Genomic DNA, 72,089 nt, shown 5'->3' with positions numbered 1-72,089 from the left:
TGAAAATTGTACTTTTTTTAAAAAGTATTGTAAAAGTTAAACATTTTTCAATGGAACCATCATGTTCAGGTTATTTTGCGAATACTTCGTTAACATTTGAGTATCAAATTGTGTTTGGAAGTGATTTAGATGTAGTTATTTATATTGAAAATGCCAAAAAAAAAATAATATTTTTATATTTTAAATGGATAAATAGTTATTATTCGACCACATTCGTGTCATAATTTTTAGTTTATATTAAAGAGGACATAAATTTGTTTTACGATGCCTTTTTATTTTTATTTTTATAGTTCGAACGTTGTTTTTTATAATCGTCGAAGCTTATGATGAATTCAAGTGCTCAACACTTGCGACAATGAATGACGAGATGACGTTTTTAGTGTGTTGTGTTTTCAAATATGCCTACCACTTTGCACAAGTTTTTTATTCACAGATCCGAAATTGTGTCAAATACCCTTTTACATATTAAGCATATTAAATGGATAAATAGTTATTATTCGACCACATTCGTGTCATAATTTTTAGTTTATATTAAAGAGGACATAAATTTGTTTTACGATGCCTTTTTATTTTTATTTTTATAGTTCGAACGTTGTTTTTTATAATCGTCGAAGCTTATGATGAATTCAAGTGCTCAGACAATGAATGACGAGATGACGTTTTTAGCTGAAGAAATCAAATATGCCTACCACTTTGCACAAGTTTTTTATTCACAGATCCGAAATTGTGTCAAATACCCTTTTACATATTAAGCAGTTATCCAAAGTTAGTGATGCTGCGGACAGAGATGGCCTGTCAGAAACAGTGATGTAAATGACATTCATTTCCGACGTATAATATATACGTCAGAAACGTCGGAAACCCACTCAAAACCATTAGGTTTTTGATAAAATAGCTATTTACATTTATCGATTGGAAATAACGTATGCTTTACTCAAATCCAAGTCTCAAAAAAGTTCTGAATTTTTTATCAGTTCTAGTATAGAATAGTCAGATATACAGTAAAAATAATATATGTTCTTGAAAATTGCTGTATATGGTGATAATATTTAAATAAATGGCGTTTACTACATTTTATACAGGTATATGACGTTTTCGACGTTTACACCTTTTTGACAGTCGAAAACCTGAAAATACGTCATACGGACCATCCCTGGCTGCGGATGATGATGATGCGGATGATTAACTTTAAGATGTATAAAATTCAATGTTTAAGTTCTCATATTGCATTCCTTGCACTATATACCTACACTGATATTTGGCATTACTTAATAAAATTATACTCAAATATACTTAGAAAACATTTTTTTAACTTGAAAAATGAAGAAAAATTATCCTAACATAGCTTCCCTGATTTGATCCAAGAAAACATGCTACTCTAACCCACTGTGCGGCGTTACAAACACTTGGGCCAGAACATGATTTTTTGTTATCGAAGTACAATCCGATATTTTCAGTTCTTCTTATCAAAATGTGATTAAATTTGGTACAGCTCATTCATTTGGACCAAGATGAAACCTATTGGTGAAGTTGGGATATTTCGATATAGCACCCCATTATTTAGTCCGATTATCATGATACTTCTATTGTATAATTTTCACGGAGATTTCATTTTTAGCTGTATATTTTTTTTGTGGAAGGTATCAACGCTTACCACAACGAGTTTCGATTTAATTTTCTATTCATCTAGTCAGTATTAGTGACTTAAATGTTTGCTTTAATTAAGGTACCTATATCTAAAGAATTTCATAAGTATTCCATTCTATAAAAAACCACAAATGGACATATATATCATTTGCCGCACAAGACAAAAATACGCTTCTATTGTAGGTAATGCCAGAAAAAAACACTGTATGAATTTAACTAATTAATTCAATAAGAAAAACATGCGAAGGCAGGGCAAAGAAACGGACAAAACATTTCAAACGATTTGAATTCCTTTCAAGTGTCCTTCTCCTTGCTTACGACTCAATATTTTCACATTCCTCGGCAATAGACCATACCGTAAGTCTTTCGCAAGCAAGCCCACCTTTTGAGGTGGTATTAATGGACAACGCCGTGGGTTGAGTCCTATTTGAGTGTTGACACCGGGTGAATTCTGAATACTGCGACCAACCGTAAAACACATTTCAAATGGTGCAGCTATTAAAGGCACTTTTATTGGAAAATGTTTATTAAACAAAGCAAGAGCAACAGCAACAGCATTGAGGACAGGGAAGACAACAACAGAAACAGAAACAAGTCGACCGCAAATAGTTAACGTTGACCGCGTCGAGTCACCACTTAGTGGTCGTCGGCAAAAACGAAATAGAAGAGTTTGCAGCAACAGCCAAAGACAATAGCGACAAGACTGAAGTAGGTTTTAATTAAAATTTAATATCGAATACGGTCAAATAGAGCAGGGCATTCATACAAATGTTTTTTTGAACATGCCGGCATCGAAGGATACCAAACAAAAATATTTTCGAAAGAAATCACAATTGGGAATCACACATAAATACACATTCAATATGTTGTAATGAAATATTCAGGTTCCAAACATTTGCGATTGAAACATTATTAATGCATGTCTATAAGGAAAACAATTACAGTTATGGCGAAAAACAAATTGGTTCAATAAACAAATAAAATGAAGCTTTTTTATTTATTGTTCTGGTTCAGAATAAAAAAACACCATTTTAATATTTTTTTCTTTAAAAATGTTAAAAACTTTTTTTTTAATATATCTGTCCTACTCGACTTTGGAAGAAGTCCATTAATTTTGCATTTTTATACCCTTAAAGTTAATGAGCAATACTCGTATTGCCATTAGGCCTTCGAAGTCAAATTCTTCCTTTAGATGAATTCCCACCTTTATATCTGTTTCGAATATTTTTTTTCGTTAGTTTCTAGTAGTTCTAGTGCACTTTCAGACTTTCTAATACAATTCGGCCTTTTTGTATATTAAGGCGGTTTTCAGAATGTAGAATAAAAAAAAACATTATTGAGCAGCCGCATGTACCTCCTAGGACAAAAAAAATGGGTTTTAACTCGATAAGTACTGTTGTTTATAGTACAATATAAAAGCTAAAAAGTCAGTCTTTATATAAATGGAATGTAATGTAACATTACATACATTCATACAATACCAACTTAAGGACGACTGTAAAGTTTAATTAGGAATCATATTCAAATAACGTCTAATAATGACGACACTGACAAGTATTGAATGCAATATCTGTCTGAATTATCACGAAAACTGCAATTGATTACACACTGAAGGCAATCATGGCAAAATAATGGGTTGTTAAATGTTAACGATAACGATGGTTATTAAAGACTAGTTCGGAATTGACTTCACGACCTTGCCAATGTTGATGCCATACAAAGCCATATACACATTGACCAGAAGAAAATTGTTTAAGGTGTAATAAATCAGATGTGTGCTCAAACCAGAGATGGCCATTCAGAAACTGTGACGTAAATGACATACATTTACAACTTACAATTCATACACAGAGGAAATATATCAAAATATTACATGTTGATTGATTTAAATGGATTTTTACATTTTATACAGGTATATGACATAAAATAAAAATAAAAAAATTAATCTCGGAGCGAAATGGGTTAACAGTCCATTTAAGTTCCGATGAGGCATTTGAAACAGTTGTTTAATACTTCTAAGAGAAAAGACCCAAATTCTGAAAGTCTGAAAAGGCCTTTCATTGAGCGATGTGTGAATGTGAATCCGGACAAAACACGTCTTTTATCAGAAGGACATAAATATGGCAGATGAAGAGGCCATCTTTCTCTAAATGGGGTTTCAATCCAAAAATGATACACTGAATTGTATCATCAATCAGCAATTTTGAATCAGACCGAATACCTAAAACAAACTTTTATACCGGACAGAGATTCAAGTTGTTTTTCTTTTTTTGTTGAAAACTGGGAACACTTCACTTGCCAGATGACAAGATGATACTACAGGCGGAGATTCAAGCTATAACGGAATATAAAAACCGTTAAGTTCAAACTCAAGACAAAATACAACAAATATCATGGCAGTTAGTAAAAAAGCTATTAAAGCTAAATACTCCAAAACAATATTGGAATGGTGGTTATAGGATCTTTCATAAATCATCAACTGTGCGTTAGTGTGATGGCTGTACTGATAGATTTCTCGTAAAGTATCGATCAAACAATTTCAGATTTATGCTCGTTGGAAGGGTGACATTTCGCAGTATTTTGCTGATTTCATACCCTTCACTACACTGTGGTACAAGGTATTATGTCTTTGTGCATATGTTTGTAACAGACAAAAGGAATCGAGATAGACCCATGGTTCCTTTTGAGAATATGCATAGAATCACTTTTTGAGTCGATTTACGCATGTCCGTTCGTCCGTCCATGTATTTTTGTTAACAAAGTACAGATCGCATTTATGATCCGATTTAGATGATCCGATTTGGCACAGTTCACAGTTCAGAGTACTGAATTGGGCCTAGACTGATGTCTGCGAAGTTTTCTTAAAATCGGTTCAGATTTAGATATAGCTCACATATAAAGTTTCGTCCGATTTTTTGTGAATGATACACTAAACTCCCAATATTTGAGCAAAATTTTGCATAGCGAATGCAATTGAGGAAAAAATGATGTGTGATAAAGTTTGTTGAAATCGATTCAGATTTTGATATAGGTCTTATATATTTTTTCGCGATTTTATGCAATTTTTTGAGGAAAAAATGATGTGTGATAAAGTTTGTTGAAATCGATTCAGATTTTGATATAGGTCTTATATATTTTTTCGTTCGATTTTAAGTAAATGGTGCACCGAAGGGCCTATGTTTGTTCGATTTACACGAAATTTAACAGAGGGTATTAAATTGAATATAGAGTGCTAACAAAAAACAAATGAAGTATGCAACGGTTGCGCAATTAGGTCCATGTGTTTATATATAGCTCCCATCATAATTTTACTCGATTTCATACAAGTGGAGCACCAAAGGATCCAAGTCTGCCAGTTTGACATGCAATTTCAGAATGGTATGTGTATGGTTTTTTTCAATTGGTTCAAATATCTATCTAGATAGCACATTTAATTTCGTCCGATTCCATCTTAATGGTCCCCCAATGATTCTATGTCTGTTCTATCTACAGGATATTGTAGATATTAACATCTCTTGTATGAACCTAACGTGGTAAAGGGTATCATAAAGTCGGTTCCGTCCGACTTTTGAACTTTCCTAACTGTTTTGTTTTTTGTGCATTCAGTTGTGAGTTACAAGGTGTTAAAGATGGTTTTTCTTTGACAAAGGCGAAAATGCAAGCCAAGCGGCTAAAATTGCACCTCACACATGCAGGCCGGTCGTCGAAAATGTCAATAAAGTCGGAGAAATGATAGATGTTGACCGGCATGTCAACAATTGTAACATCGCCCAGGACCAAGTGATTATCTTTTTCTTGGATCACAAAATTTCTTTAATGATTAAAAATTAGTATCTAGGGAGGATTGTGAAAATCGACTACTAAAGTTATATATAGAGCAGGACTTCTATGACAGAGGCATCATGAAGTTGCCTTTAAAATGGCAACAAATCATTCAACAAAACGATACATATTTGGCCTTAATCGGACATTCCGAAGCATGTTCATAGTTCATATAAAAATAATGGATTTCTTGTTCCCCAAGCTAATATATTTAAAAATGCATAAATGCCTATATCTGGAAGTTACTGGCAATAAAAACAGTTATTGTGTATTGTGTTCAATTGTTCTCAGTTCATTTGCCCCGTATTTTTGTGTAATTGGCTATCATAGCATTATTGGCTTGAAAATTATAAACCTTCTGTTCAAATATTCATTGCATTTCGGATTGACTTTCGACAGTTTAATTTAGCCTAACTACTACTGTCCACTGCAACAATTTGTTGCATGAACATTAGCGGCAGACAATTCATTCGGTTTAATGATTCCAAATGAAATGGTACTGGTGGCGTATAAGTCATTATCACCACAGCCATCATTCACCCAACTCCATATACTCGTAATATATCTGACATTTATTTGTAGTCATGTACACGAAAGAGTACGTCCGAAATGTGTAATTCGATTGCAATTTTCCACATATTTGTAGTAATGGAATGGGTAGCGATATTAAGCTGAAATACCATATATATATATATATATATATACTAGCGGGCCCGGCAAACGTTGTCTTGCATAGCAATATTGTTGATGTATAATTCAAATAACGATAACCCAATATTAAGTTAGTTGTTTCTACCCTACACGATTTGAGATAGTGCTCTGAAATTTGCACATACATTGCTACTACTCATAGGATATTTGGTATTGAAAATGTTCAATATGAGTTCACTATATATTCTCTACTTAGAATTAAACAAAGTTTGCCTTGAAAAGCCTCCGTATAATGGCACTTCACATTATACGATCCTTTGGAGATTTGGGCATGTTTTTCAATCTAATCAGCTGTAATTGTTTTATTTGGTAGCATGAATCCTACTAAAATTTGTCAATATTGGTCCACTCTTCCGTATTTTTGGGGGGTTTGGTCACGTGTTTCAACCAAATTGACCGTAATTTTATATTTATCAGTGAGTACAAAATTTCCTTACAAAGAATTATCAATATTGGTCTAAGATTCCGGGTACCACCCACAAATATCTCCATTACCATTGTAGTAGCTAAAATATGTCATTCCGGGGGGGTGAGACACAAAATTTTCGAAAAATTGTGTATTTAGGTCCCAGTTTTGATTTAGCAATATATACAGATCTCGCCCCATTTTCGGTATTATGCACTATATCTTATCGTTTTATAAAGACGCCATAATTATTTCCCGTTACATTTTCGGTATGTTGAAGTTCTAACCCCGTTTTCCAACCTGAGTGTTATCGGTAGTTGGCATGTTCATTACGAATAGGTAACATCGGACGGAGGTTTTGGTATAACCTTTAAATTAGATATTACGTATTGGTTATTTTGTCTAATATTGCTGGTTTTTTTGTTAGTTGTTCTCTTTCCAGCTGAGGTTAATGATAGATTTTTGCAAAGAAAATATCTCGTATGTTAGTTTTATCCGTGATACACATTTTTGGTATCGGATATATGTGTGGTGTTTTGTTTATATGTTCAAAGATATTGAAAAACGATTAGGCATATATGATATTTCCCGTGGTATATCAACATTTCAGGTACTATTATTATTATTTGCAAACAAATTTATCTAGGGCATGGATATTAGAATCCGAATACCCTGAATGGACATGAACTCGATTCAGAATCTCTTCTGATTTTCCATCCTTGCATTAGTCCCAAAATGTACATTCTATGGAAAAAGTATACATACAATGATCGCGTGTACTTTCAATGATATACATCTCAATTATTTTTTGTATTCTCCCAAAAAATGTTTCAATACAATGTCAATTCAATTAAAAAGAAATTAAATATTTTGGAAATTTTCAATAATTGACAAATGTAGGCTTAAAGGAATGATACGCTATCAATTTTCGTCCAAAATATCTCAAAATAACAACTGCGACGTGGTGCTATCAAAATAGCTCAATACTTAATTCGTGGAAATGCAAATAGGCTGCAAATATTTTTTGCAAAATTTTCGCGATTTACGGTTATTTCTCACCTTTTAAACCTTTCCTAGACATTCACGAACATTTCAAGACTAATATCAGATAAATCCGTTGAGCCGTTCCCGAGTTTTAGCGTGACTAACGAACAGCAATTCATTATACCCTACACAACTATGTTGTCAGGGTATTATAGCTTTGTGCAGCCCCAAGAGTTTGTAACGCCGCGAAATATTGGTCCTAGACCCACCTTTAAGTATACCGATCGTCATATCTCAACTAGCTGTATCGATTTAGACATGTGTGTCCGTCCGTCCGTCTGTCCATTATATTTTGTAAACACGATACAGGCCACAGTTATGGACCAATCTTCATGAAATTTTGCATGTAGGATGAGTTCTGGCCAATGAAGACCCCTATTGTTTTTGGTAAAGATCGGTTAATATCTAGGGGATGAAATGGACCAAATACTTAATTTTTATCGGGTTTTCTGGTCGCTCTAGAGGCCGCAATTATGACTTAAACATCGCGAATTTTTACATAGAGAAGGGGATCGGGCCAAAGAATAAGCATGCCTGTTTTGATAAGGATCGGTCAATATATAGCGGGTCAAACGGACCCTGACTTTTGTGTGAAAAATGACAAAATTTGTATTCTATGGCGTATATATTTACTCCAGCATGATATAGAACCGAGAAGTTGATAGTACATCCAAGAGGAGTGGTTGACCTTTAAATTGATACCAATTATATTATCGTATGTAATCGGATGTGGGAGTTACACTCACATATTTACAGGTGCTTACGTATTCAGATATTATTTAGTAACCCATTACCACATTAAAGGGCGGAAATGATTGCTGATTGCTTTGAAATTTTCCATGAAGTTCCAGTTATGGTCAAGGACAACGCTTATAATTTTCGGTGATGATCAGATTAAAATTTTGGGTGAAATGGACTCGAATATAATCCAAATATCACAACACAACCCACCATGAAGGGAATCAGGACAAGTAATTAGAAGGGCTGAACTGAATATTCGAAAATGTAAGGAAGCGGTGTTGTTGACCGGGCAAGAGGGGACAAATATCACGAAATATTACCTAGACTCGGAATAAACAACCGAAGAAAGTTAGAGTTCCGTGGTAGTTGTGTAGGGTCACTGGTTTTTATATATATATATATATATATATATGGGCAATACTGCCAATTTTTTAACATAGCTGAAGCGGAGGTTCACCCCTTTATAACTCGGGAACTACTTAAGTATATGAAAAAAAGTGAATAGTTTTGTGTTAATTGATCTGTCGTTGCAAACTGTTCATGATATTGACCTCCAAACTTTATTTTGGTGGAAGCTGTGTCTACTTTAATGTAAAAAAATGTGTAAAAACACGTTGAGGCGAACCAGTTTTTTTATGTTCTCTATCGATTTGTGACTAAGACACTCATTGCACGGTCTTCGTGTCAAAATAAAACTAGAAGCCAACAAAATGGGGACTACGCCCCTTATGTATCATTTTTCAAAATTTTTACTGCATCTACCTTTATATGATGCTGACATTTTGAAGCTCGATTTTGAGTGTTTTTTTAATTTTACTTCTAGCTTTAATACGCAAACAGAAATTTATAAAAATCGATTATAAGATTATTGTAGTCGCGAATCTGCGTAATTTGATATGTATTTTGTGTATGTAGTATGCACAGCTTCAGAGTAATACTCATCCGAAGGTGCGAATTTTGTGCGATCAAATTTCTAAAAAACCTATTTTTCGGGCCAAATTTTTAGATCTGTCAACTGAATGATATGGGTACCCGCGATCAATAAGGTTTTTTACGTTTCGGATGATACAAACTATTCTTCGTGAAAATCCATCTACTAGAACGGCGGGAACTGGCCTTCCAAAAACACGAAATTTGGCAAAAAATGTTTTTGAAAATATCGCGGATTTATTTGCGTTTTCTGTGGATCATTTCCGCTTCAATAAATGACCTCATGCGGATTTTGATCTTTTTCGAAAAGAGAACTTTAAAAACTTCAGCCGAAAGAGAGATGTACGCAATTTATCTCAAAAATAGATTGTACTGGCACATCCATGGTTCTTAATGGACCACAGTGAAATGGTATAGATCGATGTATTTTTTTAGGGTGCACACCGAAATCGGATGCGCGTTAATGGCATATGGAGTTTTCGGAAATTATTCGCGTTTTACGATTTTTTGGGTACTTCAATGTAACGTGCGGCACATCTTAGCCGTCAAATGAAATTTCGCAAAATATACATGGATTGGAAGATAAACTTCAGTACTTCCTGGAAACCGCATGCGCATCAAATGATTTTGAGAATTACGCGATTTACACGCAATTTAAAATGTATATTTCATAATATTATTTTATTTTAAGATTTATTCCTATTTATAGAATTCTAAGATTTATCGAAAGGGTCTTGATATAATCCGCAAGGCGTATACTTATACACAAAAAGTGATTATGATTATATATGTCAATTTTTCGGCGAAATTCGGGTAAAATTGCAGAATAACCCCAACATTTTTTTCTGAAATTTTTTGTATACAATTAAAAAAATAAATATGATGACATTATTTTTTTGAACCAAAAACAAATATTTTTCCTCAATATCTTGTTTTGTTGTCGCTGTGATTTACAAACCGCTACACGGACTTGTGTGATTTTGATATCATTTGATTCATCATGGTGTTTAGATTATGTAGATATTTTATTATTAATTTTTAGGTGTGTGTATGTCATTAATATAATGAAAATATTGATGTAATCTCCTATATTTTTTTATTTTTCTCATATTTCCCGAAGATGTGCAACTTTATCGCGATTATTAAAATATATTCATATTCTTATTTTACGGAGGAAGATATATATCAACGTTTTTGGTCAATATAATAAACGGCGTAATTTTAAGATTTTTTTCTTATGCCCAAAATTAGAACCTCGATAACTTTTGCGCGCATCAACCAAAAATTTGATCGCAAACGGTTTCGGAGTCAGAACATTTTTCTCTATATGTGTACCAAAAATCATTGATGTGCCACAAAAACAAAAAAACTGATTTTTTGAAAATGGAATATTAAAAAATTGGCAATATTGCCCATATATAGAATATTTGTCTAAAAAATGTTATTGCATTATATTTCAAAAAACTCGAAACTGCGAATAAAAATAGCTTGGCGGGTAATGTGGACCAGTATGTGTGGATAATGTGGATCAGTAAGTTAAATGTATGTTGTGGATTGGTTGTGATAAATTTCAATGTATTGCACTCTCGGGTAACATTGAATGGAAAAATATATGCGTTCATGTTTTGGAATAGCCCCCCAGGTATTTTGAATGTCCTTGCGCCATTATCCAACCGAAACAGCTGTAATTTCGCTTATCGAGTTTTCAGATGATAGAATACCTCCTCGCATATTAAACGCGCACATATTTCGAACTCATCCTCTTGAAAAGGTATCACTTTTTTATAGTGGTCCACATTACCCGACATTTAATATATTTTTTAAACATATATAAGTCATATATATCTACGATATACAAGATGAAATGCTGCTGAATTAAAAATCTCGGAATCTTAAAAATACGTATGATGAATCTTGAATATGTATTTGTATGTAATATTTCAACATTATTATCTTACAGCAGGATGCAGAGAATGATTAAAATTAAAAATGTTCACGGCGAGAATTCGAATGTTTTTCAATTTATCGCGAATGTTTGCATTGTACGAAAAATTCACGAACGATAAAATTTCGCTGCAAGCGTCGTCGATTCGTTCGTTCGCGAGCATTTGTTGCTGAAGAACATTCTTTTGAAAAACTCAAAAAACAAATGTTCGCGAATGCTCGCGAGCACTGTTAAAAACAAATGAACAACAAATGAATGTGTAAGTAGCAGAAAGTGTGTGGAATAGCAAAACATATGTCCAACAAATATTGAGTTCACGAACGTTTGTTGTTATTGTTGTTGCTGTTTTGAGCATTCGCGAAAATTCGGGAATGTTTGTTTTCATTCGTGAGAAAATGCCAGAAAGAATTTCAACCACCAAACGAAACGAACGATGGTGAATGCTCGTTTGATAAACAATTTATCGCCATAAATTCATTCCTAAAATGAGCACAAAACGAAAAGAATGTATTTTAATTCATTCGCACCCCGTCTTACAGATTTTCACTTCAGAAGCATCCAACAGATTGAGAAAACAATAGAAAGTTTTGAATAGGTAAATATTCTCCAAAAAGACCCATATTTTTATTTATATTTAGTAATTTTCAGTTTCAGATGCTTCAACATTTCGTAGAGAACGGATGTTAAAAGCGGTCAAGAGAGAAAAAAAAAAGAAATGCATATGTCAATATGGCGGCGTAAAAATTCTGATAAAATTAAACGAAACATAAACTATGTAGAATATACATTAGTAAATAAATAAAAAACACATTCCGTATACAATTTATATTTTCAATTTTCCAAACTGTTATAATAGCCAATTTGCTCTATATTTGTAACTAGGAATAATACGTAACAATGGTATCTACCCAAATTAACCAGTCATTTGGGTAGATACCATTACCATACCGGGTAATGCAGGCAGGGGACAATTGACTTCCCCAATGACATATCCATGTTAAATTCACCAGTCTGCGGCATGATGTGGTAACTAGTGGTGGTTACAGGTAATTAGTAAAATAACTAGTTCATAACCAGTTACTCGAACTACTGGGTATCGATTCAAAACCAAGTTTAATGTTTGTTTTCACTAATTAGGAAAACATTTATCAAGGTGGCATTGACATATTTCATACATTTTCTTAGATATGGGGGTTGGTCCACATTTTTTTATTATTATAAAAATGTTTGAGTGGGTTTATGGATCCACCTTCTAAGAAAATATAAATCTATTGTTGAGACATTGAGTGCACCTAGATTTTAAAGAAAGAGAAAGAAATAAAGAAAATTCGTGTAGTAATTAGGGTAAACGCACCTAATACCGTCATGTACCAATAGTCGGCATCTGTTTTATATAACTTTAAATAACTAAAAATCCTATTACTAAATATGAAAACCTATCTCTGTATAAAATTTAATCGAGCTAAGTACATTTATTCAGGCAAAAGTTGACATTCATAGAGGAAAATACTTTAGAATTTAAAATAATTTCATCATATTTGTAATTATGATATTTTTATCGATGCCGCCCTTAGGAACATTTTTTTTAGGGTTTTCCTATAGTCGGCATATGGGTGAATAATATGCACCTTTTCGATCATTTTGGCTCAATATTGAAAAAAAATGTTAAATAAGTGCTCTAAATAACGATTAATTTATAAAAAATCAGTTTTGAGTGGTTTTACATAATAGTATACAAATCAAATCTCAAATTCTTTTAAACTCTGAAATGCCTTTTTTAGCCATGCCAATAATTGGATAACAGGTTCCCAATGCCGGCACCATGTTTTATAATTGTAATATTTTAATAAATAAAATTATCTATATACATATATAAAAATGGTGCCAAAAAATGTATGCAAAATATATTTTGAAAGATATTAGCATTTCCACACATTTTATATCGAACCTTTATGATTTTTATCTCTTCGTAGTTCTTCTTGGACATATTTTGGGCGAAAATTTGCAGAGTATATCTTTACGTAATTGTCATTTATGGAAAATTCTCAAAATATGTTAATTTTCTACAATCAATTGGATTGTCATTGACTTGAAAAAGCTATTGTATATTAAAATAAATTTATATTTTCATTAGAGTTAAATTTAATAAGAAACCGAAATGAGAGAGTAATTATTATTCGCTCATCATTATTTGCTCACGTTTTCCACAAAATTAAAATTTATTACTTTTGAAATATAAGTTATGTTATATGAAGCAATGTGCATGGTGTGTATAGGTTGTGAAATTTTTCTCAAATAAAACACATTAAGACATGGTAAAGTAAAGATTAAGCGGTTCCATTATGTGGAACCTATACCAAAAACTATACCGGCAATTATGAGGAAAGTTTCTTATCCTATGGGGAATACCGAATTAAAGGCAATTAAATGGATATTTTGTTACTACTTTCCAAGTACTTACAATCGGATAAGGATGCTTAAAAACGCATAATAATGGAACAAATTGTTTTGAACATATAAATACAACACATATCCCATGTGATATCTGGGCCACTAATCGAAACTTGATCGTGTCCTTAATAGGAAACAACACCAAGAATATTATTCAGAAAATTTCCAATATTTTTAAAGACGTGAAAAATGTTTACATGGTGTATTGACTGGACCGATTTCACTCACGTTTTCCTTCGGCTGTTTGTAATTGCATTGGGAAGGTTGGGAAGAAAATATTGAGAAAAACATCAAAAGTCGGGCAATTGGAATAAACGAACGTTGTGATAGTTACATCATTTATAACTCAAGAACGTATGCACCGATTTTGATTCAAAGAACTTATAAATCGTATGTGGTCAGAATAGGAAAATAAGCAAACTAATTGTGAGATTCCGCCAAAACAAATATATAAAGTAATATTTACAATTCCCCAATTTTTGTATCGAGCTTTAATGTTTAAATAAACTGTTGTTTTTTAAGACATATGATTTTTAGTTAGTTAGATCAAAACTTCCAATTTCATAAAATGTGTATGTACTGGTAGCTTTATGTATTAGTATTCCCGTCAGAGATTTGAAGTTTTGTCTTATTTTCTTGGATATGAAATTTTATTTTCATATTTGTCGAAAAGTGTATTATTTTTTCGACAATGTTTCTTTTTTGCCGACAATTTGAAGTTTAAATGTGGACCTATTGAACCATAAACAACAACTTATTCAACTATTAAATTGAAATCATAACAAATCCGATTACAACATTTCACAATTTAGAGTTAAGATATAAAACAGGCATTTACAATTAAAAGAAGGCATACGGCGTCAACATTGGCCAAACTCTTCCCCCATAACTGTGAAAAATTATTTATCTCTATCTCTTCTCTATATATATAAAAATTACATGTATGTTCGTGATTGCTAAACTCAAAAACTACTTCACCGATTTGGACCAAATTGTATATACATGCTCTGTGGGGCGTGAGGAGTGTTTCTGTGTAGTTTGAAGTTCATCCGAGAGATGGCGCAATATTTAGTTTTTTGTGGTTTTTCACCATAATTCAAGAACTACTGCACCGATTTTGACCAAACTTTACGTATATGCTCTATGGGGCATGAGTAGTGTTTTTGTGTTTAATTTTAAGTTCGTCCGACAGATGGCGCGATATATAGCTTCTTTGTGTTTTGCCCGATTAGAGATTGGGAGCTTAATAGGCGTGTGCCGACGTTAAGTATTAAAACAACGACTCATACATAACCTGTTTTCGTGAAAAGGGCGTGGGAGTCAATCGAAAAAAGAATAACTTATCAATTGAAGTAAAATTAGGTTAAATGGTGGCAAAAAATGTATACTAACTCATCAATTGAGAACGGCTGGACCGATTTGACTCAAAGTTTCTTTCAGTTGTCGGTAATTACAGTAGGAAGGTTTTTATGAAAGAAAATTTTAAGAAAAATCCGCGAAAATGTTGCAAAAATTATCTTAAAGAAACGGCGGACGATTTGACTTAAAGTTTCTGTTAGTAGTCTGCAATCGACGTGGAAAGGTTTTAACGAAATAACATTTCGAGAAAAATCCGCGAAAATGTTGCAAAATTTATTTTGAAAGACATTAGAATTTCCACACATTTTATATCGAACCTTTATGATTTCATCTCTTCGTGGTTCTTCTTGGATACATTTTGGGCGAAAATTGGCAGCGTATAATATTTTTAAGTAATTGTCATTTATGGAAAATTCTCAAACTAGGTTAATTTTCTAGAATCAATTGGATTGTCATTGCCTTGAATTATTGTATATCTCTATCACTTCACTATCACTTCACTATCACTTTACTATCACTTCACTATCACTATATATATAAAAATTACGTGTATGTTCGTGATCGCTAAACTCAAAAACTACTGCACCGATTTTGACCAAATTTTATGTACAGGCTCTATGGGTCGTGAGAAGTGTTTCTGTGTAGTTTGAAGTTCATCCGACAGATGGCGCAATATTTCTTTTTCTTGTGTTTTTGCACCGTAACTCAAGAACCACTGCCCCGTTTTTGACCAAACTTTATGTATATGCTCTATGGGGCGTGTTTAATTTTAAGTTCGTCCGACAGATGGCGCTCTATATAGTATATTTGCGTTTTGCCCAATTAGAGATTGGGTGCTTAATCTACGTTAAGTATTCCGACACCAATTCAGTCAAACGAAACGACTTATCAAATTGGAGTAAAATTACTTTAAATCTACTTGTAGTAACTCATCAATTTGAGAACGAAGGGGCCGATTTGACTAAACATTTCTTTCAATTATCTGCAATTAAGTTTTTACGAAAAAAAAATTTGGAGAAAAATACGCGAAAATCTTGAGAAACATATTTTGAAGGAGTCTAATTTATATGTGCCTTTATTGTTCCTCAAATATAGTTTCATTGAGAACGGCTGCACCAATTTGACTCACATTTTCCTACGGTTGTTTTTAATTGCAGTGGAAAGAGTTTTTTTAATCGAAGAAATTTCTGCACCAATTTTGATGATTTTATTGTGATGAAAATAGGAATAGTAATTACGCCATCCGTACTAAATTATCTCTTGAGGTAAGAGTAGTTAGATCAAAACTTGACCTTCTCCTGAAAAATGTTTGGTGGAAGTCCGACAAATTGATAAACTGAAATACCACACATACTGACATAATTTAACATTTAACAGTAACAATATTTCTTAAAATATTGGGGTATCAGCAACTGAAGGTTTACCGTCGCGAGGAAAATATTATGCGTATTTTTTATATCGGAAATTTGACATAAATTAAATGGTAAATAGTTTCTGAAATATATTTTTCACGAATTCGTTAATTTTTACCAAACCTAAATTGATGCAATTCTGATACGGCAAAGCAACGTTTGCCGGGTCTGCTAGTTGAATATGTAGCAAACATATACAGATCTCTAACGGCAATCTGAAAATTAATTAACAATTTGTTTAAAAATGAAATATACCTATAACTGAACGGAAACCACTAAATTTCTATGTCAAATCTAAAATTTTTCGAGTTATATAGTGATTTCAATATAAAAATCAAAAGGACAGTTGGACACGAACAAAATGTTATTGCAATTAAGAATCCTTCAAGAACAAAAAACAAAACATGATATTCTTTTGAAAAAAAAAGCATTTGGTGAAATAAGTTCTACCAAGTTATAAACCGTTATGTGCTTGGGCTTGCATTGGGGTACCAGTTAATTCTTTTTATTGACATAAACTTAGTGGCAAATGTTTTTTCCCAACCTTATATTGATGCAATATTGAAAAGGCAATGTTTGCCGGGTCAGCTAGTTTTATATAATGAAAATAGCAGTAAAATGAATTAATTAAATAGGTTTTCTTTAACTAAAATAAGACATGCCGACTATTGGCACAAAGGCACTATTTTACCTAATTATCAATTTAATCTACTTTAATATAAATTAATTAAACAATTGTTATTTGCATCGGGGAGTAAACAAAATTTTAAAACATATGAACCTAAAACCAATATAGTGAAAAAAATGCTCTCGGGATGGTGAAACGTTTAAAATGCGAAAATCCTTAAAGTACCGACTATTGGTGCACTTACCCTACATTACAATTTTTTTGAGTATAGATAAGTGTCCGCACAATGTATTTCATTTTAATGATGTTTAGTTTATCTTGAAAATTCTGAATCATAATTAATATTTATCCTGGATAAACATTGCAGTCAAAAAATATAAATTTTCTATAATTTGATTGCGATAAATTTCATTTTCATAAGTTTCAAATAAACAAAACTGAATCTATCTCTTTATACCACAAGTCTCTTGATGAGAAAGTACGAAAAAAGTGACCTTCATCTTAAATTTACAGTAAATCATGTACTCATGCATTCAATATGTATTCAAATTTACATTGTAAAAGTATAATCAATGTACAAAAATAAGAATACCAACGAAAATTAAATGAAACAGAAGACCCAAAAGTCCTATGAAATCCTAAAAGACAACAGAGAGAAACTTTTGTTTGTAAACGCAAATATTCATAGCAACGTGAAATGTACGTCCGCATTTCGATGCTTTTCACTAGATAGGGTTGCTTTGGGCAAAAATAATAATATGAACAATTTCGTTAGGAGGGAATTTATATGTGGTGGCTAGCGTTTCAAAAGCGTCGTCCGATTTTACACATTGTAGACTTTTTTTTATCGAATTTTGAGAATTTATTTCTTACAGCATTTTCGCATTATTAGACTTTTATTTTGACCCATCGGATTTTTGCTACGGCAAAAATGTGTTCATCGAAATATTGGTTTTAGACCAAATCCGTTTCAGACAACTTGTAGTCGATTTACAAATGTCCGTCTGTCTGTCCGGCTGGCTGGTGCTGTCGATAACTCTCGAGGGGAGTAACCGAAGATGAGAACCATTGGTCCACTCCTTTGTGTACGTTCCTTACAAAGCATCAACATTTTAAAAAACTTGTAAATTTCATATGAAACGAATTGCAAAACCGTTTTGATCCATTGGTGGCTCATCGAATTTTTTTACCAAATCTACATTATATCCGTTTTTATGATTTTACCAAACCTAAATTAAGTAGGTCAACCTTCTCCCGACGATGATCTACTCTTTGATAAAAACATATACCTTATATAAATCAAAATTATAGTACTATTGGTATAAAATGTTTAATACGACATTCTTAATCCGGATTAATAAACTACTGGCCTTCACGGACGAATGCAATTCAGATAAAAAACCTCCACCTGCATACACACGTTCATGGCCTGATAGCCACTCTCATTCGTCTATTCATTCCAGATGTTCGCATTTTTTTTTACTTGATGTCGTCGTCCAATTGCAAATTGACGTTCGAACAATTTTCTAAAGAGAAAGATTAGAATTTCAATTATAGGCTTTAAATTTCAATCGGAAGGCTTTGTGTGTTGCACAAATGAAATTTAAATTGGACATTTTCGAATTGTCAGTTGCAATGCCAGCGCTCAATTACTTATTCCTGGTCTTGCTGCAGTAGTTGGTTATTTACAGATTCCGCTCACATGCTGAAACGTAAGATATGGACAGATGTGTTAATTGTTGTAATGTGCGTCATACTAACAAACATATTTACATCCATCCCATCCTATTAATTTAGAGCCTATTGATGTTATTTTTTTTTTTTTGTATTTAATTGAAAAATAATGCCGAAATAATAATTCAAATTTACATTTTGTACTTTTGCGGTGCACTATAGGTAATTTGGACAGTTTTTTAGGCAAAAAGTAATTTTTTCAATTTTGGAAAATAATAATAAAGCAAAACATGTCAAAATTTTTGATTCTGTAAGATTTTTTGCGTAAAAGTAAAAAAAGCGGTGCAAATCCAGACAAACATTACACCTTGAAAATCAAATAAAAACAAAAATATATATTTTTCAATTAAGGCGCATTTTGAAACGTTTGAAACCGCTAAATACAAATCATAAACATAAAAATTAAACATGGAGAGTATTGGCGGATGTGTGTGCTGTTTATTTATTATTTAAAAAATTTTTAATACGTTTGTGTAGCGATTCAAAATGTAAATAGTTGACTATAACAAAAGAAATGTGTTTATTTTTTGACATTTTTTTCAGGATTGATTAAAATAAAAAAAAGTGACATATGAAAAAAAATTGTTCAGTATATCCAGTGTTTACTATAATCGTGTTCGACTGTAGTAAGCATGGTCTTATCTCACTTTTACATATTAATAACCTTAAGAAGCATAAATGGGTGCTGAATAAATCGTTATCAATACATTCTGCAAAAACATACGACATTGTAATAATTATTCCTTTAAAAATCTAATCGCGGGGTCGAAATTTTATTAACTTACTACCCTAATCGTTTTCTACCGTTTGTTGTGTAAAAGACAACTAATGAAAATGTCTGAGAAATATTTTGCTTTGTTCGTTATATGTGTAGTTGCTTATAACCGTTATCCGTTATATTCGGTTTCTACTGTGGAAATTTTTTTTTTCTTTCTTGTAGGTATAAATCATTTAAAATGTCAAAAAATCGTTTAGAACCGCTGTTAATAATTTTTGCCTCAAAAACAGGAAGAGGGCATAGAAAGTATTACAATACCTACCTACACATCGGAATTAAGAAATCTAAATATTCTGAAGTGATCACAACAAATACTTTCGAATTTGCCAAGAGGCGAATATTATATATCAAAAGACTTGCACATTCAAATAGATTACACTGTAAAAGCAAAAAATAGAATTGTGTTTAGATTAGGCGACAATACAAGCATTCGCGTGTTATGTTTCTCGTGTTTTTTAATTATAAGTATGTTAGATGTTATGATAGGGGTATATATTTGGGAAAAAATTGATACATTATGAAAGAATGAAACCTCCCACTTACTTATATAAATTGAATTGGCTGTAATTTGATTTTTGGGGTTTTATTGGACAGCAAGTAGGCCACATATAAAGGTTCCATGCAGATAACAGTACCCTTCGATATTTTGGGGGTGTTTTGGCATGTTTTTAAATCTTTCTTACCAAACATTTCCAATATCGGTAAATGTTTCTCATGTTTCTTTATAGGCCCCATGGTATATCAATATAAGGTAACAGCAAGTGTTGTTGTACAACAAACGATTCAACAACCACATGGAAGTCTGTTATTGTAAGTAATACTAGTGTAAATGTAAACAAAACATACAAATTACAAAAAAATATTTTAAAAACCAATCCTCAAAATAATATTGCAAAACATGAATGAATAACTCATACTGCTTCAAAATTTCCCATTAGGTAGATTGAGTAAATTGAATGCGAGAGGACATTTAATAAGGAACATTTTAAAATTTTATGCGTACCCAATTTTCCTGCTGGGTCATTTTTATACCCTCCACCATAGTATGGAGGGTATATTAATTTTGTTTTTCCGTTTGTAACTCATCGAAATAATCATTTCCGATCCTATAAAGTATAAAGTGAAAATGGCATCAAACATGAATTTCAACTTTTATAGTATGGAGGGTATATTAATTTTGTGATTCCGTTTGTAACTCATCGAAATATTCATTTCCGACCCTTTAAAGTATATATATTCTTGATCAGGGTAAAATTCTAAGACGATCTAGCCATGACCGTCCGTCTGTTGAAATCACGCTATCTTCTGAAGGAATTGAGATAGGGTCCACTTTTTCTGGTAGCCCCTATATAACGGTACCTCCTATTTTTCAGTGTTTTGGAGGTTTTGATTGTATTTTTACGCCGAATTAGCTGTAATTTAGTATTTTGGGTTCTTAATAGGTACCAAATCTCTCCACAAAAAATTATGAATATAGGTGCATTTTTCGGATAGCCCCCATATAAGGGTACCCCCCAATTTTCGGTATTTTGCGGTTCTTGAGCGCGATTTTCAACCGAATTCGCTGCAATTTGGTATTTTGTAGTCGTTTATGGTAACAAATCTCCGTACTAAAAATTATTAATATTCGCCTCCTTTTTGGCGTAGTCCCCATACAACCCCCTTTTTATATTAAAATAGGTATCTGATTTGTTCTGCGTTTTGGGTTTGGTTCTAAGACTCTGTTGTAATCATTTCACCTGCGGAGTAAGGTTCGATAATGTACTATATATGAACTATAGCCCGGATTTAGGCCTAGCCCCTGTGTGGGACGTACCAGAAGGAGTGAACCGATATTTCCCATCTTCGAACTTGAACAAAGTTTGGAATAAATAATAAGATAGGCAAAGTTTGGATGAAATCAACATTTTCTGAAATCGATTTGGTCCAAAAAAACGTGGGGTCTAGAATCAATATTTCGACGAGGCACATTTTCCCTGTATCAAAGTGTATACACCCTCATTAGCCATAAGACTGAGGGCATAAATATTCATTAAAAATTTCTGAACTTTGTATTTGGTGTACATTATGGTTTACACAATCAATTTGTAGAAAGGTCACTTTTTGGTATGTTCCCTTTATTTTCATTTCAAGTACCTGTCAGTATATCTATGTTGGAGGGTATCCAAAGTTCGGCCCGGCCGAACTTAACGCTTGTTCACTTGTTATTACTTCCTTAGTGTTAATTTTTGGTCCAATAATTCGATAATAAATGCAACCTGGGTTTTGTTTAAAAATGACGAACATGATTTAATCGGCATAGAAAGTAATTCCATGTATATTGTCAAACCTAAATATGGGTCTATCATGTTCCATTTTGCATTTTTCAAACAAATGAATAAAGGCATACGATAATATGATGAATAGTGCACAAAGAGTGACTAAAACCCGTTAAAGCAACAAGCACACATACATCCATTCTTACAGTACACTAATTTGTTATTTGTAATCAAAATATTTATATTATTATTCCAACTATTGATATCTATTAATTATTCTAATTCGTATCTATGATAGTTTATACGATGTTAATGTTTTACGCGTATCCTTCTTTTTATTGCAGATGACGGAATAAAAATGTCTAATCTATGTTTAGGAATTCGATAATTCTGTAAGAAATTTATTACGCAGCAGTCATCATATATGCCACATTGTTTGTTGTAATAATGTACTATGACGACGAAGAACGTGTCTGTTTGCGGTAGGTATTTATCAACAATTATAATTGCATGTCTGAGCTACGGGTCAGGAACATTGATCAGTGTATCCACCGATATGTATTTGCATACAGTTATTCCCACTAATTTACGATAAGAATGAAAAACCAGTAAAATAGCTGTAATAATGGAAAATGTTTCAATAATCTCAGACTACGGAGGCTTGGAAGTAGTATTCTATGGGCCAATGTTGTTAAGTTTTAATAGGGAAATCCAACAAGACTTGGAACGATATAATCTATTTTTAAAGTTTTAAAATATTGAAAATAATTTATTTGAAAATCCGATTTACCCAAAATTAGCACATCTTGACGTTTTGTGTGTAAATCAAATCTGAATATACAACTCATAGAAATTTGCACATTTAATATTTTTCGGTCGGTGAATAAATCTCATAAAAGTTAAAAGTTAAATATGGGCAGTAAAATTGCCTTTTTCAACTACGGATAAAATATAAAAAAATGAGTGCTTTAAGCACAAGGAAAACGCCAAGTGAGGGTATTATATTCAGGGATGACTCCTTCCCAGGTGACATAATGGATATTCATGAATAACTTAAAACTTTTTAAGTCCTCATATTGTACGAAATGTTCTCGAACCACTTTTTCCGAGTCCCTTGTTTTATTAAAAAAAAACAGTAAGGAATGTAGATAAGTCGGACAAGCCCGACTATATGGTACCCTTCACCACTTTGGGTATATTCAACAGATGCATTTTAACAAACGTCGCATTTTTTAAGGACCATTAACATGAAATTGGATGAACTAAAATATGTGATATTTATCTAAAGGTGAAGCGACTTCGATCAATCAATAAACATGCCGTTCTGCAATCTATACCATTTTTTCCATTTGGATAGAGTCGTTTGTTTACAATGGGACAAAATTGATTGGCAATGTCTGCATTTCTATAAAACGCAATTACGTCCAACTTTCGTATCAATTTGACAAACATATGGTGTTTGGTGCACCATTTACTTCAAATCGGACGAATATAGATATATTGAAGCAATATTCAAATCTGAACCTGTTTCAACGAAACTTGCCCAAGGTTAGTATATACTAACTTCAGTACGTTTTGTAAAATTTTGTTCCAGTCGGCCATATTTTGGGTCTTTGGCGCACACTTTACTTAAAATCAGATGAAAATATATATGAGAGCTACATAACTTGACACACGTTGGATTATACATGAGTCTTTGGTGCACCATATACTTAACGTCGAACGAAAATATATATGGGAGCTATATCTAAATCTAAACCGATTCGTCCTGGGTCCAAATAAATAAGCAATGTCAAATTTCGTCCAATTCGGATCATGAAGGCGACCTGTAATTTGTTTACAAGTTTACATGGACAGACTGACCGACATGCATAAATCGACTCAGAAAGTGATTCTATGCATATTCTCAAAAGGAACTTATGCCTGTAACAAACATATGCAAAACGACATAATAATAAAGTCATGGCCTCGATTATTTCACAGTCCTTCACCTTTCGAAGAAATTGGTGCCTTTAAAGCGGCTTATTCTTCAAAGATGTTTTATTTGTTACTTTACAAAAATAATCGCTTTAAAACAAAAGCAACAACTAGCTTTTGGATATGCAGAAATATCCTACGAGTAGGTAAGGTGTCCACGCTTTCAATGCGTTCATGTGCATACCTGAGGGTTACAAGTACTTGTTAACGGTAATTTGTCAAGCTAATGGAGAGGACAGAAGAGTCTCTGAAGTTTTTAATTGTTTGTTAAGCTCTTAAAATTAATTAAGCTGTCAGCGTTCTTTGTTGCAGTTTGCTTGTGCTGTTGACAAGCCTTTTTGTTCTGTGGGACAATATTGTAATACTGGGAAACTTATTAACTTGATATTAAAAAATTTATATGGACTTAATATTTAAAGCGAATATATAATAAAATATATTACCTTACAATGGAATTACGAAAACCTTACAATATCTAATTAAAAAATTCAATGAAATGTATTATAAGTTCCTGCAATTAATAAAAACCAAAAAGAAATATTTCAGAGTCCTGTTTTTAAAAAATACATGGACAGACTGACATTCTTAGATGAATTCAAAAAGTGATTCTAAATACATCAGAAGTTACTATGGGCTAAAGACATAATATCCGGTTCCAGAGCGTGGAATAGTTCATCTTGCTATTATAAGCTTCGGACGTCTACAGCTGTGAACACTACTAGAGAAAATATTAACTAAAAACTACACGATAACGAAAATGTTAGTCTGAGATAAACTTAATGGATATTAACATATAATATTTAACTTGAAGTGAAACAAAATAACTGAATTCTATATCCTGTAATTCTATCGCCATGTTATAAATGCTTTGACGCCTCAAAATAGGCAATACTTTTACACACGGACATCTATTCCCAATACGGTGGCGTATAATTAATTTTGTATCGTTAATTTGTAATTATAATGATTATGTACAATATAATCATCAAATTAACGATTATATCAAATCGATGGCTTCATCGCTTCCCCATCATAACCCACCACTGGCCACGCCACATTCCCTTGTTAATTACTAAAGATACAAAATAATAACAAATGACAGATAAATTAGTCAACGCTAGCGTGTATGTGTCTATGTCACTTGTGTGCTATTGGGAAGAGTGAGACAAATAAATATATTGTTTTAAGATTTAAACGTATTTCCACCCCTTTTTGTGTAACTTTCTCCCGTCCATTTGTTCGTTCAAGTATAGCAATATTGTCTAGAGTTTCCAATAGACACACAAACCCTCACACCGATGGGGATATATTCTAACCGCACTTAATAGTCCCTTACTGCGAAACAAGTTTATCTGTGTACATGGGTGTGTGTACCATCCTGGTGTTGAATAAATAAACAACGACATGAGTGCCAGAAGCAATGAGCCTCTTGTTGCTTGGGCTTTCACTATCGCACTCTCTGCCGATGTTATCCCCAACTCAGACTACGGACAGACAAAATATGCAAACTGAATTGTTTACTGTTAATAATAGCTGCAGACAAACCTAATAAAAGTGTGCCAGCGAGAATGTACATACATATGTTCAATACATACAAACACACACACACACACCGTACTAGTTGTATGCCATGCATGAAAATGAATGGAAATTATTTGATTAGTTTACAAAGAGTCGGAGACGATGCCACAAAACATTTCCGAACCAAAGATTTGGGAAAATTCTCTTAATAAATATTTCACAGCAATTTTCAATTAATTTGCATACTCTTAACGATTTTCTAGGAACATCATAAGCAGAGGTACAGAAAGACTTGAAACAATGACTCAACATCCTAATGGAGAATGAAAGGATGGATGGATGGATGGATGTGAGTCTGTTTACAGAGATTATAGAAAATTTGTTGACAGTTTTGACAATAACGGAATCTAAATAAAGACAGTTTCTCCATAATCGTGTATGTGTGTGTGTGCGGTTGTCTGTGTAATGTTTGTATACAGTATCCAAGAACCTAGTCTCAATTATGACATGAGAATTGCTGGGTTGGCATTAGTCGACAAAGGAACAATCGAAGTATGTCTGCTCAATACATCACCAGGTTCGTCGATGTATGCTAATGCCTTCAACGCTCTCATTACCAAATGAATAGCACGCTGGTGGGTGTTAATGTTAGCATTTATTATCAACAAGTTTTACACATTCGTATCAAGAATACACTGTCAGAATAGAAATATGGAAATAATAATTACGATATTTGAGAAGTTGTAGAATGTCCCTTTAAAACTTCAACTGAAAATGTAAAAAAAACTCTTTAAAACGTAGAATCTCCAATAGATGTAGCCACGAGCAATAGTTGATAGACAGAAGAAGTAAATGCCGAAGAGTTTTCTTTCAAATGATTACAAAAATTCCCGATGAAATAAATAATTTTTCTTTGAATTTGTTTTTATCTTTGAAAAGTAGAAAAACTTGAAAAATAGTTACTGTTCGGACCTATAAAATATTTGAAATTTAGTATTGTAAAATATTTTTTCTGGTATCTATCACACATCTATAATCTAATTTATGTTATATAGAACGGTTCTGGTGTATCTGAAGTGTTGCTTTAGCAAGTGTTTCTCGATTGAATCTGATTTTTACTCATTTTTGTACATAGCATGTCTTAAAATAAATATATCTGTAGTGCAATTCTGTAACATTTGTCGGTCATATCGACAAGTACCGGTAAAATTAAAACACATATTTTTTTTATTTAAAAACTAAAATTTATGTCAAATTATTCATATCTGTGTCATATTGTCATACCTGTCATATCCCACGCCATATTATCGAAGTTATATTCAATTTGTCATTTCGTTTTTAACAGCATAAAATATGTTTCGAAGACAAATGTTTTCTGTTGAAATCATGATACCGCCTGTAGTATTAAAGATATTAAAAAAATATTAAAAATGCTCTTCAAGTACCTGTTATTCCCGACTTTAAGTCTTTTACTGATCGCAATAACTCAACGATTGTGATAAACGACATCACATAATTCCAATAATGCTATCTGTCATACATTATATGATCGATTGAAGAGACCGGTAGCATATTTCAAGTGCTATTTTTTACAAGACAACATAATTTCAAAAGTACAAGTTCTCAGCCATTTTTAGACATTTCTCTTATTACTCATTTAGGAGATTTTCGCCGTTTGGACCAATTGGATATTTTGAGTTTGGCAACACAGGTCAACAGGGTAGCTGTGCTCGAAATTATTATTTATTATTTTTGTTTTGTTTTACCAATTTATAGCTTTAAGCATCGTTGTTAGCAAGACAATAACATGTGAACCACCCAAGACAAGAGAAAAGCACAATACAAATTATCACCAACGGCTTTGAATTATATCTGAACGCTTGTATTAATTAACACATTTGTTGTTTACAGTGTACAACGCGCACAGTGGCTTACTTTTTTATTCCAAATCCCCAAAAAAGAAAAAAGAAACATTTTTAAGAATTCTACATTAGTTTAAATACTTGAAACTATTTTGGAAACAACAATTTGACATTGGCTGATGGCAACCCATTAAAAAATAAAATATCACCCTTGGCAGCCTGATAACAATATTTGAATTAGAATTTTTCTGACGTAGTGGCTACTAGATAGATTTCTTAGCAAAAATTCTCTGTTATGATTAGTCTTATGACATGTTATTTTTTTTAGCAAGATGAAATAGTTCACAATCGGTGATATATGTTTGTAGTGAGTGAAAATGAGTAGTTAATGTTTTGCTAAATTATATTTTGACAATTAATATGGACATCAGTTGGTCTTACTAGATGCTCCAACAAGGCGGCTATTCTTTTATTAAAAAACATAGTACAACCAGAACGATTTTGTTTATGTATTAACAACTGAAATATAAATATTGAGTTTTGTATTTATGACAGCATGTCATATAAGTTTTGTCTTTGTCCTTTTACTGTAATGATTACTCAGTAAGTTCTTTTGTGAGTGTAAGAGAGATTATTCATTGTCAAACAATAACATTACATAAAGAATGAAGCTAAAAAAGCGTTAAGTTCGGCCGGGTCCTTCTTTGGATGCCCTCCGCCTTAGGAGATATTAAACTAAGTGGACATATGCAAACAATTTTTTCCAATGATATCTTGTTAACTCCAGACGGCCAGAAATATTATCACTTCCCGCTCGCAAGGGGAACTAGCTCGTAATCAGGAACTCGTCGATTTTCAGTTCTCCAGTGACTAGTTCCACTTTGCACCCCTTAACAATGTACTTAACTGTTTTCTGTAACATGGGGATGTCATAGGAGGTAACCAATTGGCTCTCCCTCTTACCTTACCCGAGGAGTAATATTACACTAGCTACAGGTTTACAGTCAAAAATTGGACTACCAGCCTTTCTAGTTCCGTAAGAACTAGTTCAGTACCGATTTTATGATTCAATTAGTAATTAAAATATTTATTTATTACTTGATTTTAATTTTTATTTTTTTAATAACATATAAATACGTACTACATTCATAAATGCAATTATATTTCAGTCGTGTCAAATGCTTTGGTTACAGGTATTGAATCTGGAAATAAATAACAATGATTATTATATTATAGCAAAAAAGGAAATATATGATAAAAATTAAACACCTTTTTCATAATTTACCACAGGCATGTTTTATAACAGATGTTATGATCTTAATCTGCAATGAAAATACAATAATATATATTCAATAGGAAATAAATTATATAATTATATATAGAAGTACTTACATATATATATCCTTTCATTTTAGTTTAAAAAATGATTTGATGCCACCGCACTTCAAGACGATTTCCGAACAAAATTGATCTTGCATTCATTGAGTATAACGGATTTTTTATGCAGACCAACCACCTAAGGCCCCGTTTTTTCTTTAATATCGCGAGAGACACCTTCTCGTTTACGTCAGGATAAAATAGTAGTCAATTGATTCGGCTTATATTACTTTAGGCTCAAATTTGTAACTGGGACTAGCTACATAACATAAAAAACTAGGTTTTATGGCCGAGAGAAGAGAATATTTAAATATTTTATCTTGTCTTTCGAATCAAAAAATATTTTAGATACATTATCATAATTTAGCCCACTGTGCCGTCATAACCTATCGTCAACCCTCTCCCAAATTTGGGGGGTTGCGTTTAAGTATTACGTAGTTCCAACGCCTTTCAATGTGTTCGTACATGTGAAACGATGTGTTTGTGCGTTTGTATATTAATGTCATAGTGTATATTTAGGCATTCATATATCTGAAGCTACCAAATGTGATGAAAACATTGACTAATCAGAGTAAATGCGAAACGGCCCGAATGAAATTATCGTTAAAGGAGAGTGGTCGCACCGCATATTAACCAGAATAACCTTTACTCGTACTCTCCAGTTGGGTGTTTAGTTGCAGTCTGTAAGCCTTTCGAAGTACACGTGTTGCGTTTGAGGAAGATTCGCCTTGCGGTTTATTGCGGATAAAAAAAATTGTCAAGACATTTGACCCATCATATTTGAATCAGTTTCCGGGCGAATAACTACATTTGAACACAGCAATTGGTTGACGGAACAAAGGAAACGTTTGAATTCTCTGAAACCGTGCAAAGAAACTCGACAAAAGGTTAACAAATTTCAAATCGAGCAGATAACAGTTCCAATACTGTTTTTCGGTAAAGAAATAACTGTATATATTTGTTTAAAATTTCGAAGTGAAATAATCGTTATTGGCTACTATTGGAAAACGGGAATCGTTACGTAGCATCTGGTGTTGAAATGCGTGGCCGTTATAAGAAAAGTTCGATTTGACGATCTTAAACGTCTGGCATATGGAAAATGGTGCGTTTATGTAATACACAAACAAACAAAGAAACAACCAGGCATACAGACAGATTTCAACCGCATTTGAATACGAGTATGGGCAGCAGTTTGATGAATTTGTGAATTTTGTGTGGGTGTGTTTGTGTTCGTGCTAGAGCGTTATCACCCAAAAGTAATAATCATATTAACGCCGATGTCAAGTGATAAATAGAGGAATAAAATGGTCGAAACAAAACAATGCAAATCAACAAGTTTTGCCCCACAAAGTGCTATTAGGTGTTCGGCTCCGTATAAATCTGAAATGTTTTCTCCACCCCTAAGGTGGCGACGATGACGAGTGTTTGCAAGTGGGGTTGATGGTAGGCCACGCAGCCAAACACCCGACCATCCAGCCAATCTGTTTAATTTCTATTTTAGTAGATTAAAATGGTGGCATTGTGTTAGTGGTTAAATGTGTTTGTGTAGTGTTTATGTTCCGATGCGAGTTGATAAATAAAAAAATAATAACAATACGAGCGAGCAAAGTTAATAATAGCACATACAAGCGACAAATGGATGCAGTTGAAATGATTCACCAAGTGGATTTACCAAAAAGACAACAGGGATTGCCATAATTTTCAATGTACACATATACGTATGAATGGAAATATGTAGATGATAAGTAATGTTATTCAGATATTTTTCTCCCATTTGCCTTTTTATGTGTCAATTGTAGTCTGAGAAAGCAATGAATTCTTTTTATTGTGATTCTTCTGTTTGGTTATTCCATTAGCTTTAGTATTTTTTGATTATCTGGTCCCTGCCGATACTTGTTTAATAATAATCACATATTTTCAAGTAATACACGAATCTGTACATTCAATACTAAAATATACTATACTAGCAGACCCGGCAAACGTTGTTTTGCCGTATCAGAATTGCATCAATTTAGGTTTGGCAAAAATGAACGAATTCGTGAAAAATATATTTCAGAAACTATTTACCATTTAATTTATGTCAAATTTCCGATATAAAAATACGCATAATAAACCTTCATTTGCTGATACCCCAATATTTTAAGAAATATTGTTACTGTTAAATATTAAATTATGTCAGTATGTGTGGTATTTCAGTTTATCAATTTGTAGGACTTCCACCAAACATTTTTCAGGAGAAGGTCAAGTTTTGATCTAACTACTCTTACCTCAAGAGATAATTTAGTACGGATGGCGTAATTACTATTCCTATTTTGATCACAATGAAATCATCAAAATTGGTGCAGAATTTTCTTCGATTAAAAAAACTCTTTCCACTGCAATTAAAAACAACCGTAGGAAAATGTGAGTCAAATTGGTGCAGCCGTTCTCAATGAAAATATATTTGAGGAACAATAAAGGCACATATAAGTTAGACACCTAAATTGTTGAGGTATTTGTAATCTTTTGTAGCAGTTATTGAACATTTTAAATTGACATTTTGGTGTATGCTACATTGTTGAATGCCATGTGTTGGTTTTTTAAGCCTCCTTATCTTTGGATAAGGTCTGTTTTTAGGTACTTTGAAAGTTGTAACAAATACCCTAGAAATTGCCTTTAATTCGGTATTTAATGTAGGGTAATGAACTTCTCTGTAAATTGTCGGTATAGTGTTACTATATGGTATATGTCCCACATAATGGTAGGCAAATCGGTCCCGCCGACCCTTCAAAATATGTTTCTCAAGATTTTCGCGTATTTTTCTCATTTTTTTCGTAAAAACCTTCTCACACTAATTGCAGATAATTGAAAGAAATGTTTAGTCAAATCGGCCCCTTCGTTCTCAAATTGATGAGTTACTACAAGTAGATTTAAAGTAAGTTTACTCCAATTTGATAAGTCGTTTCGTTTGACTGAATTGGTGTCGGAATACTTAACAAATATACTATATAGAGCGCCATCTGTCGGACGAACTTCAAAATCGGTGCAGTGGTTCTTGAGTTACGGTGCAAAAACACAAAAAAAATATTGCGCCATCTGTCGGATGAACTACACAAACTACACAGAAACACTTATCACGACCCATAGAGCCTGTACATAAAATTTGGTAAAAATCGGTGCAGTAGTTTTTTAGTTTAGCGATCACGAACATACACATAATTTTTATATATATAGTGAAGTGATAGAGATATACAATAATTCAAGGCAATGACAATCCAATTGATTCTAGAAAATTAACCTATTTTGAGAATTTTCCATAAATGACAATTATTTAAAGATATTATACGCTGCCAATTTTCGCCCAAAATATATCCAAGAAGAACTACGAAGAGATGAAATCATAAAGGTTCGATATAAAATGTGTGGAAATTCTAATATCTTTCAAAATAAATTTTGCAACATTTTCGCAGATCTCGAAATGTTATTTCGTTAAAATCTTTCCACTTCAATTGCAGACTACTAACAGAAACTTTAAGTCAAATCGTCCGCCGTTTCTTTAAGATAATTTTTGCAACATTTTCGCGGATTTTTCTTAAAATTTTCTTTTATAAAAACCTTCCTACTGTAATTACCGACAACTGAAAGAAACTTTGAGTCAAACCGGTCCAGCCGTTCTCAATTGATGAGTTAGTATACATTTTTTGCCACCAATTAAACTTTATGAACGTAAAGTTTGGTCAAAATCGGTGCAGTAGTTCTTGAATTATGGTGAAAAACCACAAAAAAACTAAATATTGCGCCATCTCTCGGATGAACTTCAAACTACACAGAAAAACTCCTCACGCCCCATAGAGCATGTATATACAATTTGGTCTAAATCGGTGCAGTAGTTTTTGAGTTTAGCAATCACGAACATACATGTAATTTTTATATATATAGAGAAGAGATAGAGATTATTGAAAACTATAAGATTATTGATCATATATGTTGTAGTAATTTGCTATCCTCAGCCATGTGGTTGTATCCGAACAATGTCAATTATTATTATTTTATTATACTTAAAAGATTAAAGATTAATCACACATTACAATGTTATTTCAATGATAAGAATAATTATGCTGAGAATCAAATAAAACCAAAACCACACAAACCTATTTAGTAGTCAAAAACCAGAGAGCAGAGAGATTTTGTAAAGTTATAAATATTTTGTAGGAAATTCCAGAAATATGTTGAAAATTGTTCATGATTTATTTAGCTGGACTGTTCAAAAATCCTGACATATTATAAATTAGCCGGGACGTACACAGGGAATTTTTTTTTTAAATAAGTTTAGTTTTGCAACAGAAAATTTTTAATTCCACTAGAATTCTCCAAATTTCTACATACACAAAAAATTGATGGAGAATATGTCAAACCACATTAAAAGTTTAAAGAATGGACAAAATATTAAAAATCGCTTAAAATTTTTTCTTACACGTGCAAAGGGTTCCATTTGAGTTGTGTTTCATTTTAATTATACCCGGCCCGGCCCCCGGGTTTCTAAAAATGTAAAATGTGCTATTTATAAAATCGGCATCTTATTTTCAAATAAAGGAGGGTGCGGAAAGGGCAACCACCATGTCCCAAAATTACATCTGTCGCTCCTCTTACAAATTGGGAAGAAAGGAAAAGGAATATCTCAAAGATGCGATGATGAGGACTCAGGACTTTATATCGAGAATGAAAAATGTTTTAAAACGTATAGAATATGTTACGGACAAACAAGCTTCAGATATATTGAAAAAAAGTATAGTATAAAGTTAAAGTGACCATTGAGACAATTTTATTGTGTGAAAGGGAAGACATCGCCTGAATACTGTCGTTACACATAAACAAAGAAAATGTTTGGAGAGTACACCCAACATACATGAGTCCCAGAATACAGAACGAGTTAATAGAACTAATTGGAGAATACATCCAAAAGTCTATTGCTAAATAAGTGAAAAGTACAGTATTCTTTCTAATCGATTTAGTGGATGAAACCATAAAAGCATAAGATTTTTGACAAGGTATATAACGAAGTCAAAGTTTGTTTACTTAGCTACGTGGAATCAGAAAGATTAACAAAAAAATTCGATCGTCATAATAAACACAGTAATCAGTTTGGATTTGGATCCAACATTTTGGGGAGCTCAAGGCTATATCAGGAAATTAAAATGGAGTGCAGACCATATATATTTTCACATTTTAAAATTAAATGTAAATGCAGCTTCGAAGATTCGAGAAATTCGAAGTATATTTTCTACAATTTTATAGAACTATGTACAGAGGATTACGTCCTTTATGTTTCTTTTTTCGGATCTGATTTGCAGCTGCCTTTAAATGATGCTGACATTTTGAAGTCTCAATGCGCAATCAGAAATATCCAGAAATCAACCAGTGAGCGGAGAAGTATAGTCGGACGAGGCCGACCATACGATGCCCTACACAATTACCACGGAACTCTAACTTTCTGCGGATTTTTATTCCGAGCCTGGGCAATATATCTAGATAGTTGCACCCTCTTGCGCGATTAGAGGTCAACTGCACCTCTGACTGACTGTCACTGACTTATTTTCCGAATATCTTAATATATAAAAGAGCTTAGTGTTAAGTGAGTGTGTGAGTGACAGACAGATCATCGCCCAGACGAAACGGCTGAAGCTAGAAAATTGAAATTTTGAGTGTGGGTTTTTGTTGGTGTGTAGGCGTGAGATAAGACTGGGTTTTGGAAATTCGAACTAGAACGGTACGAAAAGTACTAATATGTACCAAATATGGTACCCTTTATATTAGGAGAACGGGATGAGTTAGAATTCTGAAATTTGGAATGTGTGTCACTGATGGAAATTTAGAAAGATGTACAAAAGGGTTTTTATAAATTCGACCTATAAGTGCACTAAAAGTACTAAACATTACTAAATTTAGTTCTAATTGTATATATATTGAACATATATATCTAGAATCTTGAAGTTTTATATATAAAAAGTACAAGATGGTACCAAATTTGGTACTATTTGCATTTAGTTGATTGTATAGGGATGGAATGCTGAAAAATGAATTGGGATTACTATTGGAGTACATGATTGAGGTAGCATTAAAAATCGCACTTATGTGTACGAAAATTACTAAATGGTACTAAAATTGATGCAAGTTGGATTTAGGGGAACGGATAGAGGTGGAGTCATCAAATTGAGAATTAAAATAACTGTTGGAGTGTAGGATTGGGTTAGTTTAAGAAATTCGTACTTACTGGTACAAAAAGTTCTATATGGTACTAAATTTAGTACAATTTGGATTTTGCTTGAAAGGATAGAGCTGAAAACCTGAAATTTGGAATTTTGATTACTGTTGAAGATATAGATATAGACACACCTTTGGAAATTCGTTTTATGTGTACGAAAAGTACTAAAGGGCACTAAATTTGGTACAATTTCGATTTGAGTGAACGGAGAGATCTGGAAACCTGAAATTTAAAATAATGGTTGCTGTTGGAATATAGAGATATGGATGCATAGTACTTATGTGTTCTACATGGTAATATATTTGGTACAACTTAATTATGTGTAAACGGGTAGAGCTGGATTCCATAATTTTCGAATTAAATTTACTGTTGGAGTGTAGGAAAAAAGTACTAACTGGTACCGAATGGGCTGAGATCCTAAAATTTTGAATTAATATAACTGTTTGAGTGCAGGATTGAGATAGATAGATTGAGTTTTGAAAATTCGTAATACGTGTACTAAATGGTACTAAATTTGGTACAATTTAGATTTGAGTGAACGGATAGAGATGGAAAACTTAAATTTGGAATGAAAGATTACAGAATTAAGGTAGTATTGGAATTACATACTTATGGATACGAGAAACACTAAATGGTACTAAATATGGTACAATTCGTTTTGTGTGAGCGGGAATCATAAAATGTGGAATAAAAATTTAAGGATTGGATTGTAGGATGAGAAATGGAGTAAGTTTTAGAAAGGCGTAATTATGCGTACTAAATGGTACTAAGTTTAGTTAATTTAGATTTGAGTAAAAGGATAGAAATGGAAAACGTATATTTGAAAATAAAATTACTGTTAGAGTACAGGATTGAGACAGTGTTGGAAATTCGAACTCATAAGTACAAAAAGTACTAAATATGGTACAATTTGGATTAATGTGAACGGATGGGGTGGGATTCTGAAATTTGTCATTAAAAATAATTTTGGAGTGTGAAATTGAGAAGTATTAGAAACTCGTACTAACGTCTACGAAAAGTAATAAATGGTACTAAATTTGATACAAATTGGATGTAGGTGAACGGATAGAGCTGGGATCCTTAAATGTGCACTTAAGGTTATTGAAGTGCATGACTGAGGTAGTTTTGGAAATTTGTACTTATGGGTATGAAAAGCACAAAATTTGGTACAATTTGAACTTAAGTGAACGGTTTGAGCTCGAATTCTGAATGTTGCCACTTAGGTTACTGTGGGAGTGTAGGAAATGTACAGAATGGTGTGAAATCTGGTACAATTTGGAGAACTGACAGAGCTGAATTTACGATTGCTATATCAAAGCAGGTTTGGAATATGGGTACAAAAAGTACAGAATGGTACCAAAGCTGGAATTTTTAATTTGGACTTGCGATTACTATATGAAAGCAGGATTGAGGTACATTTGGAAATATGTACTTATGAGTACGAAAAGTACTAAATTTGGTACAATTTGGACTTTGGTCGAATTAAGATTACTGTAAGAGTTTAGGATTGATGTAGTTTTAGAAATTATTACTTAAGAGTATGAAAAGTACTAAATGGTACTAAATTTTTATTTGATTGAACCCAGAGATTTGGAATTTATATTATTGTTAAAGTGTAGTATTGAGTCATGGAGACAACTTTGGAAAATCAAATTTATGTGTATGAATAGTAAATACAATAGAAAATGGATTTGGGTAACGGAGAAAGCTGGAAACTTAAAATTTAGAATGTGGGTCACTGACGGAAGTTAGAAAGAAGTACCAATGGGGTTTTGGAAGTAACTGGTACCAAATTTAGTGGTGGTGATGGTATGGATGTAGTCTTAAAAATGTGTACTTATGTGTTCGAAGTGCTAAATAAAACTAAATGTGGAACCTGTACGTATTTGCTAAAATCTGATCTATTTTTAATCTGTGTAATAAACTAAAAAAAGAGATTTCGGAAAATAGTGCTTATGTGTATGAAGAGTACTAAATGGTAATAAACTTGATATTAGATGTAGAAATATAGGTGGAATTCAGAACTATAGTACAACAAATTATACAGTATTCACGATTTCTATATGAACTATTTTATTGTATTCCCTTTCCGCATACGAAGTAGCGGGCACTTTGCTAGTTACTAATATTCAGTACAGTCCTTCTAATTACTTGTCCATATTCCCTTCACCGTGGCTTGTGATGTTGTGCCGAACATCAAAATTATAGGAGTTGTCCTTGACCATAACTGGAACCTCATGGAACATTTCAAAGCAATCAGCGCTATATTTCCGACCTACAGTGTGGTAATGGATTACTAAATAATATACGTAAGCACCTGTAAATATTTATGTGTAACTCCCACATCCGAGTACATACGACAATATAATTGGCATCAATTTAAAGGCCAACCATTCCTTTTGGATATACTATCAACTTATCGGGTCTATGTCCTTCAGGAATAAATATATACGCTATAGAATACAATTTTTGTCATTTTTCACAAAAAATTCAGGGTCCATTTGACAAGCCAAATATTGACAGATCTTTATCAAAACAGCCATGCTTATTTTTTGGCCCGATCCCCTTCTCCTTGTGAAAATTCGCGATGTTTTGGCCATAATTGCGACCAGAAAATCAGGCAAAATAAAGTTTTTGGTCCATTTCATCCCCTAAATATTAACGGATCTTTACCAAAAACAATAGGGGCAGAACCCATCCTACGTGCAATACTTCGTAAAGATTGATCCATAACTGTGGCGGACGGACGGACACTATGTCTAGATCGACTCAGCTAGTCGAGATATGACTATCGATATACTTAGGACCAATATTTCGCGGCGTTACAAAACTTTGTGCAGCATAGGATCGCTGTACTCACGAATGTGATACTTGCATAACATCATTTATCGTGATGTTTATATCACGTCTTTCTTTTCTCACATGTGATTGATGTGATAAAAACATAAAAGCCTATTACCTAATTTCATCTCCAAAGTCAAATGCATTTTCGATTTCAAATATCGACCATCTTTAACCGACTGGCAAATAAGAAAACATTATGTTGAAGACGTTAACGTGTTGAGAAACGTCCTCTTCGCCACCTATCGTTTATACAATAAATTGATTATATCAATTATATAGCTTCGAATTTGATTAAATGTCGTATCTTTCAAACCGAGAATGTTGAGTTCCCATATTGATGCGAAATTGCATCTGCGAATTAAATTCAAATTAATCAAATCCAACATTTGTCTTCATTGTAAAATCAGTCCTTTTCAAAGCAGATTATTGTTGTAGCGATGGATAGATAATCCACACATCTACATTGAGTTCTTATTAGGCACCAAATTTCTAATTTTCGGTAATTTGTAGTAGTATTTGGTAAATCAAAAATGATTAATATTCGAGCCCCTTTAAGAGGTAGTCCCCATATAACCCGCTTTTATACCCTTCACCATATATTAATTTTGTCATTCCATTTGTAACTCATCGAAATATTCATTTCCGACCCTATAAAGTATATATATTCTTGATCAGGGTAAAATTCTAAGACGATCTAGCCATGTCCAGCCGACTGTCCACCTGTTGTAATCACGCTATCTTCTCAAGGAGTTGAGATAGGGTGCTGAAATTTTGCATAGTTCGAAGATAGGATATATCGGTTCACGTTTAGGCATAGCTCCCATATAAGGGTACCCCCAATTTTCGGTATTTTGGGGTCCTGGAGCACGTTTTTAAACCGAATACGCTAAAATTTGGTACAATGGGTACTTATTGGGTATCAAATTCCTTCACAAAAAATTATAAATATAGGCCCATTTTTTCCGATTCCGATTTAGCCATCTGTTTTAATCATTCTACCTTCGGGGATATCGAGGTAAAAAAACTAGAACGGCCAAGTTCGAGAATGAAATATAATATATTGGCCCCAGTTAGGCCTATACCTACTCATTTTCGGTATTTTCAATATTTAGCGTGAAGGAAGGCATTGTGATGCCAAAATGTTTGGTTAGAAATAGAGCTATATAAGTCCTCAATTATGCATAGAACCTTAAATAATTACAACTCCAACTATACGGTAATTCCAACACGATGTTATAGCCTCCAGAAACCTACACATAGAAATGTTTTTTCTGCAATGACGCCTTTTTCCCTTGTTTATATTAAAAAAGTTAACTGATTGGTTCCGCGTTTTGGGCTTGTCCCCAAATTGAGTTCTTATTAGGCACCAAATTTCTAATTTTCGGTAATTTGTAGTAGTATTTGGTAAATCAAAAATGATTAATATTCGAGCCCCTTTAAGAGGTAGTCCCCATATAACCCGCTTTTATACCCTTCACCATATATTAATTTTGTCATTCCATTTGTAACTCATCGAAATATTCATTTCCGACCCTATAAAGTATATATATTCTTGATCAGGGTAAAATTCTAAGACGATCTAGCCATGTCCAGCCGACTGTCCACCTGTTGTAATCACGCTATCTTCTCAAGGAGTTGAGATAGGGTGCTGAAATTTTGCATAGTTCGAAGATAGGATATATCGGTTCACGTTTAGGCATAGCTCCCATATAAGGGTACCCCCAATTTTCGGTATTTTGGGGTCCTGGAGCACGTTTTTAAACCGAATACGCTAAAATTTGGTACAATGGGTACTTATTGGGTATCAAATTCCTTCACAAAAAATTATAAATATAGGCCCATTTTTTCCGATTCCGATTTAGCCATCTGTTTTAATCATTCTACCTTCGGGGATATCGAGGTAAAAAAACTAGAACGGCCAAGTTCGAGAATGAAATATAATATATTGGCCCCAGTTAGGCCTATACCTACTCATTTTCGGTATTTTCAATATTTAGCGTGAAGGAAGGCATTGTGATGCCAAAATGTTTGGTTAGAAATAGAGCTATATAAGTCCTCAATTATGCATAGAACCTTAAATAATTACAACTCCAACTATACGGTAATTCCAACACGATGTTATAGCCTCCAGAAACCTACACATAGAAATGTTTTTTCTGCAATGACGCCTTTTTCCCTTGTTTATATTAAAAAAGTTAACTGATTGGTTCCGCGTTTTGGGCTTGTCCCCATATAGTCCTTTTCCACCATTGTAGGGGAGATATCCAAGGATCGGCCCGGCCGAACTTAACGCCTTTTTTACTTGTTTAATATTTATTCTGTGGCATATTTCATAACTCCCGTATAATTTTAAACAAAGTACAGATCCCATTTATGACAAATGAAACTAATTCGTATTCGGAAATTAAAATAGTTTCAATATGGTAGTTTATTTGATTAAAAATACGAAGCACTTTTTTCCACAACTATGATAACACCCTTTTGCTCACATTGTACCGTAGCCATTGTTTACCCATTTTTCGTCCACAATCCCTAAGATTGAAAAGAGAACCGCATCAGATTAGAAGTTGAGCAAGATCACAAAAAAGGAAAATTGTTTAAAAATAGTATTTCGTTCCGTAGAAAACCATGCCAAAAATTATCAGCTCAGATTCATGTTAATATTGCTATTTTTTCCCAGCGGAAGTATAAACATATATTTCTATTATTTGTTCGTTTTTTTATAACATCCAGACATCCTGACGAGCGTATTATGGATGATGACGACAGTAATTTGGTTACAGGAACAGGCCATCGACGCAGATCTAGCCAGCCTCCGCATGACCAAGCAGCTAAAGTTATTGTAAAGAAGTTCGAAATAAGTACAAAATCCATTGCCAATGTTGTGACATACAAAATGCGAGGCGGAAGTGAAAGTTCGATAAAGCAACTACCCGCTGTTGTGAAAGGAGCCGCCGGAGATGGTGCCTATGGCGAGGATACAAATGAACAGCAAATGGAAATGTCCAACGTTGTGAACGGACTAACCAATGGAACACTTGAAGTGAACAATATGGGTGTCGCTGCACAAAGAGACAATCAGGATGTGCTGGCTAATGGATGCATAAACACGGAAGGCGATGATACTGTCATTGCGAACAAATCTGAGGTTGATGGCAATGTCAATTCGGTCACAGAGAACATAGAGGTAATACTTATTTGGTGTTTACAAGTTGTGGATAATCTTAAATTGTGGATAATCTTAAATCGCACGCAGAATCTTCAAGACATGTCGAAAATACCACGTATGCCCGGTGACGGAGCTCAAATGGACGATGAGACACCTTCGTCGTTGCGTGGTTCAAGTTCAACGCTGGCAGCTAGTTTCCGCAAACCTAAACCTAAAAGTGGAGTACCTTTGCGAGTGCAATCAGTTCGGATTATGGAGCGGAAGATTCGTTATGGGCCAAAGAGACGAACAGAAAGCTGCAGCGTCTTTGGCAACACAAACCTAGGCAAGCGTTTGACTAAATTTCATCCGGCAGTTGACATTTTTCATTGTGGTTTGTTACTTCACAGATTATGAGGCCGAAGAAGAAGGTCGGAAACCAACTATGGAACGTCCGCTCAACAACGAAACATATGCGGCATTCAAGAGTGGCAACGTAATCAAAGGTATTCTGTGTCCCTCCTTGACGAACTCCTTCAAACAAAGCTCACTGGAGAGGGCCTATTTAACATACACCCATCGCCAGCGTCAGAAATCTTTGATCATTGTGAACCTTGTGGATTTCATCCTCAAAATTGTCCTGGCCATGATCTGGTTTCTCAAAGAAGCTGAAACCAAAGTCGAGGTGGTAGGTTTAGCGGACATCTTTTATGAACCGTTATCGTTGTATATCTGTGTACCGTTATCGTTGTATTTTCATGTTAGGAGGTTAACGTTGCCACAGCCATAACATGGTCCGTGTGCTGTGCCCTGTCGAACATGTCCATTTGTTTTCTTGGCTATTGGCGGTGTTTTGCCAACAACTATCTTCATTGGGCCGCTGTCTGTACGTGGATACTTTTTAACATTCAAGGTAAGCAGTTGATGACAACTCACTCGGTTCGTAAGTGCATCTAATTAACCGCAAGGGAATTCAATTACACCAACAAGAAATGACCCCAAGCTAGAGGTTGGTTTACTATGTACTGAGGTGACACCGTTTCAGGGATATTCGATTGGCTGTATCATCCACAGGAAACCGAACGTTAGATGATAGCAAGTGACTACAAGTCGATTTTTTTTTTTTGCAGGATTCGTGGGTGAAGGAGTGGGATTTGCCGATCGGGAGTACCTCATATGGTATATCCTCTTCGTTATATTTGTTCCATATGCCATGCTGCCTCTGCCGCTCAAGTGGTGCGTTGTGGGTGGCACCATCACAGCGAGTTGTCATCTTACGGTAATAACCATAATTAAACTACAGAAACACGAAGTAAGTAGAAAATCAATCAACACAAACCGGCAAAAAAAAACAAATAAGAAAATTTCAAAACAATACTGTCAGCTAATGGTCCCCTGGGGCGCGGTAATGGAAAGCTTACGACAAACGCTTGTCTGAAAATTGTTGGCAAATGTTTGTCCGGAAATTGTGATAAGTTTAAAATAATGATTTGTTTCATTTTCCTAATGCCAATGTTTGCTTTGAAGGACAAAGTTCCACATCACCCATCCCAAGGGCAAATATATCCTGTTGCTTATTCACATAATGTCTGTGTGTGTGTCTTTTCTTTATTGCATCTAATTTGTGTACCAATTCTAAATTTTCAGAAATCCAACTGCATTGCATTCCAAATCTTTGCTAATTTCATTCTCTATTCGGCCATTAATGTGGCCGGAATGTACACAAAATATTTGACGGACAGAGGGCAACGCTTGGCGTTCATTGAAACGCACAAAGCGATGGAACACAAGAAGGAATCTGAAAAGGAATTGCAGAGAACGCAAAAACTATTGGACTCAAGTAAGTCGAATCAAACATAGATGTAATTAGAACTTGGAGGATGGGTTCCGTTCATCTTTTCAGTAGAAAATAAAACTCTTCTATACAAAATGCCAGATGTATTTCATAATTAGTGGGTAAATGGTAATTAGATAACTAATAGACAGTAATTTATACAACTTGTAAAGATTTTAAGCTATCGGCACTTTTACAAAGTATTTTTTACCGTAATTAATGAGAGTTTCTTAAGGATAAAAACTGGTTTCTGTGGACCTCGCATTTAGTATAAGGCAAACGCAACACTTTTAAAACTTTAGTTGTAAATTTAGAAGATGAACAGAATAAACTACGACATAACGTATTCTTAGGTTTTTCCGATAGTTCAAAAATGTATTCTTCGATTTCTTATTTTCAACTTGAGGATATGGTTTCGGCGTATGTGGATATTATGACCGTAAAAAATAGAGGGACGAAAATTACACCTCGAATGAATTGTTTGAGTATAATATAACTAAAAGGAAGGACTAAAACGAGGATTAGTTTTATTCCTTCCAACTATATTATTGGGGTAAGTCTTATACTCAGTCATGCCGATGAACCCCTTTGCGAATATGTGCGGTTAACTATGGAGGGGGAAACTCTTCAAGCATTATTCTAAAATAAAATTACAGTACGTTTACATTTAACCGGATTTCGTTAACCCAGTGGGTTTCAATTTTCATTTCCTTTGCATATATGTCAAATAAATCCTCATAAAGTAGGTTAACCCGGTAAAAAGTTCTAATGTACAAGGAGTTTTATGTTCCCCAAAAATTGCAACTTGGGTTCGAAATTCCTTTTTTTTTTTATTTCGTCACAACTTTATTTATTTACTCAAAAATTATTTATTTACTCAAATTTATTTTCAAAATCAAAACTATTTTGTTTTTCTTCATGCATCATATATGTCACACATAAACACTCAAAAAAAAACACTCATCTATGGTAAATGCTGTACGGCATGAAGTGGGACCCTCTATAGTTTACAAAGAATTGCAAAGACATTGTACATGATAAGTTCTAGTCAAAAGGCAATTAAAATCAATAACGAATATTTCAAGAAAATTTACGCTAAACAATTCTCTCCGGTTTATTTGAGAAAACTCGAATTCGGTTTGCATCATGATAACATATCGCTACTAGATCGAAAATTTTTAATCATCTGTTAGCTCGCGTTTTCTATCCACGTTGGTATTGGTAATTGTATATGTAGTTGTAAATTGCAATTGCAAAATAGTTCCAAGTTTAAAATTTGTATATGAACAAATTAATACCTAACTCGTCTGAATACCTAAATTCCAAAGAAAATCTTAATTCTAACCTAAATTGCGACAATTGAAGCGCAATTGCAGAAAATTTTGTAAAATATAAATTAAATATTAAAATTGCCTTTAATTGTCCTTATTTTTTATTTTTATTGTTTTTCGATCGAAAATGTCAGGTCGTGTGATATAAACATAGCCTATATATTAGGTCATTCAGCTGATAAATATTGCTTTTATCAAAATATATTGAACTTGAGAAAATAACCATAGTTAAAAAAAACATGATTTATTAAGATGAGATAGATTGAAATTTGTTCAAAGATATTTTCGGTACAAAAACAACTTCTTTTTGATGAAGTAAGGTATATTTCTTAACATTTTTGCCACTTTCATTTTCTGTATTTTTTGATAACAATATTTATTTAATCTATAATGTATATGCAACAAAATCTAAAAATAAATTATCCATCGAATATTCAACATAGACCTTAATAAAAATTTGTACAAATTCAAATGACTTTATGGCATGTTGTTTGACATTAAAATAATTTCAATCTAACCTTGTGAGGGTGGGCAAAATCACACTTCCATGGAATTCAACAGGTAGCATACAAATGAACAGGTACCTCAATATAAAGCATACCCCTTAAACCAGATGTTGTATTCTGTGTACCATTAATGCGGCATTCATTTTCAAATCAACACCCATCGTTGACTGAGGCTAGGAAAATAATTCAAAGCCGCCGACGTTAAGTGACAACTCATTCTCGTGTGTCTTTTCAATTTATTCAACAGTTTTGCCAAATATCGTCAACAATCAGATACGCCGCGAAATGTACAAGGGTACCGATCCAAATGTCGAGACACAATTCAACAAACTCTACGTCTATCCCATGGACAATGTGAGCATTCTGTTTGCCGACATCAAGGTGAGTCAATAAACGCAACTGCTATGGCTGCGGTTCACATCCCTTAGCCGCAACAAACAAAAACAACAACAACATCAGCAGACACCCTATCAGAATCAAGCGTTTAAAATTATTAATTGTCGTTTTGTCCTTTTACAATTTTCTTTGCACAGGGCTTTACAGAATTGGCGAGCAAAACTTCGGCCCAACAACTGGTTAAAATACTAAATGACCTTTTTGCACGATTCGATAGAATAGCTGAGGTAAGTCAACTAAATGGCAAATGGTGTACGGAAATAAAACGAATAATAGGTGTGTCTGGTTACTTTTCCAGTAACATTTAATCAGTAAGTTCTAGTTTAGAGAGTAAGCCTTTCTTACTCTCTTTTGCGATAATACTGAAAAAAGTAAACAGACAACATTTAGTAAGATTTAGCAAAAAAAAAACAGCTGATTCAAGAAAACATTTGATTTGCGCCAAAATAAACAACAAACAAAGGACGAACACAATTATTTGTATTGCATTTAATATTAAAAATAAAATGAATAATACAAGAAAATTTGATCTGGTATGTTCCCCGGGAACATTTAAGCTCCCTGCATCAATACATTACTTACGGATTTTCTTCCATTTTCTGTAATTAACTTCAAATTGAACTTTGCAAATAAAAAAAAATGTTTTAAATAATTTTTGTGTTTGGCCAGAAAACAGCTGATCAGAAAATGGCTGAGTTACAAAATCTTACTGAATAAAATTCTTTCAGTAAACTCCAGCAACTTTGTTGTTGTTCAACTGTCAAACTTGCTCTCTCACTTAACTCTCTTTTACTGGATTTTTGTGTAAGCAGACAACATTTAGTAACATTTGGTAGCAATTGTTACCAAATATCGAGTTAACAGACAGAGCTAATGTATGTGTGTGCACAGCACGTGCACAGTGGACCACAATATTTATTTTTCGATGACACGTTGATAATTTGCTATCTAAGGCAGATAAAGAGGGCATATCTTCAAAGGGTGCAAATGTGGGTTGATGGAACAGACGAATATTGGTATTTAACTTTGTTTAAATTGTTTATCTTTTTCGAAACAAATGTGCTACAATCATATCACCTAAATTGTGTCAAAATCTCGTAAAACCCTACAAAATACACAATGTTGATGCCGTTAGCTGAGCATAGAATTTCAAACCAATAGGAACTAGAAATGAAAGGGAAACCGAATATCACAAGAGTTGGCATACGCCGTTTTGTATGGTGTATCTACGTGGATACTTTGCTAAGCACTGGGTATTTCCTCTTGAGTTTCTGTACACATGTCCATCAATCGGTCCATGTATTTTTAATCCACATGCGATGAATTGTAGAACACCCCATTTATTTGGACAATTTACGAACAGATATGCTTACTGTTATGTTTACTGTTTGTTAATTTTTAACGAGTATTCTGATAGAAACATTTAACGTGCAGTAAGCACAGTAACTTAAAAAACAGATATCCTCCATTTTGTACCCTCGGCATATATGGGTTAAATACTACGACCTCTACAGTGTTACCCAATACCAATATTCTACATTGTGAACATGTAGAATATAAATCCAGACGGTACCACTGTTTCCATCCGTTGAACTGGATAAATGTCATTTTTAAATAGCTTTGCTTAATGCACAATCCATTCTACACCATCCTGGCTGTGGCTCGTGTAGCTACACCTGTTTTAATGGCAGTATGTAAAACGGAATATAATTTCCCAACTAACCGTCTACCTACCCATCTGTCTATCCGTCTGTCTGCCTGCCTCCTGCCTGAGAGGTTACAAGCTACAGACAAACTCGGTGCGGACATCTGCACATGCACACAAAATATGTTTATTTTAGTTTTTTATCACTTCTTTTCCTCTCATCTCTTTTTCCCCCACAGGATAATCATTGTTTGCGAGTCAAGCTACTGGGTGATTGCTACTATTGTGTCTCACAATTTGAAAGTGATAACTGGAAAACACGTCCAGATCATGCCGTCTGCAGTGTTGAGACTGGCCTGCACATGATAAAGGCCATCAAGGATGTTCAATTGCATACACATGTAAGTACCATTTGCTGTTATTGCTTCTTCTTCCTCTACTTCAGCTTGTCCACATTTAGCGAATACACAAGAAACGAAATCCTCCTTCCTGTGAACTTTAGCCATTTCTGCGGGTCATGTACACCTCTCACATTTCCCTTCGTTGTTGGTCGTTCGTCGTCTTACGTGTTTGTTCTGTTTTCATCAACGTTGGAATTGTTTTATTGCTGCTAGTAACGTGTATCTGCATTAATTGCAAACATTTTGTGTCCTGGCACCATCATCAGCAGCAACAACAACAACGCCACTTTCGCCCCTTCACTTTCACCGGTTTGTGTGGTAGATTGTTTTTATTTGTTCGGGATTTGCAGTTGTTTGTCCATACACTTTTTAGGGCATTTACTTTGAGCCGATATCATAAACCACGAACTGCAGTGGCTAGTTGGTATAGCACGTTTTCAAATAAAATCCACCTAAACGATATTCGTTAGCCATGTCACAGGTGGACGCTTAAATAGGAACAATTGCAAACATTTTATTATATACTAGCAGACCCGGCAAACGTTTTGCCGTATCAGAATTGCATCAATTTAGGTTTGGTAAAAATTAACGAATTCGTGAAAAATATATTTCAGAAACTATTTACCATTTAATTTATGTCAAATTTCCGATATAAAAAATACGCATAATATTTTCCTCGAGACGGTAAACCTTCATTTGCTGATACCCCAATATTTTAAGAAATATTGTTACTGTTAAATATTAAATTATGTCAGTATGTGTGGTATTTCAGTTTATCAATTTGTCGGACTTCCCAAAACATTTTCCAGGAGAAGGTCAAGTTCTGATCTAACTACTCTTACCTCAAGAGATAATTTAGTACGGATGGCGTAATTACTATTCCTATCATCAAAATTGGTGCAGAATTTTCTTCGATTAAAAAAAACTCTTTCCACTGCAATTAAAAACAACCGTAGGAAAATGTGAGTCAAATCGGTGCAGCCGTTCTCAATGAAAATATATTTGAGGAACAATAAAGGCACATATAAGTTAGACACCTAAATTGTTGAGGTATTTGTAATCTATTGTAGCAGTTATTGAACATTTTAAATTGACATTTTGGTGTATCCTACATTGTTGAATGCCATGTGTTGGTTTTTTAAGCCTCCTTATCTTTGGATAAGGTCTGATTTTAGGTACTTTGAAAGTTGTAACAAATACCCTAGAAATTGCCTTTAATTCGGTATTTAATCTAGTTTAATGATCTTCTCTGTAAATTGTCGGTATAGTGTTACTATATGGTATATGTCCCACATAATGGTAGGTAAATCGGTCCCGCCGCTCCTTCAAAATATGTTTCTCAAGATTTTCGCGTATTTTTCTCAAAATGTTTTTTCGTAAAAACCTTCTCACACTAATTGCAGATAATTGAAAGAAATGTTTAGTCAAATCGGCCCCTTCGTTCTCAAATTGATGAGTTACTATAAGTATTTTACATAATTTTTATAAGTAGATTTATATTAATTTTATTTCAATTTCGTTTCGTTTGACTCCCACGCGCTATTCACGAAAACAGGTTATGTATGAATTGGTGTCGGAATACTTAACGTAGATTAAGCACCCAATCTCTAATTGGGCAAAACGCAAATATACTATATAGAGCGCCATCCGTCGGACGAACTTAAAATTAAACACGCCCCATAGAGCATATACATAAAGTTTGGTCAAAATCGGTGCAGTGGTTCTTGAGTTACGGTGCAAAAACACAAAAAAAATAAATATTGCGCCATCTGTCGGATGAACTTCAAACTACACAGAAACACTTCTCACGACCCATAGAGCCTGTACATAAAATTTGGTCAACATCGGTGCGGTAGTTTTTGAGTTTAGCGATCACGAACATACACGTAATTTTTATATATATAGAGATAGAGATTTCCTTATGAAGACGGTTGATTAATTCTATAGCTCTGGCTTTTGAATTAATTATATATTACCACCACATGGACAGAATGGTGGGTAAATATGGCGTTTTTATCTTTCATCAATAAGATGCTTTACGCTACGTGTGGTACTTTAACCCTTTCTTTTTATCTTTTATGTCTTAAAGGCATAACAAAGCCATACTTAACCAATAAAAATGAATTATCACACGCCCCTCCCCATACACATTTTTATACTAACTACTCTTAACAATTGTCAGATCTCATATTTGATTACGCTGGGTCTGAAAGTGTTAAGTTGTTGAGCTGGGGTATAATTGAATATATTTATGGATATATGCAACTTTTTCATTCATTTTATTATCACAAAATACTTTTCCTCAATTTTTTACAACATACAATACACGCGAACAATTTACTTCGTGTAGATAACGAGGATAACACCTTATTTTCCCCATTTATATTTATGTAACATGCTACAAATATCAACAATGAAGATTCTCACAATTGTTCACAGGTTGATCTCAACATGAGAATCGGTATTCATAGTGGCTCTGTAATGTGCGGTGTACTGGGCAATAAAAAATGGCATTTCGATGTTTGGTCCAACGATGTTATCATTGCAAATCACATGGAATCGGGTGGAATACCTGGGTAAGTACTGCATGGCATAAACAACTCCTGCGCCAACATCCCACATACTCCCCCTTGTTGTTTTAATGAAAGTTATGCTCAAATTACATTACACTTAACTGCATTCTAGGCGCGTACACATATCGGAAGCCACCCTCAAGTGCCTCAATGATGCCTATGAAGTGGAGCCAGGCAATGGTGGTAGTCGTGACAACCATCTGAAAATGTTAAATATTAAAACGTATTTAATCAAACGCACTGAACCATTAAGGTATGTATCAGCAAGTATGTATGTCAGCATGAGCGGCCACACTAAGGTGGATGGTAATAGTGCTTGATTTTAAATCGAGAGAGAGTACAATAATTCTAGGACTGATGATATTTTAAAATACACAATCTCTAAATTAAATTAAAAAACATTTCAGATTGAGCATTCCAATAACAGTGTTTCTAATAGTAAACATCAAATTATTCATAGATACACACTAATATTAATATGTCACACACATAAATCTCTCCTACAGACCTAAACGTCGATTTGGCACCCGCAGCAGCCAACATCTGGCTAATAACAATGGCAGCAATATGAGTACGCCAACTACAGCTATGACTCCGACAACTGACACCAAAACACTTGTCCCCAAGTCCATATCGACAACCGGTGTTCACAATGAGCCGTCACAACAACAGCAGCCATCTCAATTACCGCCAGCTCTGTCGCGAACCAATTCCCAGCCACAACAACAGCAAGCCCAGAACCCACCTCACCTCCCTCCGGTTGCTGTGCTGCAAAAGAAAAACATATCACTGAGTTCATTGCCCAATGTGATGGAGGGTGTTGCTATGGGACCAACGGGACCTTCCACGGTATCATCGCCGATAGCTGCCTTGGCCCCAAAAGCGCCGAATGGCGATAGTATTCGTAATATTCTGGAGAATATAGACCCGCGATCAATGATAACTGAAGATGAGCCCACAACAGAATGGACTCCAGAAATTCCTTTCAAAAATGTATGTGATTTAATTGTAATGGGGATGTACAGTTCCCAAATTTATATAAAACATGAGGATTTTATTTTTAAGAATACCAGAAGTTTTCATGGAATACAAAAATTTAAGATCAGTTGTGATGTAGTTTCAATAATCTATAGCTCCCTAGAGTTAAATTAAAGGTTCCTGTTTGTTCCAAGAAATGTTTAAAATGAAATTAGAAAATTAGGAAAACCCAATTGTGTGCATTCCAAATTCCTTAAATCGTTCTGACCTTTATATAGGGACTATGTTATTGCATTATGTGGTAGTAGATTGTTCATGCTCTTAAAATAATGTTTCAAATTACAGAAACTCAGGTTGGAGAGCTGGGGAAGGAATTTCAACATTTAATATATTTAATAATACCAGTTTATAGCCAATAACATGAAAAAATGTGACTAAAACCTTTAAAATACTGACAATGGAATGTTACCCTTATATGGGGCTATCATTTTCTATACATATGTATGTATGTCAGCCTTTAAGATCCCTTTGCACCAAGTTACAGCCACGTCGGTGGGAAATGCGGCTGAAGCCTTCAAAATAATGAAAAATAGAGCCATTTCAATTGAAAAACGTATTCAAGCCGCACCCAAAATACCGAATAATGGGGGTACCATTGTAAAGGGTTAGTGAGATTTCCTACTCAATAAGAATTCAAAATATAAAATGACAGCCAATTTAGTTGAAACAAGTTCACAAACTCTCCAAAATACCGAAATTTGAGATATAGTGTTATATGAGTCGTTTATTTGGAGATATTTAAATAATGAGATATTTAAAGGTTTGGGTTTGGTTTGTTTCAGAAATGTTGTTAAGTGGTATTAATTTAATAATCTTCGTAGATGTTCTGGCATTTGGAAATTTACCATCAGCAATTTCTTACAATTTCAGCTCAACTCACCCAGTGAAGGTGTTATACGAGCCGATTCAGTGATGGGCGATCCCAGGCAATGTCAACGGGTATCTGTAACGCCGCTAGACGAAGAGGTTCGTAAAATTGTATATTTTTTGTACAAAAAATTAAAAATTGTTCTCTGTTTTCCCCACAGATTGATGAGTTCATCGAACAAAACATTCAAATAAACTCTAACAAGGAAATTCGAAAAGAATATCTCAGTTCGTGGACTCTCAAATTCAAGGACCGGGAACAGGAATTGAAATTCTGCCAACTGCGTGAAGACATGTTCCGGTAAGTGCACATGACAACCATTATCTAGAGTCGAATTTCAGTTGAATAGGTGTATTATTGCAGATCCAACATGCTCTGCGTTTTTGTGATATGGATATTTATTGTATTGTGTCAAATTATCATCATACCGCGTTGTACGAACCTAGTTATCTGTTTGGCGATCGGTACGATCGTTTTAACATTTAGCTGCATACTAGTCATGGCAGAGGAATTTTCCGGTAAGTATGACTGACAACAGTAAACTTGTGTTTTGATGGCTACTCCTAACTCCTATTCACGCTTTATACTCTTTTAGGTCTACCCACCATACTGAAACGCAATTCCGCCAAGTTGGTACACCAGCGCCAACGTCGAACTTATTTTATTTGTGCGGTTATTGTTCTAATCACAGTTCTAAGTGCCATTGGTCTTATTCTGTGCCCATCATCGGCCTATTTTGACGGCATTCCCAACACCGATGAAGGCAATGAACGTTCCATTCTGAGCAGTAGCTTGAAGGCGGCAGCGCCCGATGGTAGTAGTGCCACATCACTTGGCAATGGCGAAAAGGAGATCAAAGTAAATGTTTATCTTTCGGCCACCATACACCACAACATTACAATAAACGCAGCCAACGGGGCCGGGGCCATTGTGGACACCAATGCCTTCTTGGCCGACAATTTGGCAAATGCCTCGACCAATGACTTTGTTCGACGCAGTATTGTGAACGTTCTTAATCTGACCCAAAGTAATGCCATCGGTCTCTTTAACAATTCAATGGAATCCTTTGAATCATCTCATCGTTCATTGGTACTTGGTGGTCAGCGAACGGATGACACCAACAGCAGTTTCATCAATAACAACAGTATGATCACCGATTCCAATTACACTGTGATCTACATAGACCCATCCAATGTGGATTCGGTGGAGTGTGCCCACCCCGAATATATTGTGTTTACATGGATTCTCTGCCTAGTTTCACTGGCAACAGCGCTCAAACTTTACTATTTGGTCAAGGTTATTATGGCCGTTTGTATGGTGGCGTTCTACACCACCCTCATACAATTGGTGTTTCCACGGATCTACACCAAAGAACTGATTGAATTGGAACAATCGCGGTTGGGAATGCCATTAGGTGTGCAAATGTTGATACTGTTGGCATCATTCTTGGTAATGGTGTGTTACCATGCACGTTTGGTGGAGGTAAGATACGCTATTATTGTTTTCTTTTCATTAAGCTACCAACAAACGTTGTAAGATAATATCCATGCAGTTTTAGGTACTCTCCGTGTATCAGAACCATTTTTCTAATTTCAGAAATTTCCAACAGTTCCTCACTCAAAAAATTCTGGATACAAATATACTTGTATCGAAATATCGACGAAGAAAGCTTCTTTGAAGGTGGATATTTTGTTATTGTGTTCATGTGCTTTACGCCAAAATCGGCATAACATAATTTCATGGCATAATTGCACAAGGTAGTCTCATGCAGACTTATGATTTCAATTTTTTCATAATTTTGCCTTGTAAGGGCAGTGATCATTCCAAAGTAATTTTTAAGTGATTATTTATACTCTTTCGAGTCGAGCTTAATGATCTATGTTTTGCAATGAAAGAAAAGCCAGGAGAAGAACCTACGAACCCACCATTATGCGACGCGTTTTGCCGTTGATTAAGCGGCTAATCAGGCATATTGGGCTATGTGGCTTTACAAAGGTCGTATGTTGATAACTTCGGCCTTATGCGAAACTTGCATATGGGAATTAAATTCAAATTTGTCAATGTTCGACATTTGTCTTCATTTTTTGTCGTAGCGATGGATAATTATGTTTTTGCGCAACCGCTTTGAAAGTGTGTTGATGGCTCAGAACATTTGTGTTGCTGAGGACCGAAGTTCGAGCCCTAGCCGTGTTTAGGCCCGTACCTAAATTCAGTGCGTTGCGTTCTAAAAAAACCCACCTTTTCACCTTTATAGGATTTGTTGAATGTCCGTATTACCGAAATACGTAAGGGCCCTTTTTACTCGTGTGCCTATTGAAAATGGCGAAAATGGATGAAAGCGTTTTCTAAAATAACCGAAAAATGTTTACATTTATAGAAAAACAATTTTTTTCAATGACTGAAATTCTATTTTCAAAAAACAAAAAATCCAAAATATGCATTGTCAATGTTCATTGAAATTGAAATTCATTGAAATACATTTATCTAACTTTTGAGGTGAATAAAATCGTACGCATACGCATGGATTTAGGTACGACCCAGTATGTCGCGAGTTCATATTATCAGCGGCCACAAATAGGAGTTATCGTAGGTAGATGAAATTTGGTGCAAGTGCTTACTATTGGCCTAAAGAGCAAGTGACAAAAAATTGAATAGATCGGACCAAGATTTGGGTCTTGAGAATCATCATTCTAGACCAAATTCATTACGCTATGCCAAATTTCGCGCAAATCGAATGATATATAGGGACTTTGGTGCACCATTTACATTAAATCGGACGAATATATATGGGAGCAATATCTAAATCTGGACCGATTTTCAGGAAACTTAACACACATCATTCTAGACCTAATTCAGTACGCTGTACCAAATTTCGTGCAAATCGAGAGATATATAAGGACTTTGGTACACCATTTACATTAAATCGGACGAATATATATATTTATATGGGAGCTATATCTAAATCTGAACCGATTTTTTCCCAATTTTCGATTTTGACCTATGCCAAATTTCATTCAATTCATTCACATTATTATAGACCTAATTCATTACGCTGTGCCAAATTTCGTGCAAATCGAAAGATATTAAGGGACTTTGGTGCACCATTTACATTAAATCGGACGAATATATATATTTATATGGGAGCTATATCTAAATCTGAACCGATTTTCACAAAATTTAACACAATCATTATAGACCTAATTCATTACGCCGTGCCAAATTTCGTGCAAATCGAATGATATATAGGGACTTTGGTGCACCATTTACATTAAATCGGACGAATATATATGGGAGCAATATCTAAATCTGGACCGATTTTCAGGAAACTTAACACACATCATTCTAGACCTAATTCAGTACGCTGTACCAAATTTCGTGCAAATCGAGAGATATATAAGAACTTTGGTACACCATTTACATAAAATCGGACTAAAATATGTATGAGATCTATATCTAAATCTGAACCGATTTTTTCCCAATTTTCGATTTTGACCTATGCCAAATTTCATTCAATTCATTCACATTATTATAAACCTAATTCATTACGCTGTGCCAAATTTCGTGCAAATCGAAAGATATTAAGGGACTTTGGTGCACCATTTACATTAAATCGGACGAAGATATATATGGGAGCTATATCTAAATCTGAACCGATTTTCACAAAATTTAACACAATCATTATAGACCTAATTCATTACGCCGTGCCAAATTTCGTGCAAATCGAATGATATATAGGGACTTTGGTGCACCATTTACATTAAATCGGACGAATATATATATATGGGAGCAATATCTAAATCTGGACCGATTTTCAGGAAACTTAACACACATCATTCTAGACCTAATTCAGTACGCTGTACCAAATTTCGTGCAAATCGAGAGATATATAAGGACTTTGGTACACCATTTACATTAAATCGGACGAATATATATATTTATATGGGAGCTATATCTAAATCTGAACCGATTTTTCCCAATTTTCGATTTTGACTTATGCCAAATTTCATTCAATTCATTCACATTATTATAGACCTAATTCATTACGCTGTGCCAAATTTCGTGCAAATCGAAAGATATTAAGGGACTTTGGTGCACCATTTACATTAAATCGGACGAAGATATATATGGGAGCTATATCTAAATCTGAACCGATTTTCACAAAATTTAACACAATCATTATAGACCTAATTCATTACGCCGTGCCAAATTTCGTGCAAATCGAATGATATATAGGGAATTTGGTGCACCATTTACATTAAATCGGACGAATATATATATTTATATGGGAGCTATATCTAAATCTGGACCGATTTTCAGGAAACTTAACACACATCATTCTAGACCTAATTCAGTACGCTGTACCAAATTTCGTGCAAATCGAGAGATATATAAGGACTTTGGTACACCATTTACATTAAATCGGACGAATATATATATTTATATGGGAGCTATATCTAAATCTGAACCGATTTTTCCCAATTTTCGATTTTGACCTATGCCAAATTTCATTCAATTCATTCACATTATTATAGACCTAATTCATTACGCTGTGCCAAATTTCGTGCAAATCGAAAGATATATAGGGACTTTGGTACACAATTTACATTAAATCGGACGAAGATATATGTGGGAGCTTTATCTAAATCTGAACCGATTTTCACAAAATTTAACACAATCATTATAGACCTAATTCATTACGCCGTGCCAAATTTCGTGCAAATCGAATGATATATAGGGACTTTGGTGCACCATTTACATTAAATCGGACGAATATATATATGGGAGCAATATCTAAATCTGGACCGATTTTCAGGAAATTTAACACACATCATTCTAGACCTAATTCAGTACGCTGTACCAAATTTCGTGCAAATCGAGAGATATATAAGGACTTTGGTACACCATTTACATTAAATCGGACGAATATATATATTTATATGGGAGTTATATCTAAATCTGAACCGATTTTTCCCAATTTTCGATTTTGACCTATGCCAAATTTCATTCAATTCATTCACATTATTATAGACCTAATTCATTACGCTGTGCCAAATTTCGTGCAAATCGAAAGATATTAAGGGACTTTGGTGCACCATTTACATTAAATCGGACGAAGATATATATGGGAGCTATATCTAAATCTGGACCGATTTTCAGGAAACTTAACACACATCATTCTAGACCTAATTCAGTACGCTGTACCAAATTTCGTGCAAATCGAGAGATATATAAGGACTTTGGTACACCATTTACATTAAATCGGACGAATATATACATATATATATATATATATATATATATGAGGGAGCTATATCTAAATCTGAACCGATTTTTCCCAATTTTCGATTTTGACCTATGCCAAATTTCATTCAATTCGGATCATAAATGCGACCTGTACTTTGTTTGCAATTTAATATGGACAGACAGACGGACGGACGGACATGCATAAATCGACTTAAAAAGTGATTCTATGCATATTCTCAAAAGGAACCTGTGTCTATCTCGTTTCTCTCTGCCTGTTACAAACATACGCACAAAGACATAATACCCTGTACCACAGTGTGGTGAAGGGTATAAAAACTAGGACGAAACCTTTTTTTAACTTTTTGTTCTACTTCACTAACTTAAAAATTTGGTTTACAAATTTTATGAAATAAGTACTACAGGTGTGGATAGCTGTAAAGAACATATCGTCTCTATTTACATAAAAAACAGTGTATCATAGTTTTTAACATCCCTAGCAACCAAAATAAACACTTTTATAATAACCGTTCATTTAAATATTCAAAGATTTTATCACCAGAAAACTGCACCCATTTTTCGATCTGAACCCTTGAACAGACAAAACTAATTAACGTATCAATACCAAATTTCATATTTATCCTAATTGGAGTATTTTGTATCAATTCTCGTAACTAAACTTGTCCTCCGAGGAAGTTGGGTTTGACCATTTTTGGCCGCGGTCGTGACACTGTGCGACCCTTAAATAAAAATATCCTCCTTCGAAATGTACGCACAACACGAGTTCAGTGGCAATAATTACAAAACGTTGAACATCTTGAAGTTTCCCGCCTATATAATCTATAAATATAATTTGTAACATCTATAGTTATATCTTAAGAGCAATATTAATCATTTACAAACAATTAAAAAAGGGTTGCCATTATTAATTTCTCTGTAATTATGCCATGACATACTGTGCTCTTTCATCAATGATTATACTTATTACTTTTCCATTCAAACAGGTTACATCACGCTTGGATTTTATCTGGAAAGAACAAGCCGAAAGAGAATTAATCAATATGAAATCGAATCGAGCTTTAAATGACACTTTAATTAAGGTATGGGGACATCTGTTTCTATGATCGTCAGTATATTATACATAAGCACTTTTCTTAATTAATAGAATATCCTACCGGATCATGTGGCCGAATACTATCTATCGGATGAACACACCGACGAGCTATATTCCAACAATCACAACTTGTGTGGCGTAATGTTTGCATCCATTCCAAATTTCCAAGATTTCTATTCGGAGGATATCGACAATGGAAAGGCATGCATACGAATCCTGAATGAAATTATTTGTAAGTCGTAAAAAATAGTTGGTGTCTGAAAAGGGGGCCCTTATTTGGCAAATTGAATTTTTGCAGGTGACTTTGATGAGCTGTTGGAGGAGCCACGATTCGCCTCAATTGAAAAAATTAAAACGGTTGGTGCAACATATATGGCAGCTTCCGGTCTTAATGCCGATCGCTTAAGGGATCGCGGTGAGACCTCTGAGGATAGTGTCTGCAGCTTGGTTGAATTTGCCTTTGCAATGAAGCAAAAATTGGAGGATATCAACAAGGAGGCTTTCAACAATTTCCAACTACGAGTGGGAATTTGTAGTGGTTCGCTGGTCAGTGGTGTTATTGGTGCCCGTAAGCCAGTCTATGACATTTGGGGCAATACGGTAAACGTGGCGTCACGCATGGATTCTACGGGAGAAAACTGGCGCATTCAAGTGCCGGAAAGCACGGCCGAATTGCTCAAAGAAAAGGGCTACACTTGTGTGAAGCGAGGAGACATCAACGTGAAGGGCAAAGGAATAATGACAACATATTTCGTCCATCCTCGCGGTGTGTCCGAGAGTCAATTACCCTCACCGGTCCATATGCCTGCCGGTGTTCCCATGACACAAACTCCCAACTTGCAGCGTCAAACATCACATCATGGTTCCTTCAGCGCTGTAGTGTTTGGAATGCTCCAGGCATCCAAGCGGAGCACAAACTTAGCCGGAACTCGTAAGTATTTCATTTTCTCGTTCAAACATGATTCCTGACAGATGTTCTATAATAGCTACTGGGACACCCTCGCCACAAATACGCCGTGGCCATAGGGGCAGCACATTTAGTTCAGTCCGACTTTCGCAAAAGGCCACTGTCAACAACCCAGTCAGGCGTAATACGACACGAGTTCGAGGACGTTCTTACCGTCAGAAAAAGGTAAAAGAAGACCATTAAATATACCGAATTGTATAATTACACATCTGTTTGTTTCCAGAGTTCCTCAAATAATTCCATTGTTACTCAGACAAGTGGTTCGTATGTGCCATCATTTCGACGCATCGATCAAATCGAGACATCTCTTTCAAAAAGTCACAATGATGCCTTATAGCCCCAACGTAACTGGTTATAAACCGCCTTTGCTGGATAATTTCCGTAAAGAGGCCCTGCCTAACTTCAGTGTACATAGTGCCATATCTAGTACAAAGCACCAAAGTCAATTTTCAGTATATGTTAATATATATACGTGTGTATATGGATATATGTGGTTTCAATCGTCCCATGTGAGTGGAATCTAAACAAACCAGTAAAATAGTTATTCTATGCAGTAATCAAGAATAATTGACAAAAAACATATAATATAGAAAATCCACGACAATTATATAAATTAAGTAAATAAGAATTAAAAAAACACACACTAGGTTTAAAAGCAAGGCCATGGTAAAAGTAGCAATGAAGATGAACAAAGTATAGACGAAAACTAATGTGATGTGTAATGTGAGTGTAGTGATGCATATTTTGTAAATCATCTACTACAGACATTCCTTAGAAGTTGGGACTAAACTCTTCAAATGAAGACCCAAAACCGAAGAAGTACATAAGCATTTTTCTTTTTCCACTGATACATTTCAGTGTGTTTTGCGTTTTTACTACCAGTTTAATAATATATGTCTATAAAAAAGGCCTTATACAAGGCCTATAAATAAGGTCACCCAGGGAGACCAGCTGGATATCAGCTGCCTCTCATGTTTGCTGTCAAAATCCATTATTGTGAAATGACTTCCACTGTAAAAACATAAACAAAGTTCAAATTTGTTGGCATTAAACTTGAGAAAAACAGCCGACTTTCGCTGGCTGGGTGACCTTATTAATAAATCTTGGTCTTATAAGAGGTCGTACAATCAACAGAGGCCATACAATCTATTAGTTCTGCCCAAAGAATTGCCTAGCCACTTGGTAGGTAATTGTTGCTCCAGATCCCCTCAACTTGTATACCATCTCCGATAGATCTAATATGAAATTAGAAATCTGAAAATAGAGATAACACTAAGTAAATCAAGTACTAGTACTAGTATTAAATGTAGGTACAAAGGATAACAGTAACTGACATCCAGGCACATCCTTAAGTCGGAACATTGTTTCAGGAATTACAAAATACAGTTCACAAACTAAATACGTGTATAATATAATAATATAGTTAATATATTTGTTTTTAGTGTCAATTAAATTTTAATTAAATGTATTGAATTTCAAAGATGAAGACATGACAAGTCGTTGAGTTCAAATAAGTTTGATTCATCATCTGTAGGTAGTCGAGAAAACCTAAAGGTAAATTTGTTATTACATATTTTTATCGCAAAGTGAAATCGGAGATTGCGAATATATTAGTTAAGAATGAGATGTAACAGTGTTAGTAAGTTAAGATATTTTAATTATTCTAGTCGTTGAAATCCTTCATTCTAATTTGTTATGATTTTGTACTGAGTGTTGGTAGTTTATTTATTATTATTCCATATCCTAGATGAAACATTCCAGTTAATACCTTTTTTTATAGAACATTTTCAAATGTTCATTGTCATGTTATTATATTTAGTGAGTATATATAATAATCAAGCATTTTAGTCCTTTAAATGTGTTAGATTTAAAAACTATACTTTCATAAATTCCTAATAAATCCAATAAATTAAACATCAATAATTTAAACGCTATACAATGATAATTTTTCTATCTTTGTGTCATACATGTCAAATTTATTTTACCATTGCTTATAGCGTGTGCTAATGTTTAGGGAATAGCATAACCCTGTGTTCTCTACATCTATTTTAGAATATAAAATGCTTATTGTAATTTTTGTGTGAATTTTGATGATATGTATAAGTTTAGCATTATCAAAATATTTAGGTTCAAATTATTACAGTTTAATGTTTTTCATTGACTGAACGTTTTTTAGTCCATAATGTCCAATGCCCAAACCAAATACGTACATAAATGTATATATATATATATACATAAATGTATATATCATAAAAATTTATTTATTTATATATGTATAAAAAACATGTAATAAAACAATTATAAGTAAGTAAATGTTTAAATTCGCTATTGTATCGTAAAAAGCAGTCGCTCCAAACCAAATTCTGACATGATGGTAAATTCAGTAAAAAAATGCATTTAATGAATCAAGATGTTTTTTCCCTTGATGCTCAAAATGCATAATTTCACAAATTCACATAATGCTCCTACCTTTGGGATATTTGAAATCATGATACTAATTAGATGCAACGCTGTTTTTGTACCAAAACATAAATATCTCCCACAATGAACCAACCGGACATGTTCTTCAACGGTAGAAGTGTATCGAACACACGTCGAGCTGTTCTGTAACACACTTTACACCCGTTTGAAGTGAATTCTTTTCACTTTTCACTGAATTCAATCACAAAATCAACGTTTATTTTTATCGCAGTTCGAACATTTCCATTCACATGAGAAACAGAACAGGAGCTAACTTCTGGGGTGTATGTGTGAAGTGTAAAGAACACACCGTGAATTCCAGAACATACCCGAATATTTGCACATGTTTTCACATGTTATTTGTATTAATATTTATTAATATTTTTTGCGTAAATTTATAATTTTGTGTGTTTACAAACAAACATCGGCTGATTTTTATTTAGGTCATGCTCAAAGGTATGTGTAAACAATTAAGGGATATTTCTGGATTTCGTTAATCGAGTCGATTTAAAATCGTATATGTAAATGTAATTTTACTTTATGAGAATTTATCTGACAGATATGCAATGGAATTAATAAATTGAATCGGCAGGGTTAATGAAATTAAGTACAGTGTAAATGCACTATAACTATAAATAAACTATAACATATTGTACAATAATACAAGGTAGGGCAGCTTGAGTTGAATAACAAAAAAACAACTATGTAGGTGATGGCTTCCTCTGCCAAACATAAAATAAATATACATAACAAGTGGCTGTGTTTATTTGACATTTTTTCAACACATCACTAAAAACGCGAAAAATGAACGGTTATTATTTTTTCCAAAAACCAATAGGGAATACCATGAAATATTTGTTTCATCCTTAACAAAGTAATTACTTCCAGACCGACGCGTTAAAAACATAATTTTCATTCTAATTAAATTTTAATATATTTTGATTTGATGGAACAAGCCACCTTGAGAAAAAATTTAATCAGTTGGTAGCGATTTGACTCAAAATTTCTTTCAGTTGTCAGTAATTACAGTTGCAAATATTATTTAAAAGAAACGGCTGGACGGATTTGACTTAAAATTTCTGTTAGTAGTCTGTAATTGAAGTGGAAATGTTTTAATGAAAGAATATTTTGAGAAAAATCCGCGAAAATGTTGCAAAATATATTTTGAAAGATATTAGCATTTCCATACATTTTATATCGAACCTTTATCGTTTCATCTCTTTGTAGTTCTTTTTGGCCATATTTTGGGCGAAAATGGGCAGCGTATATCTTTAAGTAATTGTCAATTATGGAAAATTCTCAAAATATGTTAATTTTATACAATTAATTGAATTGTCATTGCCTTGAAATAACTATTGTATATGAAAATAAATTTATATTTTCATTAGGGTTAAATTAAATAATAAGAAATCGAAAAGAGAGAGAGAGAGAGTAAGATTAATCGCTATCATTATTTGCTTGCGTTTTCCATAAAATCAATATTAATTTAATTTGAAAATATAAGTTATGTTATGTGAAGAAATGTGCATGCTTTGTATAGGTTGTGAAAATGTTCTCAAATAAAACACACTAAGACATGGTAAAGTAAAGATTAAGCTGTTCCATTATGTGGAGCCTATACCAAAAACTATACCGGCAATTAAGAGGGAAGTTTCTTACACTATGGGGAATACCGAATTAAAGGCAATTAAGTGGATATTTTGTTAGTACTTTCCAAGTACTTTAGGATAAGGATGTGAATAATGTTTGCATGGTATATTGACTGTACCGATTTCACTCACGCTTTCCTTCGGCTGTTTGAAATGACATTGGGAAGTTTTTTACGAAGAAAATGTTGAGAAAAACATCAAAAAGTCGGGAAATTGGAATAATCGAACGTTGTGTTATTTACATCGTTTATAACTCAAGAACGTCTATACCGGTTTTGGCGATTCAAAGGACTTATAAATCGTATGTGGTCAGAATAGGAAAATATGCAAACTAATTATGAGAGTCCACCAAAACAAACATATTAAGTAATATTTACAATCCCCTAATTTTTGTGTCGAGCTTTAATGTTTAAATAAATCGTTGTTTTCTAACACATAGGTTAGTTTTAAGTTAGTTAGATCAAAACTTCTAATTTCATAAAATATGTGTATGTTCTAATACTAATAATGCGATCATTAACATCGACGAAAATAACACTGTGCTACAAAATAACAAAAAAATTTTTTTCAGGGGTTCTAATGTACCAATTCTGTTTAGTTGGAGTCCCTGGATCACGAAAATACCTTTGGTTTTTCTGGGTCACTTCGAAAATTAATTTTATAACGGTAAATATAGAGAAAAACGTGGTTTCATGGATTTTCCATTTGAAACTTGAATAACTTATTTGCTTTATAACGGATTTATATTATTCTTTTTTTCTTTCGAAGAGTACAATTTTTCCTTTCAAACAAGATATATCTTTGGTACATCGGGAATATGCATAGAATCAATACAAAAATGTGTATAAGTCATCCACTTTTTAACCGATTTTTTTGATTTTTATCATTTTCGAAAGGTAATTTAATTTTCTTTCCCGTAATATAATAAAATTTATATGGCTTGATATCATAATTTCATCGTACAGTCCGAAGAAAAATAAATTTTGTCATTTTATGCGTATTTTTTCACATTTCAACCGCTGTAACTCAGCCAATCCTCAACCGATTTACCAAATATATATCTTGTTTGAAAGGAAAAATTTTACTCTTCGAAATAAAAAAAAGAATAATATAAATCCGTTATAAAGTAAATAAGTTATTCAAGTTTCAAATGGAAAATCCATGAAACCACGTTTTTCTCTATATTTACCGTTATAAAATTAATTTTCGAAGTGACCCAGAAAAATCAAAGGTACTTTCGTGGTCCAGGGACTCCAACTAAACAGAATTGGTACATTAGAACCCCTGAAAAATTTTCGTGTCGCACAGTGTAATGGTAATGATAGCATTATTAGTATTCCCGTCAGATATTTAAAGTTGTGTCTTATTTTCTATAGAGCCCAAGCTGTTGGATATGAAATCTCATTTTCATATATGTCAAAAAAGTGTGTTATTTTTTGACAATGTTTCTTTTTTGGTCGACAACTTGAAAATGGATGTGGACCTATATAACCTTAAACAATAACTTATTCAATTGTTAAATTAAAATCAAGTTGTTAAAAAATGTGAGAAATATAACAAATCCGATTACAATATTTCACGATTTAGAGTTAATATATAAAATAGGCATTTACAATTAAAAGAAGGCATACGGCGTCTACATTGGCCAAATTTTCCCCCATAACTGTGAAAAACTATTTATTGAATGTATAGCAAAGATATACAAATCTCTAACGGCAATCTGAAAACTAATTAACAATTTGTTTAAAAATGAAATATACCTATAACTGAGCGGAAACCACTAAATTTCTATGTCAAATCTAAAATTTTTCGAGTTATATACTGATTTCAATATAAAAACCAAAAGGACAGTTGGACATGAACAAAATGTTATTGTAATTAAGAATCCTTCAAGAAGGGACAACAAAAAAAAACATTTGGTGAAATAAGTTCTACCAAATTATAAAATTGTAGTTTTAAATACTTTTCCAATTAAAATAATTTGAAAAAAAAAATGTCAGAATTTGTTTAGAAATGACTGTATATATTAATATTATGACCAATTTATATGAAGTTAAAAAGTTATATGCAAAATAAATTACATCATTGAAATGTGCAATTGTCAAATAAATTGCAGATTATAGGCAAAAATACAAGTTTTGACTTAAAATGGACACGTTTGACTATTCAATAATCTGTTGTGTTACTGAGAGTTTACATGGGTGTTCGTAGTAAAATTGTTCTTGATTTATATGTTTGGTATTATTTTGGTTGATGAACTTTTGTTATTCGAAATTTGAAACAAAGTTTTGAATATTACAATTAGACCGCTCACAGTCTTAAGTGTATGTAATATTAGACATGTGCTGATGTAACCACTCTTCTTTTCAACCTAAAATAGCCTAAGAATGTATTAAACCATTGCATATACTAAAAATGTATTCATTATTATTAAAAATTAAATAATTACTCGAAAACCGTTCCTTAACCCACAAAACCGGTAAAACATTGAACCAAATTTAAGAGAACACGAAACAAAATGCCGTTCTCTTTATAAATTTTTTTACTCGAAAAATTTGTCGGAGTAAAAAGCGAAAACATGAATGCCAACTTCTGATTGACTGTTATGTTGATTTTAATGCATTGCCATCTAATTTTTGGCATATTTACTAAATTTGCGTTCCCGAACTTTTCAACTCTGACAGCGATTTTGGAATGTTCCCCTTTTACTAGCTTTACTATTAAACAAATATTAGAACAGACCATATACTTGTTTCGTGTTCGTCGACATAAGTTTACTAGCATGTCATGGTACAATTATAAAAGGTAACAGCAAATCCCAGCTGATTTGATTCCAACGTAATACTAGTGTCAATATGAATTTGACAAATTATGTTTTTAAAAATCACCCAACAGGAAAATTGGGAACGCATACAATTTGTAATTGTTCTTTATTAATGTGCTCCCGTATTCAATTTACTCAATCTGACCGATGGGAAAGTTTGAGGAAGCAAATCTTTCTTCAAGGAATAACTCGCTATTCCCAGCATTTTCATATGTGTTACACATATATATGGCAATGGATCAATTAAGGGAAATATGTAAAAGCGATAGAAATATAAATTTGATAGATTTTCATTCAAGTTTTTCAATTTTTATTTTGAGGATTCGAAAATATTTAATTTTCAAAATAAAAATAATTTGATGATAATTTGTTTGTTTGTTTACATTTTTCTGTCAAATGGTTTGACACTAGTAGAACTTACAACAACAATTCTCCGTGTGGTTGTTGTATCGTTTTTTGTACAACAACACTTGCTGTTACCTTCTATTATTATACCATGCTAGCATGTTATAATTATTTCAATCAAAATATATGTGTGTATGTGTGTTTATGGTTTCAAATAAATATAAAAGAAAGCTTCCGTTTAGAAGAAATGACTATGCTATGGACGAAACAAATATTTAATGGTATTCCCAACTCGATTAATTTTCCTTGTTTTTAGTTACATGCTCAAAAACTTTCAAGAAAAAACACAAAAACTTGTTGCATTTACAGTCACCGCTCGGTATAACGATTATTCAGTTTATTTTTTACACTGACTACCGCATATAACGAACGTTTTCCAAATTTGTATACTGCGCATATCGAATGGTACAAAAAAAAATGGGTTTATCTTATTAAATAATATGTAAACATGTTATTATTATTTTTATTATGTTAACTAGCATATACGTGCTACTTCGTTAGCAAATGTGGGAGGTATTCAAAACCCTATGACGACCATTATTAAAATGTTAGAACCATTTAGTACCTATGCTCTTCTATAGTACATTTTTCAAAACTAACTCTGTATCTCAACCCTACACACCAATTATGACCGCAACAGAAATCTACCTCTATACTAAATTTCGTGTCATTTTTTAATTAATTAAAAAACTAATATAGCTTCACCCAAATTCAAATTAAGTACCAGTTAGTACGCATTAATATAAACTTCCATAACTATATAATTTAACTTTCATAAGTACGAATTTCCAACACTTCCCACATACCCCAATCTTAATTCAAAATTTCAGGATTCTATCGGTTCACCTAAATTCAATTTGTATCACATTTAGTACCACTTAGAACACATAAGTACGAATTTCCATTACTACCTACATCATGCAATCCAATGGAAATCAATTTCAGGATTTCAACACTATCGGTCCACTCTTAATACAAATTGAACAAAATTTAGTGCCATTTAGTACACATTAGTAGACATTTCCAAAACTTCCTGCATACCCCAATCCAACAACCCAACAGTGATCCTAACCACAATTTGGTACCGATTCGTACACATTAGTACAAATTTCCAAAATTTTCTATAAATCCCAATCCTACACCCTAACTACAATTCAAGATTCCAGCTCTATCGGTTCGCCCAAATTCAAATTTGGTACCATATAGTACACATAATTACGAATTTTCAAAGTTCCCTACATACCCCAATTCTACACCCCAATGATAATAAATTAAAAGTTCAGGATCCCAGCTCTATTGATTCGCCTAAATCAAAATTATAGTACGATTTAGTACGTTTCGTGCACATAAGTAAAAAAAAAATTCCAAAACTACGTACATATCCCAATCCTACATTCCGACGGTAATGTTAATCTCAATTTCCAGGATTCCAGCTAGATTTGTACTTCCAAATTAAATTTGTACCAAATATAGTACCATATAGTACTTTTCGTACATATGAGTGCACGCTTTCAAACCCATCTCCTTATATCGACCCTACTTCTCAATCCTAATTCGCATTCAAAATTTCAAGTTTTTAGCTCTATCCGTTCACATTGTACGAAATTGTAACAAATGTTGTACATTTTAGTACTTTTCGGATATTTCTAGTATGAATTAAAAAAAAAACTTCAGTACATCTATTCTACACTCCATGAGTGAACATTATTTAAAATTTAAGAGTACTAGCTCTACCGGTTCGCCAAATACAAATGGTATAACATTTAGTACTTTTTTCCAAAAACTCAGCCTTATCTGTCGCCTTTGGACCAAGAGTGACCCTCACCTAAAATTTCAAGATTCTACCTCCAGCCGTTTCGTCTGGGCGTTGATGAATCGTTAAGTCAGTCAGTCTCTCTCTTTTATTAGTTGTTGTTGTTGTTGTTGTAGCAGCCCTATTGCTTTTACACAATGGGCTGAGGTGACAGACGTTGGCCGAGTAAGACTCGGGTCGTAGACCCCTCTGCCGTGGAAACGTTTTATTAGTATAGATTATTATATACTTTGCTAGAAACGCATGGAAATATAAATCAACATTTTTTTAAAACTTCGCTATATATTTTATTTCGGACATTAGAAGCCATTACCTACATATTTGCTTTTTTGTTATTCACATCATATTATTCTACATTGAATGAATTGTGCCAGGTTTACAGCAGCAATGTGATTGCTAAAAGATGTCGAATCCGAATGAATTCAAAAGTATTGACAAAAAATAACACTTTTTTCAAACTAAAAATAGCAATTCATCTTTAAATCTCAAAATTTGTAATGGAAAATCAAAACAAAAATATTTGCTTACAATAATTGTAACATTTTACAGAAACGGGTTATTATCGTTCATTATAAATTATTATAAACGTAATCTATTTTTTTTTCTTGTTCAAAGAACTACCAACAATTGTTGCATGACGTTTATTTTCTGTTTGTATGTAATTATGAATGCATTACAAGTGTCAACCCACCTACTTTGGTGAAAAGAGAGAACCATTCACAACCCGAAGAAATTCCTTCTACCTTTTAAAATAAACAACTTCCCACGCTCTGTTCGTTTCACTTGAGTTATTCGAAGTCAACCGAGAAGACAGCGTATTGCAATTCAAACAACAGAGGCACAACATTTTGAGGGGTTGCAACAGCCGGTCAGATGTTTCAGAAGTAACCTGTTGCCCACGCAAAGCCAAAACGCACCGTCCACCATCATGTCATTCCAAAACGGTTGTAATTTTATCAAAATTACTTATGTTTCTTAGTCATAATTTTCATTCTCGAATTAATGAATCCAGTATTCCAGAAAAAAAATAAATTTTAAGTTCTGTTCTCTTTAGGGATAGGCTTAATGGTTGTAGTTACAATGAATGGTGGAAGCTAGTGGTCAACGACAGACCAAGAAATGACTGAAACTAATCATACATATAGGGCGTGTGTTGAGGGGACTGGGGAACCGTTAAATATGTTTTTCTAAAAAGGCTTTACAACTCATAAAACATTACCTATATAAGCTCAAAAGAACGATTGGTCCAAACTTAGAATATAATTTTAAGAAGGAATATAATTTAAGAAGGATGTACGTAAGGTTCTGAATTGTCTAACAGTTACTACTCCTAGGATAATTAGTACTGCACATGGGATATATCGGTCCACGTTTTGATATAGCCCCCATATAACGGTAGCCTCAAATATTCGAATTTCAGACACCTTTTTCAGGCACGTTTTTTCCTGCCGAAGATAGTCGAAATATTGGAAAATAAACAAAAAGGAAGAACCAAAACTAATGATTTTTCAATTGGCCTAGAACCAAGCAATTGACTGTATTTTATTGCTTTGAGTTTCAATGGTTAGAAAATCTCCCTATTAATAATGATCGCTATTGGTCCACTATTTATTTCGATACATTCGGTATTTTGGGCTGTCCATGTTTTTTTAGGATATCTCCCATATAACTGTTCCTCACAAATGCGTTCAAAGTACCATGTTTTTTTATTCTTATTTTGCCGGCATTGTACGTATAGGTTACTATTCACATACAAAATGTCCATTTTTATCTAATATAAAATATTAGATTAATTTTATGGATTGATAGAAAATCATAATATGACAACAAATCGCATTTGAAAAATTATTAGAATTTTATCCTGGCGGCAACATTGCAACATGAACTCATATGTATGTATGAACATGTTGAACGGTCAACATTGGCCATATGTATTGTATAAATCCAACAACAACAACTAGGAGCAATGTTTAACGTCGCCAAGTGAAATGCACACTCAAGTGGACGGCCTGACATTGTTTACATTTTCCTTTTTATTGTCCTCTAAACAGGACGATTGCTGTTTTCGAGAAATGCACACATGTTGCTTCTTGGTCATCTTCTGGTTTCATCATTGTCGAACGTATTTTGTATGCACTTTCTACACGGAGTCATTTATGTGTCTCATTTATCATTCTTCACATAAACATCACATACATTCTACATTTCTCGCCTCGAATCATCCATATGTGAAAATAATCGATTCACGGGATGAACAAAGGAAAGTAAACCTTTCTCGCGTTTGGTGGCAAAATTAAAGTTTTATGTAGCACTAAATTCAGTACTAAAAGGTACCAAATATTTTTCCAGAGCAAATTGTAAGATATAGAAATGTGCAATGTATTTTATAGATTCATCCAATATATACATAAATAAAATGAGTTTGCAATTAAATTTTGGGAATTTGTACTAAGAATTTAACATTTATGTACACAAACAAAGTAGTGTAGTGAAAGAGTTCTAAAAATGAATCGCAATTTCTACAAAACTTCGTGTATAAACTGATGGCGCATAGTAGCATCTGTTGGCCAACACTATTCTCCTCCGGTTTTCAAAGCTATTGTTATTAGTTTTGTTTATAGTGGTACCGAGGTATATGAAATCATTCACTACCTCAAAGCTGTAGTTTTCAAGTTCCACAGTTGGGCCGAGTCTACTGGACGTCTTGTGCGTTGATACCATCAGCTTGGTCTTCTCGCCATTTACTGCAAGCCCCATATTGGCTGACTGTTACGGCACGCAATATTCATAGAACAGGGATGCAAAAGTTGGTACAATTGTACTAATTTTAGCACTATTTTGAAGTCAAAAATACAATAGCACCCCAATGACATATTTAGCACTATTTCTAAATTTTATCAAACTATTCTCACTTAAAATTATTATAAGTACTTAAACATACAATATGAAATGGATCGCCATCCCCCGCTGTCGTTACGAATGGATGAATTTGCCATAGTTTAAACGTAGTGTCCTATGCCACTTCAGAATTCAGTATTCCCGATTAGATTGATAAATTCAGTAAAGATATTAATTATTATTTTTGTAACAGTTCGTGGCATGATTATACAAGGTAGCCTCATGCAGTCATATGTTTCCACATTTTTCATAAATTTACTTTTGACAGTATTCAGCTTTCAAAGTTTAAATGAAAATAACTTTCTTCGAAATGTACGCATATCATATGTTCAGTGGCAAAAATTGCTGAATCATTTATATTTAACAATATTTTGAAGTTCCCTGCCCCTAAAAATTATAAATATAAGTTGCAACAATCATGGTTTAATCGTTAGAGCAATGTTCTGCTTTAGAAAATATATTTTGTTTAATTTATTGAAAATATGCCAATCGACATACATAAAAATTGGTCTGTTCCCGTACTGCAAGAATCTACTAGATTTTACTATTTTCTTCGATAACATAAAGGAAAATTCGTTATCGTAGTAAAAAGTAGTAGAAACGGGAACAGACCAAATGTATGGAATTTATTTTTTATATTGTTTAAAAATGATAGATGAGTTCCAAATTAAAAAGGGTTGCCATCATAAAATGTTCAAATGAGACTACCTTCTGTAATTATGCCATGGTAACAGTTCTATGAGAGATGACTTTTTAATGTTTCAGGAATATTTCGGTACAGATATTCATGTTGTTTTTAAATACTCAACAACTCGATGGCTTTCACGTCAAGAAGTTATTGAAACAATTTTGACACAGTGGGAATCACTTCAATATTATTTTACACTCAATGATTTCGAAGCTGATTTCCCAAAAGTTAAGTCCCAATTCTATTATTTCAGAACTTTCAAACCCTTTTACTGTTATTTTTGTTTTGCAATATGTACAAAAATTATAAATAATATCAAATTAGAAATGCAGTCTGAGAAATTATAGTCAAAATTATTAAGTCTGCTTTTCCACAGGCAGATTTTTATTTGGCAATTTGTTGTTTTCTCTTTTGAAATTTTCGTTTGCTTTTCCATTAGCAAATTTTTCTTTGCCAAATTTGCGAATCAAAATACAAAAGAAAGAAAATAAAAGTCAAAAGTGTTTGCATTTTAAAGATTTTTTTAATATTTTATTTATTTTTTATATATTTTATTATATAAATTGCAAAAATTAAAAATTAAATTTCACTTGCACAAATTA

The 72,089-nt window shown here is 33.5% G+C and overlaps 1 protein-coding gene across 1 annotated transcript; it reads left to right on the top strand.

Annotated features, from left to right (window-relative positions):
- The first annotated feature begins 41,246 nt into the window (after window positions 1-41,246).
- Window positions 41,247-59,104, top strand: LOC133327503 (adenylyl cyclase 78C). Its single transcript, XM_061536021.1, has 19 exons — window positions 41,247-41,524; window positions 41,602-41,749; window positions 41,967-42,148; window positions 42,484-42,676; window positions 44,755-44,888; window positions 45,041-45,130; window positions 46,788-46,949; window positions 49,389-49,525; window positions 49,635-49,775; window positions 50,029-50,515; window positions 51,431-51,526; window positions 51,589-51,728; window positions 51,792-51,946; window positions 52,024-52,910; window positions 57,674-57,769; window positions 57,835-58,015; window positions 58,082-58,714; window positions 58,770-58,915; window positions 58,974-59,104. Exons 1-19 carry the CDS (start codon window positions 41,282-41,284, stop codon window positions 59,085-59,087), a joined length of 4,365 nt encoding a protein of 1,454 aa, XP_061392005.1. The 5' UTR covers window positions 41,247-41,281; the 3' UTR covers window positions 59,088-59,104.
- The last annotated feature ends 12,985 nt before the right edge of the window (window positions 59,105-72,089 follow it).

Source organism: Musca vetustissima, unplaced genomic scaffold (assembly GCF_032173495.1).
Source record: "Musca vetustissima isolate MV318-11 ecotype Yass unplaced genomic scaffold, APGP_CSIRO_Mvet_v1 utg7742, whole genome shotgun sequence".
Classification (NCBI taxonomy): Eukaryota; Metazoa; Arthropoda; class Insecta; order Diptera; family Muscidae; genus Musca; species Musca vetustissima.
The sequence above is the reverse complement of the archived record's forward strand: the minus strand, read 5'-3'. Positions and strand labels throughout refer to the sequence as shown.

What these genes read in the sequence shown, in the direction of transcription:
- LOC133327503 (XM_061536021.1), top strand. Translation starts at nt 41,282, where the DNA reads ATGGAACGTCCGCTCAACAACGAAACATATGCGGCATTCAAGAGTGGC. An exon ending in TTCTGTTTGCCGACATCAAG is followed by an intron (nt 44,889 to 45,040) that starts GTGAGTCAATAA and finishes TTCTTTGCACAG; the next exon opens with GGCTTTACAGAATTGGCGAG. An exon ending in GTTCTTACCGTCAGAAAAAG is followed by an intron (nt 58,916 to 58,973) that starts GTAAAAGAAGAC and finishes GTTTGTTTCCAG; the next exon opens with AGTTCCTCAAATAATTCCAT.